This window comes from Chenopodium quinoa, unplaced genomic scaffold (genome assembly GCF_001683475.1).
Source record: "Chenopodium quinoa cultivar QQ74 unplaced genomic scaffold, ASM168347v1, whole genome shotgun sequence".
NCBI classification, from domain to species: Eukaryota; Viridiplantae; Streptophyta; class Magnoliopsida; order Caryophyllales; family Amaranthaceae; genus Chenopodium; species Chenopodium quinoa.
The window spans coordinates 736,681-808,769 of NW_018742903.1; the positions used below are offsets into that span (position 1 = coordinate 736,681).

General features: G+C 39.0%; 2 protein-coding genes across 3 annotated transcripts; both read left to right on the forward strand.

Annotated features, from left to right (window-relative positions):
- Positions 1-29,586: 29,586 nt before the first annotated feature.
- LOC110727190 (probable glutathione S-transferase parA) lies at positions 29,587-34,272 on the forward strand. The gene is made up of 2 exons (XM_021906746.1): positions 29,587-30,242; positions 33,612-34,272. The coding sequence occupies exons 1-2, from the start codon at positions 29,925-29,927 to the stop codon at positions 33,954-33,956; spliced, it is 663 nt and encodes a 220-aa protein (XP_021762438.1). The 5' UTR covers positions 29,587-29,924; the 3' UTR covers positions 33,957-34,272.
- A 10,267-nt stretch (positions 34,273-44,539) lies between these two features.
- LOC110727191 (probable glutathione S-transferase parA) lies at positions 44,540-46,848 on the forward strand. Of its 2 annotated transcripts, XR_002512501.1 has the most exons (3): positions 44,540-44,867; positions 45,877-46,357; positions 46,433-46,848. XR_002512501.1 is itself a non-coding variant. In XM_021906747.1 (2 exons), exons 1-2 carry the CDS (start codon positions 44,550-44,552, stop codon positions 46,219-46,221), a joined length of 663 nt encoding a protein of 220 aa, XP_021762439.1. In that variant the 5' UTR covers positions 44,540-44,549; the 3' UTR covers positions 46,222-46,841. The 2 variants fall into 2 exon arrangements, 1 of the variants encoding a protein (XP_021762439.1); XM_021906747.1 differs by having other exon boundaries at positions 45,877-46,841.
- Positions 46,849-72,089: the final 25,241 nt, after the last annotated feature.

Genomic DNA, 72,089 nt, shown 5'->3' on the forward strand with positions numbered 1-72,089 from the left:
TGACTAGACTCTTCAAACACATGCAGCTTCTCGGAATCCCATTGGAAGATGAGATGGCGGGGCATATCTTGCTTGCTTCACTCCACTCGGGCTATGATGCACTTAGAGTGCATATAGCTGCGGGAAAGGAGACACACTCCCTCAAGGAGGTGGTGCAACTTCTTAGCCAAGCCACAGCCTATGGAATGACCAAAAGCCCTTTGAGAGCTAACAAGAAGGAGTTCAAGAAGGTCAAGGCAAAGATGAGGAGCTCCCATTGTGGCATGCAAGGCCACTACAAGAGAGAATGCATGCTCTTCAAGGAAGAGGGGAACATTCCGACTACCTCAGGTATCTTCCTAAACACGTGTGAATTAAGCTTATCATAGGTATTGGATACGAAGTATGACTCACTTTATCTTGCCTTTTCAGGGACCAAGTGAGAAAGCTTATCAAGTGTTGGTGCATGGACAAGTGACGACGAAGATGGTTTTTCGGTCGTGCTTGCATGCACTATTTTGTCTTTGAGATGTAATTAAAACTAATCCTAGTTTTATCATGCCTTTTGAACAATATTTTGATCCATGGTGTTGGACACCTAGTTATTTTGCTTGTAAAATTTTGACAATAGTTATTTCAAAATTGTCTTGCAAACATATGTTCAAATTAAATTGCATGCTTTACACAAAGACAATAGGATTGATACCAAATGAACTAAGACCATCGAGTCGAATCAAACCTACTTGTGGCATTGTCTTCTTGGTCATATTAACATCAAACGCATCAAGAAACTTCTTCAAGAAGGTGTTCTTGACTCATTCGACTTAGAGTCGTTTGAAAATTGCGAAGGATATCTATTAGGCAAGATGATAAAACAGCCATTCTCCAAGTTGGGAGAAAGGAAAAGTGACTTATGAGGTCTAATACACACGGATTTATGTGGACCAATGAGTACACCCGCAAGACAAGGTTACCGATATTTCATCACTTTCACCGACGATTTTAGTAGATACGGCTATATCTACTTAATGTCGAATAAATCTGAATCCTTTGAGAAATTCAAAGAATTTCAGAAAGAAGTTGAAAATCAACTTGGCAAGAAAATTAAAGCACTTCGATCGGATCGAGGTGGCGAATATTTGAGCCATGAATTCAACGTTCACTTGAAAGAAAATGGTATTCTTTCAGAGTTGACACCTCCCGGAACTCCTCAATGGAACGGAGTGTCCGAACGGAGGAATCGAACCTTGTTAGACATGGTTCGATCAATGATGGGTCTTAGTGAACTACCTATCTTTTTCTGGGGACATGCGCTACAAACTGCAGCACTAACACTGAATAGAGCTCCGTTTAAGGCTGTTGAAAAGACTCCATATGAATTATGGACTAAGAAACCTCCTGGGTTGTCTTTTCTCAAGATTTGGGGATGCGAAGCATATGTCAAGCGATTAATTTCGGACAAACTTCACCCCAAATTGGATAAGTGTTTCTTTGTGGGATATCCAAAAGAAACCAAAGGGTATTACTTCTACAATAAATCTGAGAAAAAAAATTTTGTTGCTCGTGATGGTGTCTTTTTGGAGAAGGATCACCTTTCCAAAATGACAAGTGGGAGGAAAATCGAACTCGACAAAGTTCGAGAGGACGAGCAACAATGTCAACCTGACAAAACTGACAATCTAGATGCTTTGGAAGCATCTAAGAAGATTGGTCAGAATCAAATTGACAATGAAAATGCTCAACCGATTACCCTTCGTAGGTCGCAACGGCAAAGATCTCAACCAGACAGATACCTCGGTATCGTCTTAACCGAAGATCAGGACATCCTAGTCATGGATGGTGACGAGCCAGCGACATACAAGCAAGCTATGACGAATCCCGACTCTGCAAAATGGCAAGAGGCCATGAGATCCGAGATGGACTCCATGTCTGAAAATCAAGTCTGGGACTTGGTGAATTTGCCCGAGGGTTATACACCCATTGGTTGCAAATGGATCTTCAAAATGAAGACAGACAAGGATGGAAATGTATCGATATACAACGCTAGACTAGTGGCAAAAGGTTATAGACAAATCCACGAGATTGACTATGATGAAACTTTTTTCACCAGTTGCAATGCTAAAATCCGTCCGGATCATCCTAGCGATTGATGCATATTACGATTATGAAATATGGCAGATGGATGTCAAAACCGCCTTCCTAAATGGAATTTTGGAAGAAATTGTGTATATGACAAAGCCAGAAGGTTTTGTTGATCCAAGCAACGCTGGAAAGGTTTGCAAGCTGAAGAAGTCCATTTATGGACTAAAGCAAGCTAGCAGAAGTTGGAATCTGCGATTTGATGAAGCCATTAGCAAGTTTGGTTTTATCAAGAATCCAGATGAATCTTGTGTATACAAGAAGGTGAGTGGGAGTGATATTGCATTTCTAGTCCTGTATGTCGATGACATACTTCTCATTGGAAACAGCACAAAATTACTGGAGTAAGATCCCATATGCTTTGCTGTTGAGCGAGAAAGAATGAATCAGATCCCATATGCTTTGCTGATCGGATCGATCATGTATGCTATGATATGTACAAGGCCAGATGTATCGTATGCCCTAAGTGCAACGAGCCGATACCAATCGAACCCAGGAGAGGCGCATTGGACTGCGGCCAAGAATATCCTAAAGTACCTGAAAAGGAACAAGGATAAATTCCTGGTGTATGGAGGCCACAAAGAACTGGTTGTTGAAGGTTACACCGACGCTAGCTTCTAGAATGACAGAGACGACTTCAAGTCACAGTCAGGGTACATATTTTGCCTAAATGGAGCAGCGTTTAGCTGGAAAAGTGCCAAGCAGAGCACCACTGCAGACTCTATAACTAAAGTCGAGTACTTGGCCGCTTAAGAAGCTGCCAAGGAAGCTGTTTGGATTCGCAAGTTCATCAGCAAACTTGGTGTTGTACCCTCAATCAAGGGCCGATAGACCTCTATTGTGATAACAATGGAGCTATCGCTCAGGCCAGGGAGTCGAGAGAACACCAGAAGGTCAAACATGTGCAAAGGCGATTTCACATGATAAGGGAATGGAAATCCGAAGGTGAAATCAGAATTTGTAAGATTGACACAAATGATAATGTGGCCGATCCTTTGACTAAACCGCTGCCTCAGGTGAAACATAACAAGCACATTGAGGCAATGGGAATCAAGCATGTTGGAGACTGGCTTTGAAATTCCCTGTACAGGTGTTTTAATTAAATAGGTTGTTTAATGTAAGACACTGTAATGAAACCATTCATTTATGGAGTAATTAATTTTGTGTAAAATTATCATTCACTCCATTACTATTTAATTTTGGTTCAGAATTAAATAATGAGTCCATTCGATTTACGGAAATATTCAAAACAGGGTATCAAGACCATGTCTTGGATAAAGAAACACCTGTTAAGTGAACATTGAATATTTAAATCGAAAATTGTCCCTAATCGAGGTCATCTAACAGATGGACGATTGATGACCACCATAGATTAATGTGTAGTATGATTTACAGCACCGTTTCTTGTGCTGCGAGGACGTGACAGTCATAAATCATTTGTTCAGGTACAATTTGGAATTGTACTGGATAAGACCTATGAGAGTACTTTAAGAAATTTCAAAAATTGTCATAAGTACATTTCTCATTATGACTATCGGAACCTGTTTCCTCCAACCATGAGTATTGTGAAGTTTTCTTGTTTGAGTACTAGACTCTTTGATGTTTCCTAACGTCTGTCGTAACTGGGGATCATAAAGGGAACACTCGGGAGACTAAGTCCTCTTAGTAAGAGGAACTTACAATGCGAGACTGGTATTGTCCCCCTATCAACAATAGGGAAAATGTTTTGTTGTTTACAAGGCCGCTCAGAGAGCGAGACTGTGAAAATGCATGGCCGTGCTCAAATGGATTTTAGAAATCATCTGCTTATTGACAGTCAAACTCGGAGATCGAGAAACACTTCTGAACGTAATAAGGATGACGATGAATCTTACCTTATAGTTCACGAAGAAACATTAAGAGACATAGGAAATGGGCTATACACTGTATGCACACTTGTCCGGAAGGAAAAGTGGGAGATTGAAAGGAATAGTGTCCTTCCATCAAGTGTATTCTTCCGATAGAGGGTTCAGAATTATTACAGATTTAATTCTTCAGTAAGATCAAGTGATCGGAATGCCTAGGTGGAGGCCGCTTTTGATCAGTAATATCAAGGTACAATTGATATTACATCTTAATCTTAACTGAACCCTTCGGGTCGAACCCAATAGAATCACCGATCCGAGACGAAGAATTAATCTGAAAGGATTTAATGAGTCGACAGAGTTTTACGAATACAGACGTCGGATATCGAGCCTAGGGCGTCGAGGCCGAGCGTCGCAAAATCACAAACGACAAGTACGAGGGTAGCCGTAGCATCACAATGGTCTAACCATGTGGATGATAAGCTAGTTCGAGCTATCATGCACCTAGCATGGCTAGGCGCAAGCCTAAGCACACTAGGTGTGCTAGGCGCACCATCGCAGCCTAGGCACCATCGCTGATCATCGCAGCCTAGGCGCACCAACGCAACACAGCAATGTGCTTGCCTGGATGCCTAGGTGCGCATGGTAGGGCCACACACGTACCAAGCACAGCCATCGCAGTGCTAGGCACTAGCGCATGTGCATGTGCGTGTATGCGTGCCTCGCACAAAGCATATAAGTGCTAGGCACTGGCTGATGTGTGCTAGTGCGAGGGTGCCTGGCAGCATCGCCCAGCACGCATGCTAGGCCCTTGCGTGCGTAGGCGCAATGGCTGGGCTAGCAATGTGTGTGGCGCATGTGCGTGGGGGTAAGGCTGGTGCGTGTGCGAGAGGTGCAGCAAGGGATGCGAGTGTGTGCATAGTGCGAGGGAGATGCGTGTGGCTGGCGAGGCAAGGGGGCCAGCATGCGTGGCTCGCTAGCATCACGCATGCTGGCTATGCGAGCGTATTGCGCAAGGCTGGTGCGTAGATGTTAGGCGTGTGCGCTGCCTAGCCAATGCGTGGGCTGCTGGGGCCAGCGACAGCACTATGTGCTAGAAGGGCTAAGCGCTAGCACACAACACCAGCGCCAGCATTGCCCAGCGCCAGCACGCATTGACTGGCTGGGATGCTGGGGCTGCTTGGCATGTGCTAGCTTGCTGCCAACCCAGCAGCTATGTGGCGGCAGTGAGGAAGAGTGTGGGGACGAAGGCTTGGGAAAAGCCTTGGGGAGCAAGGCAATGGTCCCCCTCACCTCTTCATGGTCCTCGCCTAACCTTCTCTCTCCCCTTGACACTTGTTGCATTGTGATTGAATTTAATTATTAATTTATTTCGGAAATAATTAATTATCAAATTATTCATTCTCCCACATTGGTTAGGGAATGAAGTTCAAGGGTGCATTTCCCTATAAATACCAAAGGCATGGTATTGGGAAATACACAACCTTGAGTGGAATTAAAAAGGAAACTCTTGTAATTAGAGTAAACCTTTGATTCGTAACACTCATAGTTTTGTTTTGTCCGGGTCTTGACTAACCTTCAAGACTTAGGACGCTTGGGTCGGGTCGAGGGTACGATCCGTCAGAGATCTCGTAGTTTCGAGATTTTGAAGTAAGAGCTCTTCGGGAGCGAAGCACGCAACAAAGGTATAATTCTTGTTCTTAATATTGTTTGATTAAGTTTATTATGCTTGTTAATTGCTTTAATTAAGGGGCGAGTCTTGGGGGGTTTCCTTCCGCGTAGTGTCGGGTCACTACGAAACCCTACAGGAAATTAACCTCTTTAGGAAAGTGTATACACACCTAAGACAGAGTATCAAGGATTGAGACTCAAGCGGTCATCAGTATTCTCATGTTCATGTTCATCTTTAAGGCTTGGAGTTGAGACGAGTTTAGTATTTTTCATATTAGTATATTCATTGTAATTTCTGAATACTTTGATATTTTAGTGCTTGGTTTGTAATACTTTAATTAGTATTTGGATTTTGTATAATTTGATTGGAATTATACATCATTTAGGTTTTGTTCCCGCAATTTTAAAGTAGTTCTTGTTGTTGAATTACTGTAAAACCTAACAATTTAAAGAGGTTAAATCTATCTTTAACAAGCATGTCTAGTGTGAAAGAATTGACCACAAATTTTCTTAAACTGAAAAAGTTTGACGATGTGGAATTTCGAAGATGGAAGAAGAAGATGTATTTTCTTCTTACATCTCTAAATGTTGCCTATGTAATAAGTACTCCAAGGTCGGATGAACATGAGAATAAAACCTTGGAATCCGTTCGGGAGAGGTCGAAATGGGACAACGATGATTTTATTTGTCGTGGTCATATCTTGAATGGTATGGAGGATGATTTATTTGATGTCTATCAAAATTTTGAGTCGGCTAATGAGCTTTGGGAGTCCTTAGAAAGCAAGTATATGGCGGAAGGCGGTTCAAGTAAGAAAATTTTAGTTAGCAATTTCAATAACTTTAAATTTGTTGATGGTCGGTCCATAACGGACCAATTTCATGAATTGCAATGTATCTATGGTAGTTTGGAACAACATGGAATAGCTATGAATGAATTGTTTGTTGTTTCTAGAATTATTGATAAATTACCCCCTAGTTGGAAGAATGTTAAGCATGATTTAAAGCATAAAAAGGAGGACATGACATTGTCCGGTTTGGCCACCCATCTTCAAATTGAAGAAGGGATTCGTGCCATGGAAGGAGCTAAGGATGGAAATCCTAGCATATCTACCGTGAACATGGTAGATGAAGGGAGAGCTAGTGCATCTACTAGTGGAAAGAGGAAGAATAATAATTTTTCCAAAGGAAAGTCCAAAAAGCAAGCAAACAATAACAAATTTGCTTGTTGGGAATGCGGTAAGGTTGGACACCGCAATAAGGACTGTTATTATTTCAAGAAAAGAATGGAGAAAGCCAAGGAGGGTCGTGCTACCGAAAGCAAGGACCCACCCACCAAAGGTAATCCAATTCACGAGGTTGAATTTTATTCCAGTTTGGATTTAAATGCAACGGATCCTAAAATTCTTATGGTGCAGGATGATGACTCATGGTGGATTGATTCGGGGGCTTCAAGTCACGTGTGCAAGAGTAAGCATTGGTTCAAAACATTTCAAAAGGTTGTTGGTGTAGAAGACCTCTACATGGGGAACAATTCTACCATCAAGGTTATTGGAAGAGGACAAGTTGAGCTTGTTTTTGGTTCGGGGACTACAATTATTCTTACGAATGTTTTGTATGCTCCAGAAATTAGTAGGAATCTTGTATCCGGGCCTACCCTGAATAGTCTTGGTTATAAGCTTGTATTTGAAGCTAATAGATGCATAATTATTAGGGGTGTAACATTTGTTGGTCGTTGTTATTTGGATAATGGTTTGTTTAAACTCTCTTTGAGAGACAAGTATGTATTTGATGATGATATGTGTTTGAAAGTTGTTGACAATGTTAACCAAGTTGATTTGAATAAGTTTGATTTATGGCATTCAAGTTTAGGACATATGAGTTATAATAAAATGCTTTTCATGTCAAAACAAGAATTGATACCTTCTTGTGATATTTCTCCTAATAAATGTTCTACTTGCATGTTGAACAAGATCACTAGAACTCCTTTTAAGAGAGTTGAGAGAAGTTCTAATATTTTAGAGCTGATCCATAGTGACTTGTGTGATTTTCATAGTACTTCTTCTTTGGGGAAAAAAAGATACATGATTACATTTATAGAAGATTATTCTAGGTTTTGTTATGTTTATCTTTTTCATTCCAAAGATGAAGCTTTAACAAAGTTTGATATTTATAAAAGGGAAGTAGAACTGCAAGTAGAATCATTAATTAAGAGAATTAGAACTGATAAGGGAGGGGAATATTATGATCCAGCTTATTTCCAATCTTTGGGTATAATTCACGAGACTACAGCGGGTTATTCACCACAATCAAATGGTGTAGCTGAAAGGAAAAACAAAACTCTTGAAGAAATGGTTAATTCCATGATATCTTACTCAGGTTTGAGTGAAGGGTTCTGGGGTGAAGCAATGTTGACAGCTTATCACATTCTTAACTGGGTTCCCACTAAGGGAAAACAATATACTCCTTATGAACTTTGGTATAAAAGAAAGCCAAACTTGAAGTATCTCAAGGTTTGGGGTTGTAGGCAATCGTAAGACTGCCTGGAAACAAGAAAAGAAAACTCGGTGAAAGGGGCTTGGATTGCATATTTATAGGTTATGCTGAGAATAGCAAAACCTATAGGTTATATGTAATAGAACAAAATGACTATATATCGATTCATTCGGTTATTGAGTCAAGAGATGCAATTTTTAATGAAAATCGATTTTCATCAATGAGTAGACCGAAAGATCTACTGATCAGTGCCAATGATAGGGAGATAGTAGAGTTGAATGATCAACTTGAAACTCATGAAAGTACATTCGATAATGAGAATGTTGAAACTCATCAAGTGAGGAGATGTACTAGGGAAAGGAAATTTAGGAATCTTCTAGATGACTTCATAATATATTTAGTTGAAGGGTCTAGGGATGTCCTTAGTTCCACTACTCCATATTGTTTCAATGTGGATAGTGACCCAAAGACTTATAGCGAGCCCATATCTTCCCAAGATAGTGCATTTTGGAAGGAAGCTATAAATGATGAGATGGATTCCATCATGGGAAATAATACCTAGGTCTTAAAGGATTTACCTCCCGGTTGCAAACCTCTGGGTTGCAAGTGGATTTTCACTAGGAAAAGGAGACCGTATGGCTCCATAGTGAAATTTAAAGCCAGATTGGTTATCCAAGGCTTTAGGCAAAAGGATGGTGTTGATTATTTCGATACCTATGCACCGGTTGCAAGAATTACCTTCATAAGGTTATTGGTTGCAATGGCCTCGGTATATAATCTACTGATTCATCAAATGGATGTCAAAACGGCATTCCTTTATGGAGATCAAGAGGAAGAAGTGTATATGAAACAACCCGAAGGGTTTCTTTTGGAAGGACAAGAAGATAAGGTGTGCAAATTGGTTAAGTCATTGTATGGTCTTAAACAAGCACCAAAACAGTGGCATCGAAAATTTGATGACACGATTTTGTCCTTTGGATTCAAAGTGAATTAAGCGGATAAGTGTATTTATAGCAAATTTGATGATAAAGGTCATGGTGTCATCATTTGTCTATATGTTGATGATATCCTTATCTTTGGTACAAGTCTACAACAAGTAGAATTGACCAAAGAATTCTTATCCTTATCTTTTCAGATGAAGGGTTTGGGGGAGGCAGATGTCATGCATTTTGGGCATCAAGATTATTAGGGACAATGGAAGACTTATTTTAAGTCAATCTCATTATATTGAGAAGATGATCAAACGGTTTAATATGTTTGATAAGTGTCCCGTGAACACCCCCATGGAACCTAATGTTAAATTGGTTAAGAATTCGGGGAAAACGGTTTCCCAATTGGAATATTCAAGGATACTTGGATCCTTGATGTATGCCATGACTAGTATAAGACCGGATATTGCATTGGATGTAGGGAAACTTAGTAGACTTACTAGTAACCCGGGTGTACAACATTGGTTTGCAATAAGAAGGGTCTTGAGGTACCTTAAGGGTACGTTAGACTAAGGTCTGATTTATAGTGGATTTCCTTCGGTTTTAGAAGGATTTTCGGATTCTAGTGGGATCACTTACAAAGAGGATGATTCTTCTGTAAGTGGTTGGGTATTCATGTTTGGGGGAGGTGTCATTTCATGGTCTTCCAAGAAACAAACTTGCATTGCGGATTCCACTATGGCAGCGGAGTTTATTGCTCTTGCTTCAGCTAGTAAGGAAGCTGAGTGGTTGAGGAATCTCATGATAAAATTGCCTTTATTGCCTAAGCCAATGCCACCGGTGGCAATCCATTGTGATTCGAATTCAGCTTTAATAAAGGCATATAGTCAAGTGTATAATGGTAAGTCTTGGCATATTTCACTTAGGCATAGCCTAGTGAAAGAGCTTATCAATGATGGGGTCATAAGTCTTGACTATGTTCCTACAAAGTTAAATTTGGCGGATTGCTTTACAAAGGCTATGCCAAAGCATTCCATAATATTTTCCATGAATGGAATGGGTTTATGTCCAAAAAACACGAATTTGTGAAACCCAATCTAACGCTTGAAGAAACATCAAGTCTTAGATTCAATGTGGTAGAATTACATTTTTGTTGTTTGTTAGCAATGTTTGATGACCCATATTGCTATTTTACTTGTTATGTGCAAGGTAGCGTCAATTTAAAGTTCTCAAAGATTTAGAGTTGAGAAGCTCTAGATGAAGGTGTCTTGTCACAAGGGCACTTTAACGTATATGAGAACCTACCTATATAAGTTTGAAGTTTAGCTCCTTCAAGAAGTCTAGATGGACATATAGACTTTGATGAACTTATGAAAGATACGGACACATGGCTGTTTAAAAGTGCCAAGTGATGATTAATTTGATTTGTCTTGTGTGTACTTAACCTTCGAATGGTTGGATATATCCGTGTGATTCAATCCATATGGAAATCATGGGATATGATCATCGTTAGGTGTGTTGTACTAGGTGTCAATTCAATCCGAAAGGACATTGGCATAGATGCATGAGATGTGGCTTAATTTATAGAAGTGGAGAAGGTTTTAAAAATATACACTCTAAATGGCGGAGGATTTTTAGAATTTAGAGTGTATGAGAGGAGTGCCCTCTCCTTGTTAAGGAGAGGCCGCGGCTGGAAGCCACGAAAAGCCGCGCCCGCAGCCTTATGAGCCGCGCCCGTGGCATGGGCGCGACCAGCCATCTCCAGAATCTGAGGGTGAAACTTAATTCACCCTGTCCGTGCCCGCGGCTTAGGTCGCCGCGCCCGCGGCTCAGGCAGCCGTGCCCGCGGCCCTAGCAGTTGCGGTTTTGTTTGTTCTTTTAATTGCAAAATTAAAAGAAGGGGTATAGATTCTGATTTTTCTCTTCTGGTTTTTCCCTTGTTTTCTCTACATCTTTATTTGAAGAAACTTGCAATCTCATCATCTAATCTCTATTAATTAAACCAATCTTCGTGAATTTGTCATCTTTATTTCGATTCTTAGTGCAAAGAACAAATTACTGTCTTTTGTATCTCAAAGAGGATTTCCAGATTGAACACAAGGACTGTTGTGGGGGAAATTAACCTCTTTAGGAAAGTGTATACACGCCTAAGACAGAGTATCAAGGATTGAGACTCAAGCGGTCATCAGTATTCTCATGTTCATGTTCATCTTTAAGGCTTGGAGTTGAGGCAAGTTTAGTATTTTTCACATTAGTATTGTCATTGTAATTTCTAAATACTTTGATATTTTGGTGCTTGTTTTGTAATACTTTAATTAGTATTTAGTTTTTTTATAATTTGATTGGAATTATACATCATTTAGGTTTTGTTCCCACAATTTTAAAGTAGTTCTTGTCGTTGAATTACTATAAAACCTAACAAATTTAGAGACGGATTTTTTTTTTCGTTGCTAAAACCAGCGACCGAAATATAATTTCGTTGCTATGTTCAGCAACGGAAAACAATTACAACGTCACTAGTCACATTTAGCGGCAGCAGTTTTGCCAACGGAGTAATTCCGTTTCAAAATCTATCGCTACTTATATTTAGCGACAGAAATGTACAATCTAGCAACAGATTTGTTGCTAAATGTCTATTTTTTTTAGTGAATGGATTCAACCATGTTGGGAACAACATAACCCGCCCTTAATGGGGTTGCCAAGATTCTCAACAATCGCATCCTCTAATTAACCAATGATACATCTAGACTTCTGGGTCATGCTTTTTACCCACCTCTAATTAGGGTTAAATCTTCAAAAAATGGTAAAAGGCTGTATCATTTTCAACAATCTTTGCTTTTGCATTGGTGCCTTTATTTCAAACACTTGGTGGGCATGGATTTGCCTTGACTTTAGCTCCTAGCAAAGAACTTCCTAGTGCTTTATTCAGTTAATATCTAAGACTTCTAAACTCATCTGATAATGGGAACCTTACAAATCATATTTTGCAGTTGAATTTGATGAAGTTCAAGATTTTGAGTTTAAGGATATGATTGATAATTGTTTCGGGGTTTTTTGATGTCTTGTGGGAGAGTTACAATTCCGGGACTGGATCCGTGCGCCTGTACCTGCAAAACAACGGAAACTCCGGTTGGTGGGAGCTCCGCCTCCGAAGATCAAGTTAGAACGTGTTTAAGGAGTAAAAGGTGTGGAAAGTAAAAGTTATCTGGTTCCTCTAAGGGGTGGAGTGATCGAGGTGTGCAATTAATGCTAAGTCTAGTCTAGCAGGTAGTATGCACGAGGGTTTAGGTTTCTCCTGGTGAGATGATTAATTAATTCTGAATCCTGTTTAATGAAGGCTAATTACTGTATTTATAGCCTCGAAGTAGGTGCCCAATACTAGGTTAAATGGTAAACCTAGGACTGATTGGGCTTGCCTCGGGATTCGGGCCCAGTTGGTCGTTTTCCAAGTTGGCAGATAGTGGGCCACGTGGCGTGGCGCGATTGGTCCATGCTGGACCTCCTGGAGTATGACACGTGGCAGCCCCTGATTAGTCCACGTGGCAGATGCTGATTGGACCACGTGGCGGGGAAAAATCCCCTAAACATTTTCCACTCACAAGGGTCATGTGACTTGTCACGTGATGCCTGTGACAGGTGTCGGCCCGTAGCTTGGCGACAGCCTGTGACGGCTGTCGGCCTGCGGTAGGCCGTCTGTTTTTCCTGCCTATTTTTGAATTTAGGGTGTGACCCTTCAAATTCTCGAATAACCCTATACAAGGGCATGTTGACCAAGGTCTAGTTCACATTTGTGAACTTCGCAAGAGAACTCGGAACCCTGAACTTGTGCTCTGAGACTTCTGGACGACCGATAATTGACCGACTATTTGCGCTAGCCGACTGTTTGCGGTGACCGGCTGCTTCAGACTTCCATCTCCAATTCTCAGAAAACATACTTTAAGTAACCGTCTGTTTTTCTCTTGCACTTTTTCATTTCTTTGCATTTTCTTTTTTGAAAATATGGTATCCCAAAAGCAATCGGCACGACCTAAGTTAGTGATTAGTCGGTCACCGGGGACGACTGAATCTAGGACTAGGAATGCCGCCTTCCCCTTTTTGGACCAATGTCTGCCCTATGCTCCAAGTCCGACTGTCTCTGTGTCTGTGCAGGACACTATGGCCAGAACAAAGAGGATGGCCAGATATACAAATTCAGACGGCTCCTCATATTATGTTTAGATGAGCGAGCTCTCGGACCAGCCACCTGGTCCCCCAAGCACTCCGAGTGATTCAATTTTGGGAGAATCTGAGGAGGTTCAGGGGGCCACTCCTATGCTTGTTGATATGTCTGGACTAGAGCCGGTCCTTTATGAGAAAGAGGAGTCTTCTCTTCTGGGAGTTCAAGTGACTCTGAGTCTAGCTCATCCAGCCGACATTCTCCAAACTCAGAAGAGAGGCATTCTCGTCTTCATGAGGCGAGAGCATCTCATGCTATCAAAAAGGGGGACGGTTGGGCAAAGTCGTCTGCTTCTCATAGGGAATTGAACACTCCCTTCTATTGTCATGTCCCAAAAGGCCGAATTAAGGCCATGGCCGAGAGGTTAGGGACCTTTTAGACGAACCATGTAATGGGTCCCGTTTTTTTTTCTATCAGTGCCGGATGTTGAAGATACAGTAGTCTGTCCTGAGGGGGCCATCTATGGGGACGCTTGTTTTGGCTGCTATGAGGCGGCCATTAAGGCTGGGTTAAGATTCCCCTTGCCTCCGGCTTTTCAACAAATCCTGGATGGGTACCAGGTGGGGCTCTGGCAGTTGGCCCCAAACTCATGGTCCAACATTCTGGGCTTTGTGGCCGGCTATGAAATGTATGGGGTTGAACCAAATTTTACAGCGTTCGCCCAAATGAACTATCTGAGTTGGACCCCAAAAGCAAGTGGTACCGGCTAATACCAGATTTCCAGCCATAAGGGCTACTTGATGACCAGGGGGAAGGAAAACAAGTGGAAGGACTGGAGGAACACCTTCTTCATTTTTTCCAGCCCCAACAAACTTCTCAACAAGATGTACAATAGGTGGAACATGGATCCACCTCTCCTCGCAGGCGACTCTGGCCTGCCGCCTTTTCCTCGTAAAGCTAAGGAGGAGATCCTTGATCAAGGTCTCTTCAAAGTAGAGATCAGAGCCAACTCTGCTACAGGGATACGAGAGTTAATCCCCCTACACTGCATACCTAAATTCAATTGGTTGTATGATGAGTATTTCCTGGCCGCCTATGGCCTAAGTGAACAGACCACTAGAGATAGTCGACTCTTTTTATGTTCTTGCATTTTTTGTTTTGCTTGAATTTTTTCTAACTCTACGATGCATTTTGTAGGTGAAGCCATGGACAAAATCTCTGCTTCTAAGAAGGCAGCCGCCCTCCTTCGCGCGGCTATTATTGGCCAGAAGCGACCCTCTACCGACTCTCCCTCAAAGGAGAAGTCTAAGGTGAGCTTCCCATACTTGTAAAAATTCTTTGTGCTTTCCCCCTTTTTACCATACTAATAACTTTTTCTTGTCGCAGGACGTGGCACCCAGATCTTCTCCCTCCCAGCAGCCGAACCCTAAGGTTCGGAAACAGACGGCTGGGAGTACGCCTGGTTCTACCAGGAAACAGCCGGCTGAAAAGCAGGCCCGGACCCCTCAAAGTGGGTCAAAACAAACAACCGTCCCTAGGGACACTCGGCCTCCAAGAGGTAAAATTAGTTTAAATTTGTCAATCTTTCCTAGATCAGGCAGCCTGTTGCTTTCCCTTTGTCTAATTTTCCATGTTTTCTATTTCATGCGGCCATCAGGAGCCGGACTTGGTCCAGATGGCCAAGTCTATGGTAAAGGCTATTCCCTCAGATGACAGGGAATCAGTTAGGGGAGTCGGCACCCTTGACTTGGACTCTATCATGGGTCTACTCTCTGAGGTAGACTTGATGAATTTTCTTCATTGGGCAACATTGGCATTTAAGTGCCGCCTGTTACATAGAAAATTTTGACGCTTGTTTTGTTGATTCACAGGCCTTGCTTCGTGTTCATGGTCTCTGCGGACCCATCAATGAAAAGAACAAGGAGGTAAAGGCTGTGAAGGCCATGGCCGCCTCTGATTGTGACCGGGCAATGTTTTAGATTGCCCAAAATGAGATTTTGATAACTGACATTCTGTATTATCAGGCGGCTGCCACCTTGCAGGTCAAAGCCGAATTGGAGGCGGCCAAGAAGAAAAACTTGGAGCTGGAGAATGCGGTTAAGGACCTCCAAAACCAGTTGCAGCCGCTGAAGCATGCAAAACATGCGGCCAAAGAGCTTAAAAAATCAAACCAGAAGCTCAAGGAGCGCCTATAAACCCAGGAGGCGGCCCTAACCAAGCAACTCATCGTTAAGGCTGAGTCCAAGAAGATGGCCCTGGCCCAGGATATGATGGAGGATTCATCGGCCATTATGAAAATGACCTGGACTGCCCTCTTCCCAGACTCAGACTAAGAGCAATTGGAGTCCAAATTTGCCGCCTGCACTGAAGAATATAACATCAAAATTATGCAGCAGGCGAACGATGAGGATGAAGCGAAGGAAAAGGCGGTCAGCTCCTCTTTTGATGGTGAGGATGAGGATGAAGAGGAGGAGGAGGCGGAAGTCAACAAGGGGGAGACTAAGAAAGAGGAGGCGGACGCCAACAAAGAACAGGCGCCGGCTAACGAGCCACAAGAGGGTGTGCTTGAGGAGCAGGCGCCCATTGCCGAAGCTGATCAGGCGGCCGGTGTTACTGAAACCCCTCTCTCCAATGCTTAAGGTGCTTATTTTTCAACTCTTCTTCGGCCTGTGTGTCGCCTTCTTTCTTTGTATCCTTTACCCGACCAAGGGTTCAGGGTCTATGAATATTTTTGCCGGCCTCCATGACCGGCTGTTTACAATTGTATTTTGGCGACTGTTTAGTCGTCTTGTCCAGCAATCTTAATTTTGTTATTTCCCTTTTCCAAGTGTAGAATGTCTTTAATAGCCGCTTGTTTATCATGCCGACTGTTCTTGCTTGTTGTCTTCCTTTTTACATCAAAATTTGCCATTTGAATGTTGCTAAGTATAGAAGACATCTTAGAGGGTGCTGCAGCCGACTGTTATTGCTGCCCCTGGCCGACTGATTGTTTCTTCAACGATTTGTCGGAGATGAGTTCAGTCGGCCTTCCAGCGAAAGCGTAGGATAGCAAACTTTCCAGACTTGGTAAAATTTTCAGAAACATCACCTAGGCTGCCTGTTGGTTGCGCTTTGACTCAGGCGGGTGTCTTGGAAAAAGTAGACGTAGGAGGCTTAGTTGAGGGGCTAAGTACCAAGATCTTAGTAGGGTTCCCCAAGCTTAGTTCAGGTTCCACAATGGTAGTCAGCATTTGACTTGGTCCATTGTGGGTAGCCACTTAGTTGAGGAACAGTCGTCCTATTCAGTAGGACAGGCGTTGTTCTTATAAGGGCGCTAGCTAAGGCCATCTGTAAATGGGACGCCTGTTCTGATGGGATCCGCCTACATTTGCTACAGACATTACCTTATTAGGTCTAGAGGGAACAACAGTGAGCGGCCGCCTGTTTTAAAGAACAGGTGGTCCATTAATACTTTTGGTTCCATTCCAGGGAGGGCGAATGGTTATCCAGTCACCACCTCTTTTGTTTGATTAGTAGGAGGGTAAGGCAGCGGAGGCCGCTTGACTTCCTTTATTCGCAAAGTTTCGTTGGCTATTAACCCAAATTATGCCAAAATGTTTTGACAGTTTACAGGGCATTGATGTTTGGTAGAGACAGGCCGTCTATTTATGTGGACGAGGCGCCTGGTCTGTACAACTGGGCTTGTATCGGAGGACCTAGTTGGAATAGTGGCCAAGTACCCTTGTTTGCCAAAAAACAAATGTTCTTGTACCTTTTAGGTTCCGAACTAGACTGATTTGAGTAGTAGAGGTACCAGGCGGCGTAGACCGGCTGGCCCCCTTGATTCGCCAAGTTTTGCTTGGCTATTAACTCAAAAGGTACCGTCTTCATTTATCCCAAGTAATGATAGGCGGTCATCCGACTCAGATGTCAACTGACTACCATTAGTTCGGTTAGTGGTAGTAGTTATCTTTGTTTCAAGTGTAAACGGCAACGGGTTTGTCCTTGGGGACAGTCGTTCGGGTCTGTTTGTTTGTGGTTTATAGAGCATTATTCCACCCAAAAGGGAGCTGCTCTCTGCGACGAATCTCATCCGGAGGGATGTCGCCGGACGCCTTCTATATTGTTGGGACAGGTCGTATTAGTTTAATTTTTAGATAAGATCAGTCGGCCTGACGCTTGGGCTGATCATCCGGCCATAGGCCTTGTTTAGTTCATGGTGAACGTAGATTCTAAGTTACCTTAGACTTTGGATTATAGGAGAGTAGCCGTCTGTTTTAGGTTCAGGAAGCCCTCTTCTATGGAGAGTAGCCGACTGTATGTTCAGACGGCATGCCCCTTTAATGAAAGAGTAAAATACATACTGGAGAGTAGCCGACTGCAAATGTTTAGGCGGCATGCCCCTCTGATAAAAGTACAAAGTATTGAAATAATTGCAAGTTTTATTAATAACCCTTGTACAATTACATCATTCAGAAGTAATACTTCTTCAAATTGTCTACATTCCATGTTCTAGGTAGGAGCCGGACGTCTGGTGTTTCTATGCGATAGGTGCCGTCTCTAACCTCCTCATAGATCCGGTAGGGCCCTTCTCAGTTGGGAGTTAGCTTTCCCAACTTATTAGCCCTACCGACTGCTTCCATTTTCCGTAGTACAAAGTCCTCCATTTTCAGTGGACGCCTGTGTACTTTCTGTAGGGTTTCGTAGTGACCCGACACTACGCGGAAGGAAACCCACCAAGACCCGCCCCTTAATTAAAGCAATTAAACAAGCATAATAAACTTAATCAAACAAGATTAAGGACAAGAATTATACCTTTGACGCGTGCTTCGCTCCTAAAGAGCTCTTACTTCAAAATCCCGAAAAGAAGAGATCTCCGACGGATCGTACCCTCGACCCGACCCGAGCGTCCCAAGTCTTGAAGGTTAGTCAAGACCCGGACAAAATAACTATGAGTTTTACGAATCAAAGGTTTACTCTTTTCTTAGAGTTTCCTTTTTAATTCCACTCAAGGTTATATCAAATCCCAATACCAAGCTTGGTATTTAGAGGAAAATGATCCCTTGATTCTCATTCCCCAACCAATGTAAGAGAATGGATTTTTGCTAATTAATTTATTTCCAAAATAAATTAATAAACAAAACTAATCACAATGCAACAAGTGTCGAATAGAGAGAAAAGGTTAGGTGAGGACCATGAATGGATGGAGGGATCATTGCCTTGTTCCTCAAGGCCTTGCCCAAGCTTGGTCCCCACCCCTCACCAAAACCGTCACCCTATGGACAGCTGGGCTGGGAGCCTGCCTTGGCTGCCAAGGCTGCCAGCTGGCGCCTAGCACCAAGGGTGGGCAGCCAGCCAGCTTGTTGTGCTAGCAAGCAGTGCTGGCACGCACTGGCCTAGCACGCATCAGCCCTAGCACGCTGCGAGCTGCTGGGCGCTGGTGCTGCTAGCCTAGTGCTGCTGCCTAGCACTCCCTCACACACACTCTTGCATATGGTCCCTCGCACAGGGCCTCTCGCACTACCAGCCAGCTAGGCCAGCATGCGCACACCCAGCTAGCGCACTACTCACGCAAATCCTAGCATGCGTGCTGCTAGCGAGCCATGCATGCTGGGCTTGGTGCTCATTGCTAGCATGTTGTGCTTGGTGCTACCATGCGAAGGCACGCACGCAAGCACACAGCTAGGTGCCTCATTGCGAGGCTGCTGGGCGACGGTGCACACGCACACACACTCACGCATGTGCCTAGCACTGCGATGGTGCTGTGCGTGATGCTAGGGTGTTGCGAGAGCGCCTATGCACACACACGCACACGAGGGTGCTGTGCTTGATGCGATAGGGCTGCAATGGTGCGAGGCATGCATGCACAAGCCCATGCGCCAGTGCCTAGCACAACGATGGCTGTGCATGGTGCGATGGGCTAGCGATAGCACCCATGAGCACCCCGTCACCCTCGCTAGCACGCTGCTAGCTGCGATGGGCTGCCTGGTGCTTGTGTGGCTTGCGATAGCTTCCATGCGCACCCAGGCATCCATGCTAGCTTGCGAAGGGCTGCTAGGGCGCGCCTAGGCTGCGATGGTGCCTAGCACACCATGGTGCGCCTAGCACACACATGCTGCACCTAGGCTTGCTATGAGCTAGCCTAGCCTAGCTACGGCTACGCTCATACTTGTTGCTTGTGATTTTGCGACGCTCGGTATCGACGCCCTAGGCTCGATTTTCGACGTCTGTATTCGTAAAACTCTGTCGACTCATTAAATCCTTTCGGATTAATTCGACGTCTCGGATCGGAGATTCGATTGGGTTCGACCCGAAGGGTTCAGTTAAGATTAAGCTGTAATATCAATTGTACTTTGACATTACTGATCGGAAGCGGCCTCCACCTAGGCATTCCGATCACTTGACCTTACTGAAGAATTAGCTTTGTAATAATTCTGAACCCTCTATCGGAATAATACACTTGTTGGAAGGACACCATTCCTTTCACTTTCTTGTTATATACTCTTGTCATTCTCAGACGGTAGATCTCATTGCGTAGGGCTGCGTTGCCCCTACGCTCGGGGAGTGAGTCCAATGGTAGGCGCATGGATTCCCAATTGGCTGCCTCGTCATACAGCATGACACGAAGAGTCGGCTCATAATGCTCAATGGGTAGAACAGCTTCTGCCCCATAGGTCAAGAGGAATAGAGTTTTCCCAGTCGCTCCTTTTTCAGTCGTCCTTATGGCCCAGAGAACATGTGGTAGTTCGTCTGCCCATAGGCCACCTGCTTTTTCAATCTTTTTCTTGATACCGTCAGAGATAATCTTATTGAATGCTTCTACCTGGCCGTTTGCTTGGGGTCGGCCAACTGATGCAAAGTTGTATGCAATTCCTTGATCCCCCAGCCAGTTCTTGAGAACAGGCGTCTCGAACTTAGGACCATTATCAAAGACCATTGGCATGGGCACCCCAAATCGTGTAATGATGTTCCTCCAGATGAATGAGATAACGTCCTTGGTCTTGATACCTTTGACAGCCTCGGCCTCTACCCATTTGGTAAAGTAGTCGACTGCTACCAGGATGTATCTCTGGCCGCCTGTTGCATGTGTATACAGACCCAAGACGTCCATGCCCCACTTGGAAAATGGTAAGGGGCTATGTATGACCGTCAGATCAGTATCCGGTCAATGGATTAACTTGCCAAACCTCTGACCCTTGTCGCAGTTTTTCACCATCTCCATAGCGTCTGCTTCCAGGGTTGGCCAAAAATATCCCTGCCACCTGGTTCTACGAGCTAGGGACCTGGCGCCTACGTGGGAGGAGCAGTATCTTGAGATAGCCCTTTTTGAAGAGCTCCCCTTTATGCATTTCAAAGTTGGACGCCCGTTTTTTTCAATAGGACCACCCCTGAGTGAGCAGCTGGTAGGGTGCCGTCTGTAAGTTATGCCCGGATGTCATCCATCTAGGTGGAGCTTCTGTCTAGAATCCCAATAGGGTCCTCCTCGATGCTTCGTTTCTCCATTACTTCCCAGTAAACCGTCCTTGGTGTGTCGCAGGAAGCTAATGATGCCAGTTTAGAGAGGGCGTCCGCATGGTTATTCTCGGATCTGGGCACTTGATTTAGGTGAAATTCTTCAAGTGTCCCGGCCTCTTGCTTTACCGCTTGTAGGTACTTGATCATAGCCGGATGTGTGGCTTCATAATCACCATGGTATTGGTTTACGATCAGTTGTGAGTCAGAATAGGCGGCTATCTTTCTTGCCCCGGCTGCCTTACACATGCGGATGCCAGCCAAAAGGGCTTCATATTTCGCCTCATTGTTCGAGGCTTGGAACTTAAACTGTAGTGCGTACTCGTACCTGTCCCCTTCAGGGGACTGACATATGACGCCTGCTCCACAACCGTTCATTGTAGAGCTCCCGTCCACATAGACTTTCCAAACTTGCTTAAAGTTCTCAGGATTAGTCGGCCTGGTTAGTTCCACTATGAAGTCAGCGAATGCTTACCCCTTCACCGCTTTCCTTGGCTCAAAAGTGATCTCTATACTTTGGATCTCGATGGCCCATTTGATCATTCAGCCTGACGACTCCATGGTTGTGAGTGGCCATTTTATTGGCTGGTCGGTGTAGACCACAACCAGATGTGCCAGAAAATAAGGCTTCAATTTTTTAACCGCCATGAAAAGGGAAAGTCCAAACTTCTCAACCATAGGGTACCGTAACTCAGCGTTCTTTAGGACGTGACTGATGAAGTAAACCGGGAGCTGGCAGCCGTCCCTTTCAGCAAGGAGGACGACACTAAGAGCATGGTCAGAGACTGCTAAATACATGTATAGTACTTCCTTGGGTAGAGGGCTGACCAGCCTTGGTAAGGAGTGCAAAAATGTTGTTTTAATTTTTGGAAGGCCGCCTCTGCATACGGCCCCCATTCAAATATGGTCTTCTTCTTGATAGCTTGAAAAAAGTAAAGGCATTTGTCGCCCGACCAGCTGAGGAACCTCCCCAATGCCGCCAGGCAAATCGTAAGCTTTTTCACCTCTCGGATAGTGCGGGGCGACTGCATGTCTATGACCGCCTGTACCTTCTCGGGGATAGCCTCTATCCCCCTTTGATTTATTAGAAATCCGAGGAACTTCCCAGACTCAACACCAAAAACACATTTCTTGGGATTGAGCATGACCTGGTGCCGCCTGAGTGTGGTGAATGTTTCTCGGAGGTCGGCTAGGTAGTTCGTCCGGAGTTTAGATTTAACAATCATATCATCTATGCACGCCTCCACATTCCTTCCAATCTGGTTGAAGAAGACCGTATTTATCATTCTTTGGAAGGTGGCAGGCGCATTCTTTAGTCCGAACGGCATGACAGTATAGCAAAACAACCCCTGATCTGTGACGAAGGCCGTCTTCTCTTGATCTTTCTTCCACAGGGGTATCTAATGGAAGCCTGAGTAGGCGTCCATGAAGCTCATCAAGGCATGGTCGGCTGTAGAGTCGACTAGGTGCTCGTTCTTTGGGATCGGGTAACTGTCTTTGGGACATGCCTTGTTCAAGTCTGTGTAGTCTACACACATGCGCTAGGTCCCATTCTACTTTTTAACAAGTACTACATTCGCTACCCAGTCTGGGAAGTAACACTGTCGAATGAATCCTGCGTCCAGCAATTTCTTAACCTCAGCGGCTGCCGCCTGGCTTCGTTCTTCACCATGGTTCCTCTTTTTTTGCCTGACCGGCTTCTTTTTGGGATCCACAGCAAGCTTATGCATGGCCAGATCCGAGATTATGCCTGGCATCTCATGAACTTTAAATGCAAATACATCTTTTAATTCCCTTAGTAGTTGGTGTAGATCCGCACCAAGTTCAACAAAAGCAGTCGTCCCGACCTTAACAGTTCTCTCAGGGCGAGAGTCGTCCAGGACGATGTCTACATGTTCACCAGCCGGCTGAGGGCGGAATTCATCTGACAGCTCCTCGGCCAATGATTGCTATTGTTTTTCTGTTCTTTCGGCCTCCAGATAGGTGGCCTTTCTCTTCTTGTCGGCTGATGTTGGGGCAGGCGCGGCTCCCTTGCCTTGCTCAAGGTCTGTAGTCTCCCCACTGGGGCCGGCTGCCTCCACAGTGGGTTTGATGTCAGAGAGATAACACTCCCTAGCCATCTTCTGGTCTCCCCTAAGGGAGCCGACTGTTCCATCATCTCTCCCAAACTTGAGAAGCATGAGAGATGGAATGATAACAGCTTTTGAATTATTCAGGGTGGGTCACCCTAAGATCATGTTGTAGGCCGACAGCTCTTCGACCACCAAGAATCGGACCATATGTGGCGGCCCTCTCCTTTCTCACCCAAGCGGATAGGCAAATCCACCCGTCCAACTGGGTGTACGTCCAATTGGGTGTCAGGCTTGTACTTGAGCTCTGACAAGCACTTGTTGCTGATGAGATCAGATGAACTCCCGGTATCTATGAGAATCCGGTCAACTCTCTGGTTGGCTACCTTGCATTCAATTACAATGGGGTCGTCATGCGGCCCCCTGATTCCCCCTAAGTCTTCCTTAGTGATAACAACTTCTGGAAATGAACTTTTGGAGGTTTGTCCCTGGTCAATGGAGTTAACATCTAGACGTTTGATGTTGTCCTTGTTTCCCCAGATAGTAGGGCCTCCTCCTGCGAAGCCGCCTGCTATTGTATAGACTAGCGCTTCGTCAGTATCGGAGGTTTCAGCAGGTGTCGTTCTCTTCTGGTCCGCCTGTTTCTGTTTGAGGTGTTGGGTACCCTTTGATTTCTTGACATAGGAGTTGAGATCTCCTTTATCTTCTAGGCGGTCTAAGAGGCGCTTGAGGATGATGCACTCATTGGTGTCATAACTAATGTCCTCATGGTAATAACAATACTTATCTTTGTTCCGATTGTTGACGGAACTCTTCATGGTGGTCGGCTTCTCAATTGAGAGTCGGTCCTTGATTTCCTTGAGGATGGCATAGCTATCCTTGTTAAACTCATACATGGGGGAGTATGGTTTAAATTCCTTTTTCTTCTTCTGGAACGGCTGTTCAGAGGAGTCGGCCGCCCAGACTTCTTTTCTCTTTTTCTCTTCTTTATTGGTCGTCTGCTTTGGCCGGCTCTCTCTTTTGTCGTACTTTTTGTGGTCCAACTGCTTTCCAACATTACAGAGGTCAGTCGCCTGAATGTAGGCGTCCGCCTCCATCATTTCTTCCTGGAGGGTGGTCACCCTCTTTCTGACGAGGTCGAATTTGAAGTTCGACCCGTCCTTCAGACCTTTAAAAAAAGTCTGTATAAGCTACTTCATCAGGTAGTCCTTGTATCTGAATTCTCATCAGATTGAACCTCTTGATGTAAGAGCGCAATCCCTCTTTCTCTCCCTGTTGTATGGCCCCTAGATCAAGGGTGGTCTACTTAATAGGAATGTTCATTGCGAAGTTTGATGTGAACAAGTAGGCGAGGGTCTTGAAATAGTTAATACACCCAGCCGGCAAGTCGCCGAACCATTGCTGAGCGAAGCCCTTCAATGTGGCCGGGAAACACTTGCACCTGTGGCGTCATCCAACCCTTGGAGGTACATAAGGTTGGTGAATGCCATCAAGTGGTCTTCTGGTTTGGTAGTGCCATCATATGCCCCTACCAACACATTTTTTTACTTTGGCTGGCTGGGCGGCCTCTATTATTTCCTTAGAGAAGGCGGAGGGCTGTTCTCCAAGTTTGAGCAACCTAAGTTGCAAGTCCAAAAGCTAGACATTCCTTGCCGCCTGTCCTCCAAAAAGAGTAGGCTGCATGAAATATTGGGACTGCGGAACGTATGGTTAAGCAGGCACATACAAGGCCGCAAGATGTTTCTAGGAACCAGAACGAGAGGAGGCTCCGGCCGTCTGGCTCTCATAATTTGATTTTGAATACTTCAGGGAGGTATTATGTAGACTGTCCTGAAAATAAGATGTAGAGGCCAACTCTGACAGTCGGTCATTCTTCTTCTGCTCGAGCAACATTCGAGCATCAGAGTACGTTCTCTTTGACCCGTCCGACTGAATATGACGAATGGGCTTTCTCTTCCCTGGTGAGGGGAAGCGGTACTTAGTTAGGTCGATCACTGGCGCCTCCCTCTCCCTAGGCTTAGGGTAAGGGGTCGCCTTCTGATCCTTTACAAGCTTCTTCCTCCCAGATTGGGAGGGTCTTCTGGCCGACTGTTCCTTTGGTGGAACGGTCGCCCTTTTGTTGATAAGCTCCTGGATCTCCCCCTTGAAACTATTCATGAAGGTCATGAGTTCATTTCTGGTGATGGGGGCAGATCCCTCGGCCGCCTGTTGATGATCAAGCGGCAGGCCGGCTGGTTTACTAGATCCAGCCAGGCAGTCCTCCCATTCCCTCCTTTCGGTGGGACGGGTGCGTCGAGCGCTTAAGGTCCCGTCAGAGGTTGTATGAGTCTCGACTTCAATTTCATTGTTAGTATCCTGGTCCGTTTGAACCAGGGGGTCGCCCATGGGACGCTTCTCACATAGAATTGGTACAGGCTGTGATTCCATCTCGAAAATACTCTCCCCACAGACGGCGCCAAAACGTTTTGGGGTTTTTTGATATCCTGCGGGAGAGTTACAATTCCGAGACTGGATCCATGTGCCTATACATGCAAAACAACGGAAACTCCGGTTGGTGGGAGCTCCGCCTTCGACGATCAAGTTAGAATGTGTTTAAGGAGTAAAAGGTGCGAAAAGTAAAAGTGATCTGGTTCCTCTAAGGGGAGGAGTGATCGAGGTGTGCAATTAATGCTAAGTCTGGTCTAGCAGGTAGTATGCACGAGGGTTTAGGTTTCTCCTGGTGAGATGATTAATTAATTCTGAATCCTGTTTAATGAAGGCTAATTACTGTATTTATAGCCTCGAAGTAGGTGCCCAATACTAGGTTAAATGGTAAACCTAGGACTGATTAGGCTTGCCTCGGAATTCGGGCCCAGTTGGCCGTTTTCCAGGTTGGCAGATAGTGGGCCACGTGGCGTGGCGCAATTGGTCCATGCTGGACCTCCTAGAATATGACACGTGGCAGCCCCTGATTAATCCACGTGGCTGACACGTGGTAGGTGCTGATTGGACCACGTGGTGGGGAAAAATCCCCTAAACAATAATCATGTTGGTATATATTAATAAAAATAGTATGATTTCTAATGCTTCTGCTTCTGCAACTTATGATGTTGATGGGAATTCAACTTCCCAAAATATTACTATGAAGAGTGGTGAAACAATCTTGTGTTGGATTGATTATGATTCTAGAAATAATCAATTAAATGTTAGTCTTTCTCTTTCCTTTGAAAAACCTAATAGAAACTTATCATCTTATGATGTAAACCTTTCTTCTTATTTAAATGAATTTATGTATGTTGGGTTTTCTAGGTCTACTAGTTTGTGTTACTTTATAAAAACACTACAAGAGGAGGGGTGAATTGTAGTATAGAGGAATAAGACAACTTTTTGCGGAATATAAAAAACTTAAGCTAAATGAACTCAAAGTCACACAAAGAGATTTTAGTGGAAAACATCTTGGCCCTAACAAGAAGAAAAACCATGACCACTTGGGATTTTAGGAAAAATTCTTTACTAGAATAGGGCAAACAACCTATTACAAGCTAAAAACACTTTCTCTAAGTTCCTCAACGAACTTAGAGTTCCCAGCAATAAGTCCCTCAACTTACTGTTCTTCTCTTCTCTCTCTCTCTTTCTCTCATTGTTTCTCTAGAGTTCACTCAAACTCCCCAATTCCCAATTACAAGAAATACTCTAATGAAAGAAAATAAGAAAGTTATCAACTAAAGTAGAATGCGACTCTTAACTCGTTGAAAACTTATAAGATAGAAACTGTCTGAACAAGGGTAAGTTTTTCCAGAAAATAACTTCTCTATTTATAGGAAAAACACAGCTTAATTAAAACGCAACCATTGCTCCAACTTACGCCATTACTGCTACAATCCAACGCCACTAACCTCCATCACTTCCAGTGCTTCAAACATGTCCAGAAACTTAGGACTCAGTTAAAGCAACAAGAAGAGGTTTCCTAGCCTAGTGGAGAAGACTGATTCAATTTCTATAAGTGTAAGATTAGGAAGTTAGTGAAAGATATTTTTGAAAAATATTTAACCGGAAATAAAAGATATTCTTTTAACCAAAAATCAGAAAAAGATATTTTTCACAAATAACTAAACTCCTATAATTAAGCAACTTCAAATTCTATCTTTTACCAAAACGTTTAAGCATTCTACTAAAGTATCAAACTCCTATTGACTCTCTGAAGAAGCCTTTACTCCGAGTCTTCATTTTCCAGCTCCAACTCTGAAGCTTATATTCCTTCAAGGGAACACTACAAACAGTCTCTGCTTTTGAGCTCCAGTTCCTTTGCTTCAAATGACTTTGCAACTTGTACTTACGCTACAGAGTCATGAAAATATTAGTTCCAAATATAAATTTGACTTGTGTTATCATCAAAACATTAAGTGCAACAGTTTGCTTGCAAGGAGTTTTAAGGTGAATGGTCAAGCTACCCCACTTGATTGACTATGTCACTCAGAGTATATATAATCCCACTATGGCTTTTAATTATCCTACATGCATTTAAGTATTACTCCGTAGAAATTTTTATACGGAGTAATTTGTGTAAGAACTTAATCTCTATTTATTCGAAATCATCTAACTTATCTAACTAATCCGGATTTAACTTATCTTCTTGTCGAAAAAAAATAATAATATAATTAATTTAACTTATCTTGTATGATCATAATAAATTGATGAATAGCATGGAACTTAACCTACCTTTTGAAAGATTAGGTATTACGTAGTAGGTTTGTTGGAATATTCGCTATGAAAATGAATTTATTTAAATGACCCTTAAATGACTTCGTTTGTTTTTACGTAGTAGATTTTTAGTTTAGTTTATGCTTTGTAAGTTCTCTTTGACTTCGTTTGTTAAATGCAAGTACACAACATGTATTAAAGTTAACCCCTAAATGACGCATGCGATTACTTCAGTAGAAAAAAATTAGGCTTCTCCCAAAATTCTATAAGATTAAAGAAATTAAAAAATGGTGGGTGACGAAATAGTATTACTTGATTCAATTTCAGGCAATGTGGGTGAAAATTACATTAGGGTCATTATATTAGAGAAGGATGTTGAGTATGTATTTATTGTATGTGAACAACAAAATTTGCTAAATCATGCTTTGCTCCATATAATAAAATCTTTAGAAATCAAGTCATCTCTCTTGGATGATGTTTCTTGAATGTACACATGAAAGACTAACCGATTAAGAATTAAATTGATATGTACCGACTTACGGAGTACGAAGTATAGTGTAGGCTCTGGTTGAATTTGGGTTTTTGTTGACAACTAAATCATGCCTCCTTACTGTTGTCCCTAAAGTTTTGATGATGATTTCATGGAACGTAAGCAAACTTATAAAGACTACTTAACTTGCTATTGGGTTGTGTGATGACAGGTTCTGAGTGAAATCGGGTTATGTGTAATGATGATCCAGAGAAGGAAGGAACATATAACATGGTTTTATGGCAGCTTATGGAGTTAAGGAAAGCAATGAAGAAAATCAAAGGTTGAGTTCCTTGAGGGAGGATCTAGAGCTTCAGAGTCGAAGTCTCAAAGAGAACTCAATGAGTCTAATTTAATTTTGTTTTATTTTAGGCTTCTTAAGTTTATATTTAGCACATTGATATGATTAGGAGTCAAGTGGATCTTTAATTTGTATGATAAGATTTATTTTCCATATTTGATGGATATTTTATTTGAGGAATATTTAAGATAAAATCTTTTTGGAAAATATATTTTAACAAAAGGTTTTTGTTTATTTATTTACTTATCATTTGGAAAAGCTCTTTGAACGTGTGTTTAGTTCAATCAAAGTTTGTTGAGAAGAGTGGGGAAGTGGCAAAACAGTTTTGAGAAAAAATAGTGAAGTTGCTTCTGCTTGCTTCCCAAGTTCCTCCTAACTGCACGTTCCTAAAACTTAGAAAGTTGTGGCTATGTGGGACTGAAGTAACGGTGGAAGTAACTGCCTTGCTCTTCTATAAATAGACTGAAATTTCAGTTGGGAAAAACACATTTGATCATTACAATCTTTCTAGTTTTTGAAAGAGTCAAAATCCACTTGAGTCTTAAAGTGTCTTTGTGCTTAATATTAGAGTTAATCTTGTGTTGTATTAAGGTTAGAGTTTGAGTGAACTCTAAGTGAGAATTGCTTTGAGTGAAGCAAAGAGAAAGAGAGAGTTTGAGTGATCAACTGGTTGAGGGATCAGTTGAGTGGGGAACTCGAGTTCATTGAGCAACTTGAGTTAGAGTCTTAGTTCGTAATAGGTTGTTTGCCATATTATAATTAAGAGTTAAGTTTTAAAATCCCTTGTGGTCGTGGTTATTCTTCTTGATTAGGGCCAAGAAGTTTTCCACGTAAAATCTCTCTTTGCACTTTTAAGTTCTTTCAAGTTTTATTTACAAGTTCTGCAAAAATTACCCTAGCTAGTTCCTATACAATACAATTCACGCCCCTCTTGTATTGTTTATTCGAGTCAACACTTACACTAACGTTCGATGATTGAAACTTTATAAGATTGCATACATGTGTGCAAGCTCATAAACGGGTTGAAGAGATGATTAAGTCCGACTTTCTAGCCTTTAGCTCAAACCTTAGCCCGATTTCATTAAGTTGGACCGTTTTCCTTTAATATATAATCTTTACTTAGTTTATTCCAAGTTTAATTTTCTAATGATCCTCATGATTTCTTGAATCCATTACCTTGAGAGTTCATTCGTTTTCAATATATTTTTAAAATTAATTAAAACTCAAAACACAATACAAGAACAAAAATTGTGATTTGTACTTTTTTTGTTGTTAGTTTTTAAAGTTATGATGATTTCTAATAAGTTTGACTAATTAATATTTTAAAAACTCACTATCTCATTTTATATATGCACTTGTTATTGTATAAGGCCATCATTTCAAATTGCATCAATTTCCCACTAAAATACAACTAAAAAAAAAATAGTGCAATTACAACTACTATCTAAACATTACGCATACAAAAATAATTGTTCAAAATATATCATTTAAAACGACCAAACTACTTATTTTAATAGAGAATGAGGACCCCTTATATTTTATGTGCACAATTATGCAACCCACCAATCTTCTATATAAACAAGTAGCAAAAATTAGTTTCCTACACAAAATTTAAAGATTAGACCCAAAAAAAAAAAAAAAAAATGGCGGGTGAAGAAATAGTGCTATTTGATGTGTGGACTAGCCCATATGCAATGAGAGTCAAAATTGCATTAGAAGAGAAGGGAATTGAGTATGTTTGTCAACCACAAAATTTGCTTAATAAAGGGTCTTTGCTTCTTGAGATGAACCCGGTTTACAAATTGGTACCGGTTTTGATCCATAATGGTAAACCCATTAGTGAATCCCTTGTAATTCTTGAGTATATTGATGAGTTTTGGGCTAAATCGTTTCCTTTGCTTCCTATTGATCCTTACCAACGATCCCAAGCTCGATTTTGGGCTGATTTTATTGACAAGAAGGTAACTCTATCGTATCTATTTGGTATTTTGGTGTCTTAGTATAAAGTATGTATCCGTCCGGTGTTATTTGACTAATTTTGTGTGGACTAATTTTGTTTGAATGTTATTGAAATTTATGTTATCTGAATTAATTAGTATTGTATGAGGATATATATTTTCTTAAGAAAAATTGGTTTTAATAATCCCAATTTTGTCTATTTTTCTTTTAATAATCTTAATTTTGGATTATTATAGAATAATCCCAACTTTGGATGAGTGTTTACTTTTTTTAATCCCAAACCGGTAAACGAAAGTCAATAACTTGTTATAACAGGTCATGTGCCACGTGTCAAGTTGTAATTGGTCCAAAAAATAAATAAAAATAAATAAATAAATTTAAAGTTTAAAAAAAAAAATCAGAAAACCCCTTATCCCTACCGGACCACCGTAATCCCCACCTCCTGACGCCGGCCGGCCGCCCCAACCCCTCCTTACCTCTGCCCCGATGTGCACCGGTTTCCCCCCATCCCCCCGCGCCAGGGGTTGCAACCCACCCCCACCCCCAATACCCGCTTCCGGTTCTATGCCTCCATCGAAAAACCCTACCGAACTCCCTTTAACCCCTCCATCCATTCGAAACACTATGAAAACTCCTCCCCCACAGACGAAACCCACCATCAAAAACCCTAGCTGCTAGGGTTTCGCGGTGGTGGGAAGGGCGATTGGAGGTTTTCAAAGTGGAGGAGGGGTTTTCTTAGCCTGGTGGTTGCGTAGGGGTTTCTGGGAGGGGGATGGTGGTTTAGAGGGAAGCAAAAGGGGCGACGCCAGGGGTGGAGGAGGACCGGTTGGCCGACAATGTAGGAGGCTGGGCAGAGCGGTGGCTGGATCGTTGTGCTAGTTGGGGTTTGGCTGGATGGTTTTTTTTTTTTTAAGTTTTGTTTTTTTTTTAATTTTTTTAAAAATCAATTAACAAGCGACACATGTCATTTAAAAAAAAAACATTCAACCGGTCACCGGTATTAGAATTGAAAAAAGAAAATTATTCTCAAAATTAGGATTATTCCAGAATAATCCAAAGTTGGGATTATTAAAAGAAAATGGAACAAAGTTGAAATTATTAATATCAATCTTTCCATTTTTTTATTGATATATCTAGATTTATTTGGTGAACTTATTTTATGTATGTTGTACGGAGTGCTTAATATCCTTTAGACCACTCTCAACGGTGAGCAAAAAAAATGCTCACTCACTATCTCTCTACCCACTTTCTCTCTCAACAAATCTGTTTTGCCCATGGGCAAATTTTTTTCACAATTTCTCTCCCAATGGTGAGCAAAAAAAATATTTGTCCACTACTCTCTCTCTCTTACTTTTTCAATACCCCACCATTACTTTCTCTCTCCTACACAACATTTCTTTATTTTTAATTTCATTTATATTTTAACAATATTACTCCAAATAAATAAAAACTAGTCTAAATTTTTGTAACTTATTTTTTTTTATTTGTGTCGTTTTTATCGTTAAAATAAAGAATATGGAGGATTTATGGTATTTCTGAAATTATACCAAAATGCATGTCTATTTATAGAGAATTAAATTTTATGACCGTTGGTAATTTTAATTTTTTTTTTAATAAATATTTATTTCAGAATTTGCATTACAAAAAATATAACCATTGCAAATTATGGGGCCCACCAAAGCACTATTCATCTTCAAAAATGCTCAAGTCTTGGGCATTTTCAGAAATGCTCATGAGCATTTTTTGGCTTTTTCTCATTTGCTCACCATTGTAATGCATGAGCAAATTTTATGCCCACCCAAAATGCCCATGAGCAAATTTTTAGCTCACCATTGATAGTGCTCTTAGTAACATTGTTCATTACCCTTCTTTAATGATCACAAGCAGTGGCGGACCTGGGCTTGTGCCTGGTGGGTTAAGTGACTCACTAGGGCCAAAAAAAATTTTAAGTTATTTAAAAAAAAAAAAAAAAAAAAAACTTTCTTTAGCTTCCCGAGTTACTGTCTTCCTCTGTTCCTCAAAGTTCAAACCCTAGTCTTCTTCTCTAGTTCTCTTCGCCTCTTCGCTTCATCTCCAGTTCTCCACCCAGCCACCGTTCTCTTCGCCTGCTCCGTCTCCGTGGAGTCGTGGACGGTGGACAATAACAGGAAAAGGGTAGTGAAGGGCTGAGATTTTTATTGCTCGAAAGAAAAAGGAAAGAAAAACAGGAGGCCTGATATTAGAAAAAAGATTAAAACCAAAACCGACTCCAAATACTTGCAGGTTATAAAATTGCAGTTTAGATTACTGAATTGCAAACCTCTTTCCTCTCAAATTTTCCAGAAAACCCTAATCGAAGAGAAGCAATAGAAATTGAGAAAAAACTTTAAAGAAAAATGGATGACTCTATCCCTGTTCGTCTTTTTTGTTCTATTCCTCCTCTAACTGAGTTTCGGGATGCAAATCCATGGGATAACACTAACCTCGATAAGTTTACGACGATCTTCTAGCGAAGTGGGACGAGTAAGATTATAATTTTCCAGATTTTATCAAACTTAAACTTTTCTTTGTCTTTGCTATTATTTAGTTTTCACAATTATGATTATTATTATTTTAAATCTATATTGTTTGAATTCTAAGTTTTTGTTTTAGGGGTAATAATGATAATAATGATAATGCTGAAGTGCTGACTTGCTGAGTGCCTGAGTGATTATTTTAAATCAAATGTTGAATGATTGTTTAATTACTTATTTGGAGAATGATTTGCTTTTGAATGTTAGCATGGAAGATATCATAAATCGATATCAAAACATGAAAACTCGTCGAGAACTATTGTAATAAGTTTGCATTACTATTTAATTATCTTTTGTAGTATTATATGAACATTTGGTTGTATTTTGTACTGTTTGAATATTTAGATGTATTTTTTAGTACTATTATTTGGTTGTTTGGTAAAAAAAATTTTTTACATATTTGATTATCGATTGTGACTCACCAGTCGGAAATTCCTGGGTCCGCCACTGATCACAAGTCTTGTGTATAAGTGTATGTACACAAACTTAGAAAAATTCTTGAATATTGGATGAATAATTTAAGATGGTATTCTATTACTCGTAACAAACCAACAACTACATAATTGATCAAAACTATAATAATGATTTTTTGGTTTTGTAGCCACACTAGTTTCTCTTGTAATCCTTTCCTATTAAAATTTATAATTTCATTTACACAGTTCAAAATTTATAATTTCATATACACAGTTAATATATTCATTTCTTATTAAATAATTCACATGCTAAATCAGTAGCTAATTTAAATTGCATTGTTTAAGCTAATTATTACTTATGCTTCCAAAAAAAGAAAAATAATAATGGGTTGTCACTTTAATGCAGATATATGCCGTAGCAAAACAACTATGGAGAGTAAAAGGTGAAGAGCAGGAAAAAATAATAAAGGAATTTATTGAAAACTTGAAGATATTAGAAAGAGAGATTACAGATGATAAGTTCTTTGGTGGTGATACGTTTGGATACGTTGATGTCGCATTGATTCCATTCACAAGCTGGTTTTACACCTTGGAAACATTTGGAAATTTTAGCATCGAGGCTAACTGTCCCATAATTATTGCATGGGCTAAAAGATGTAAAGAGAGACATAGTGTATCTAGTTCATTGCCGGATCCTGATAAAGTTTATAACTTCGCTTTGGACTTCAAAAAGGCTTTAGGGCTCGACTAAACCTTTATATACTACCTTTCCCAATTAAAATGTGCAACTTTTGGTTATTATTTGTTAGATATAAAAAATTTAAATGTTACACATTAATAATTAATAAAGGTAGTACATTTTATATGTATTTGTAGCCTTGGAACGTGTTGAACTATTTGGTAAATTTACGTGTATCTTCCATTTGTGTTATTAAGGATATATTTCTTAAACTGTGCTGTCTAATAAACAATATTATCGACTTTTATAGTCTTGGAGGCTTGGAGCTATGTACTACGTATTTGGAATATTTAATGAGGATATTTTGTCAATAACAATAATAGTTCGTTTCACCAATCTAAATATTTTAATATTATTGAAAGAAATATTTTACACAAATTTTTATATGTGGCTGGTTACACCGTATGGCCAGCCATCATGGAGGTTTGTTAGTGTTATAGAGGTTATTCGGTTAGTAATCTTAGTATTATAGGAACTAATTCGTCAATGTTATAGAGGCAGTCAGTATTATAAAGGTTACTCAGTCAGTGTTATAGGGGTTGCTTTACTGTTTTACAATCGGCCACATGGTAAGGTCAACCATACACAAACACGCTATTCTTTTTACTCATAAATACTTAAGACCAATTCTTTTGGACATATTTTCAGTTGAGTTAATTATTACTCTTTTCGTATCCTTGTATCGTTATTAAATTTTGACTTTGGTGGTCAACGTCTAATAACTTTAATTATATGATAAATTTACTATTATAGATTTAATTGTTTTTTTTAACGGAACGTGTTATATGGTGTGAAATCTTTTTTTTTTTCATTTTTAATTGGATGGTATTTTAAAATAATTTTTTTACGGGTGGTAAATTCAAAAAATGGGTTATTTATGGGCGGTAAAAGGCTACTGATATTGCCAAGGAAAAAAAAATCACTTAAATCACTCAAATCTCGTATTCCTCGTATTTCTCACCAGCCAGCACTATCAAAATATTAATCTAGATCTCACCGCTGCTAACACCACTGCGTTGCCGCCCTCTCCTCCGCCTCTGGAATCCACGCCGCTTGCATTTAAATTTACAATAATAATAAAATAATTGTATGATAGCAAGAATGAAGACAATGCCATAGTAGAGTACTAGAGAGGGAGGTGCGGGTAGAGAGTGAGAAATTAAGAAAGAGAGGTGGATTGCTAAACATCGCATACAAATTATCAACTAATGCCCACAAATTTCCATTGAATTGACAATATTGCCCTTGACCAAAAAAAAAAACACTCTCTCATCACCCAAAAAAAAAAATCTCACCCACTTTCATTCTAGGTTTTTTTAAAAAAAAATAATTCAAAGTACGGCAATGTCGAGGCGGCAAGGCAAGGAATTAGCGGCGGCGGCGGCAGAGGGAAGGAGGTCTCACAGTGGAAAGGTAGGTTTTTTTCCCAAAAAAATAAAAAATAAAAACTACCATGGCAAGGCGGGGCGCATGGGGAGGACGCCACGCCGGTGGTGGCGGCGCCAGGAGCAGACGCCGGAACCACGCCGCTGGCACCTGGGTTAGACGCCGCCGCCACGGTTCTGGCGTCTAGAACTGGCGCCGCCACCAACAGCGTGGCGTCCTCCCCATGCGCAGCCAGTACCGGTGTGGCGTCCTGCCCATGCGCCCCCTCCCCCCCCCCCCTTTTTTTTTGTTTTTTTTTTTTGAAAATCAGTTTTGTTTTTTTTTTTTTTTTTTGAAAATCAGAATTTTTTTTTGTTTTTTTATTTTTTTAAGTAATTTTTTTTTTGAAATTAGAATTTTTTTTTTGTTATTTGTTTTTGTAAGTTTTTATTTTTTAAAATCAGATTTTTTTTATTTTTTTGAAAATCATTATTTTTATTTTGATTTTTGTTTTTTCAGTAATTTTTTTTTGAAATTAAAATTTTGTTTTTTTTGTTATGTTTTTTTAAGTTTTTTTTTTTAAAAAAATCAGAATTTTCTTTTTTGTTTGTCTTTGTATATGTTGTTGTTTATTTTTATAAATTTTTTTCAATGTTGTATTTTTTTTTACGTTTACATTTCCTTTACATTTCTTTGTATGTTTGTTTTGTACATTTTTTTTTATTTGTTATTGCAATTTGTTAGTATGTTTTTCTGTTTAGTTTATAATGTTTTCGTTTAGTTTTTTTTTTTGTAATTTTTCTTTTATGTTTATATACATTTTGTATGTGTTGTTTTTTTTTCTTTGTTTGTGTATATTTTATTCTTTAATTTATTTTAAGTGTTATGTTAATTTCATTTTCAGGTTATTTTGCTAGTATTTTTTTTAGTTTATTTGATTTGGTTTTTGGTAGTTATTTTTCTTATAAGTTTTTTTATGTGTATACATTTTTTAATTTTTTGAAGGTGTCGCATTTTCGCCATGGTGCGGGGAAGAATCTAAACCTTATTAGAAGTGGAAACTACTCGATGGAGAGCTCGGGGCCCAGACATCTTAGATCCCGTGGTATTTTGGCCTCGGCTCGTAGAGAACGGGTTCACCATCGGGATGAGGATGAAGATGATGATGATGATGATGAGGAGGAGGAGGAGGAGGAGGAGGAGGAGAAGAAGGGCGCATATGAGGATGTGGACGATGGGAGTGGACCATATGATGATAACGGTCCATTTAGTCAGAGGCTAGATGATATGTACAAGACGCATAGGGTAGATGTGCGTTAGGGTAGGGATGGTAGGTTTGTTAGTAGATCTGGCACATCATCTGCGTCCACCGTGTCTGGGGCAAGCAGAAAACGGTCGAGGGCCGTTAATAATTCTTGGGTGGTTAAGGGTGAGGTGACTGGGGGGCCTGTAGACAGTAGTGTGATTCCTAGCTTTCTAGGACACATAGCTACCCGTATCTGGGAGGACCAGGAGAGGGGTTTGGTGACGGGCATTTTGAAATGCCAAACCCGGGAAAAGATTTGTACCGTTTTGAGCAGATGGGCTGAGTCTTGGCCGGTGGAGAGCGAGATGTTTGACCGACTGCAGGGCACTGGGGTGAATCACCTTCCTGCCACCATACACGATAAGATTGACTGGACACTGATCACGGCTTTCGTTGAGCGATGGCACTCGAATACGAACTCTTTCCACCTTCCATTCGGTGAGATGACGATCATGTTGCATGACGTCGAGGCCATTCTTGGGATTCGCGCAGAGGGTAAACGCCTTTCTTTTGTGACTGATGCGGATCAGGCAGATTTGCTGGCGGAGCTGTTGGCGATGGACAGGGCTGCGCTGTACACCGGGGCGCTTGGTGTTTGGGACCACCGTGGTGTGAAGATCGCATCCGTCTTGCAGCGTTGTTTGCACCCCGGTGCACGTAGGACGCACGACGCACAATTGGCTGCTTATGTTTTTCTTCTCCTCGGGTGTACCTTGTTTCCGGATAAGAGCGGAAACAAGCTCAGGCCACGCGACATAGTTGATGTGTGTGAGCCCGACAGTGTTGGCCAGTTTTCTTGGGGGTCGGCTACGCTGGAGTATCTGTATCGCCAATTAGCACTACTAGAAAACACCTTATTTACGACGGAAATATTCCGTCGGTAAATCTTGTAAATCCGTCAGAAAGGGATATTTCCGACGGAATTCCGTCAGAACACGTCGTTGGAGATCACTTTGTCGGAAAAACGGCAATTCCGACGGAATTTTTTCGTCAGAAGAGGTTTCTCCGGTACCGAAAATTCCGTCAGAAAATTTAATAGAAAAAAATTAAAAAAAAAAGCCCCACCCACCACCCCCACCACCAGCCCACCCCCTGCCACCATAACCTAGATCCCCACCCACTAGCCCCCTGACTTACCCCCCTACCCAGCCCCACCACCAACAGCCCACCCCACCCCTGCCCCCTACCCTCCTAACTTACCCAGACACCGCACCCCACACCAGCCCACCCCCACCACCAGCCCACCACAACCAAGATCCCCACCCACCACCAAAAACCCCGATCTACCCACCCACCTAAACCACGTTCCAAAAAAAAAACAAATTCAAAATCCAAAATCAAATAATCAAAATAAAAAAAAATCAAAAAAAAGAAAAATCAGAGAAAAGTAAAAAAAAATAAACCGAAAAAAAATCAAGAACACGAAATATGAGAAGAAAAAAACGAAAAAAAGGCAAAAAAAAAACACGAAAAAAAAGCAGAAAAAGGCGGAAAAAAAAACACAAAAATATAGAAAAATCAGAAGAAAAAAGCTAAAAAATCAGAAAAAAAAAGAAGTAAAAATGCCGAAAAAAAAATAAGAGAAAGTGAATAAGAATACTCACCTTGAATTCCATCAAAACCGCTTTAAAGGTCAAATTCGACCATGAAAACTCTAGTTCTAGGGTTTTCATGGTCGAATTTGACATAAAAAACCGTATTTTGTTGGTTCGTGGTTCGTGGTTGCGTAGCGGTTGCGGTGGTTCGTGGTTGCGCAGCGCGGCGGTTTGTGGAAGGGGAAGGAGGAAAGAGGAACGAAGGGGAAGGAGGGGAGAGAAACGAAGGGGAAGGGAGGAGAAAAAGCAGAGAAGGGGAAGGAGGAGAGAGAAACGAAAGGGAAGGGAGGAGGAACAACAGAGAAGGGGAAGGAGGAGAGAGAAACGAAAGGGAAGGGAGGAGGAACAACAGAGAAGGGGAAGGAGGAGAGAGAAACGAAGGGGAAGGGAGGAGGAAAGTCAGAGAAGGAGAAGAGAGAGAAAGAGGAGAGGAGAGGAGAAAGAAAAATTCAGGTTTTTTTTTATATATATATTATAAAGTTCCGACGGATTTTTCCATAGGAAAATTTCCGAAGGATAAAAAATCCGTCGGAATATTAGGGTTTCCGAGGGAATATTCCGTAGGAAAATTCCGACGGATTTAAATTCCGTAGGAAAACTAACTTTCCGACGGAATATTCCGTCGGAAGCCTTTTATTCTGAGGGAATTAATTTCCGTCGCAATATTTCCGACGGAGTTTCCGTCGTAATGAACCTTTTCCATCGGAATGTTCCGACAGACCCTATTTCCGTCGGAAAGTTCGGATTTTTCGACAGAATTTGGGTCCGTCGGAACAATTCCCTCGGAAAACGGCCTATTTCTAGTAGTGTAGGATTTTTGAGTCGGGCTGACGCAGTAGGTATCACTGGATGTCTGACTTTATTGCTGACCTGGATATACGAGTATTTTCCTGCATTTCGACCACACTGTGACCCGGTTCCTATTGGTGATGGGATGCCCCGTGCCTGTGCGTGGAGTCCGCGGTTCGAGAAGAAGTTCGTTGACCGCCTCCGATCGATACGGTTATCGCTTGACAGGATGTCCCCCTTATAGGTAAAGTGTATAAATTATTTCTAAATTTGTACTATAATGCATTTGTTATATGAATCTTACTAATTTGAAAAATTTTGTGCAAGTGAACTGGATGCCTTTCGGCCAGAACCCTAGTAATAGGGTACCCGGGACCCTCTACACGAGACTCATACAGTATCGTGAGATCGTGGAGGTGTACATGCCCCAGTGTTGTCTTCGCCAACTTGGATTCGTCCAAGTTATCCCTCCTCCACCGGCATGGCCGAGTAAGGCGGTCCGATCTGCATCGTCGAAGGAGTACGTCGTCCACTGGCCGGATAACATGATTGCCACGTGGGAGCAGTTCCCGATGGTTGCCCGCTTATGGACTGCGGAGCTGCAGAGGCCGCCTACTAGGGTGCCTCCCATGTGTGACCAGCACTACATGGAATGGTACAACCGGTATTCGCACCCGAGGTTGATTAGAGACCTCGACCATGGCGACGACGTCGATGATCATGATATGCCACCGCCAACTATCGTAGATGCGGTATGTCTGAACAAAAATTTATTGTTGCGTTATGTTAAAGTTTTATATATCATTATTCAATTTCATGTTTCTTTTTTTTGTTGTGTGTAGTGGATGGGAAAGATAATGCAAGGCGTACAAAAACTCTCCCTGGAGAAGGACAACATGAGTGCAGCAGGGAGAGCTGCTGTTGATGAGTTGGAACAGACCCTTGCGCATTGGGAGTCGGCGGTAAAGAAGGATTACTGATGTTTTTGGCATTTTGTTTGTTGAACATTTTTTACATTATCAAATTAGTTTGTGAAATAGGACATTATCTTTGTAGTTTGCAGAAATTAATACAATCGTTTTAGTTTTTAACATTTAAAATTATCGTTTTAGTTTTTAACATTTGAAATTATCGTTTTAGTTTTTAAATTTGAAATTATCGTTTTAGTTTTTAACATTTGAAAGTATGCATGCAAGATATAAATGTAGTCAACAGTACAATACGAGGATAATAAGCAACGCAAAAATAAGGTTACATAGAGTGTACAAAAGAAAAACTAAAAAGTTGCTAGGGTGTTCCATTGATGGATCCGGTCATGATACAGCGCATCCCAACCCTCTACGCTTGCTATGCGAATGTCGTACCACCGAGGTATGATCGGTGGGACAGGAAAATCGGATGATAGGTCTAGTCGGATGAAATGTTTGTATGACGACCCAAGAAATGCAATAGCTAACTCCCTGACCGGTGTAGTGACGGTCTCACGCGAAGACCAAGGGAGAATCGTTGTACAAGGATAATAAGCTCGACTATGCAATCCCAGCCCGAAATGCATTACTGCGCACTTGTAAATGTTTACAACGGCAAAGAGATCTAGTGGCGCGTCGAAATAGTTATTTAGACCGCAAGGTCCTCCTCCCCACCGGATACACCGCAGATCACTATCCAAGCCGTCCTGGTACACATGACAATAAACATCTCGGTTAGAGGCAATTTCATTGTACATCAACTGACGCACTAAACCGTAGTTGTCTTTGCCCACCTGAAACACATGAGCCACGACCCGCAATCCCCAGTTACCATCTCCAATTACATCATTCCACCCGTCCAGGTATGGCATGATGATGTTAGGTATCCTATCCTTGTATGGAAACTGGTCAATATCAAATCTTCCTGTTGAATATACCGTTAAACATAGTGAACAAGTTAGCAATAAAATCAAAACCATTATAAAACGTAAATTAAAGTAAGATATTATACCAGTGCCGAGCATATTCACAGACGAAGAAGACTAGCTACGAATGGATGACAATGTACGACCACGACCACGACCACGAATGTACTTAAACGCACTCCTGTTCCGCCGTTGGCGACCTCTAGGTCGCTCGACCCCTTCAGGTTCCTCATGATCTAAGCAAGACGTGTTGAACATGTCATGCAGTACGTGAGTAGCATCACGAATAATGGAAGGATGACTAGAGGACACTCGGTCATAATCGAACGAAACTGCTCCAACTTCTCCTGTTCATGGTCGACCGTCTGCGTATCTGCATGCTCACCAATAACGAGCGTCCTCCAGAATGGATGAACCTGATCAACGTGTAACGACGTCCTATTGGGTAATTACGCGGTGAATGGTGCATGCACAAGGTAATCCATGAGTTACTGATATAGCACATCCACACCGAACATCCACTTCATCAGCCAACTCCCTCATTCTGTTGTGCTCGGTCAGAATCAACCCCAAGCAGTAGTGTGACACACGCCCATGTAGAATCTTAAATATGAAATGGCTAAACATCGTACCATGTCGCCGCCTAGAGTCCTCCAGAGAGTTCCTAATGCCGTTCTTCTGAGTTTCAATTGCCTTGTTTATTCTCTCGAACAGTGTATCCAGAGCAACGGTGTAAGAATCAGTCTGGTCCTTCGTAGCTCTATGAGCACTCTCAACTCTACATGTTGTAGTGTTTCCAAAATGAAGTACTTGGTTTGTCCAATATTTGACAAACTTTTCCTTGTGAGGTGTCCTCTGCTGCATCACATAGTTTAGCCCAATCAATCGCTCGTTGAGCATCTTCGAAAGGACCATCATGTACAAATATCCCACTGTAATCATTTCCGTCTCCACCATAATCCTACATCAATTAGATATTATATTTGAATACATATAATTATGTAAAGCTTAAATTAATACATTTAACACAACATTAACACATAATTAATATCTACATTTTTAATTTGTAATTTCATTTCAATATTTAACGCATATTACATTTAATTTATATATTTACACATAATTAACACAAAATTAAAAACATAATTATGTATAACAGTATTCATACACATACAAAATTAAAACATAATCATTTATAAAAGTATTGATACACATACAAAATTAAAAGATAATTATGTGTAAAAGTATTCATACACATACAAAATTAAAACATAATTAATTATTTTGTAAACTATTGACACAAATTTAATTTTCACATACAAAATTATAAAATAAATTTATTAACAAATATATAAAACATAATTTCAAGTTATACATTTTTTTTACAATTTAAATTTATCAAATTTATAAACAAAAAATTTATAAACATAAAAAAAAAACAAAAAAATTAAAAATCTAAATTCCACATACAAAATAATAAAATAAATTTATTAACAAATATTTAAAACATAATTTCAAATAAAACATTTTCTTTTTTTTTTACAATTTCAATTCATCAAATTTATAAACAAAAAAAAATAAAATCAGAAAGGCAGTGGCACCTGGTTGGACCACCACCATGGCAGTGGCGCCTGGTCAGGACGCCGACACGGTGGGAGTGGCGCCTGGCCAGGACGCTGGCACCGTGGGAGTGGCGCCTAGCCTGGAAGCCACCACCACGGTTCCGACGTCCTGGCCAAGCGCCCCTCCCACGGTGCCGGCGTCCTAGCCAGGCGCCACCGCCATGGCACCGAAATCCTGGCTAGGCGCCCCGACCATGACGGTGGTGGTCCATGCTCACGCCGGTCGTCATACCGTTACAACAACGATGTTTTACCTCGTTTTGCTACGAAGACGACGGTTCTTCGGCGTCCCTCAGTTCTCCGGTCTCCCGCGGGGACCTAGTACGGCTCCACATTTTTCGATGTCATAATTTTTCATTTTTGGTAAGATTTCACAAATGGGTAAAAGTGTCAAACCAAGTGTCTTTTTTAATTTGATTTTTCGATGTCAGAATTTTTCGTTTTTGGTAAGATTTCACAAATGGGTAAAAGTGTCAAACCAAGTGTCTTTTTTAATTTGATTTTTCGATGTCAGAATTTTTCGTTTTTGGTAATATTTCACAAGTGGGCAAAAGTCTCAAACCAAGTGTCTTTTTTGATTTGATTTTTCGATGTCAGAATTTTTCGTTTTTGGTAAGATTTCACAAATGGGCAAAAGTGTCAAACCAAGTGTATTTTGTGGGCTTTATATAGTAATTTGTGGGCGATGTTTAACAAATCACATAATGAGGTGGGTAGAGAGAAAAAAAACAGACCTTACTGACTATTGAGTAATGAGAAACCCAATACCTACTACCCTTGCTTTTACCCATTACTCCATTAGGCCATTACCCAAACAATAGCAAAAGGCCCAAAAGGCCAAAAGTCTAAGAAATTTTGTACAAAAAATTAAAGGGTTTCGGGTAGGCGGGTACCCGGTAAGGCAATCATGCGGCCCATGACCCGGCCTATGACTTGAGTATTTTAACGAGTCAGTTACTCGACCCGAACACAGTAGAAAAAATATCAAATTACCTGTCGAGTATTTTGCAGGTCAGCGAGTAGTCGAGTCGGGTCAAGCAAGTCGGGTTTTTTAACACCCCTACCTATAAGTACAATAGTAGAATCTGGAAGCATATTAGAGATCAGATTGGGTTTGGGCCCCGGAATATTCAGCTTGATAATATGGTTAAAGCTTGCAGCAGAGTAAGATCCAAATATGGAGGGTCCGAAACATTTCTTATTTGAAGAAGAAAATCATGAACATTTCCAACATTGTACAGCTTATCAAAAGTGATGTAAAGCATAGATTTTTAGCTTTAGGAGGCAAAAAAAACTAAGTGTAGATAATAGAGAATGGCTTGAAAGCCTTAATGTATAGATAGGTTGGTTGTATAGTTATTTGGGCTCTTTGCCTACATAGTTTGCCTTTGGGGCTAAGTTGTAAACTGATTTTGGAAAGTAATAAAATTGCTTACTTACCCAAAAAAAAAAAAAAAAAAAAAAAAAAAAAAAAAAAAAAAAAAAAGAAGAAAAGAAAAGTAGAGAATAAGGGTTTTGCAAGATGAGTTTAATTATGTAGTAGATTACCAAAATGTCACCAGCGTTATTTTTCAGTAAATTGTGGGTTGCATGATTATTATTCTGTTTTTATTTGTGTCTCCTACTTTAATTATGTACATTAGTGTATAATAAGTCAATGTACATTTTTGACTATTTATATCTCTAACTCTCTAAAGAAAAACTTATAACATTCATTGAGATTTGAGACAGATCAAACTTATAACTCCACTAAAAAACATTTATAGTAATTCTTAATATTGAAAATAATTTAAAAGATGTTTTTAAATAGTAAATAATATCGAAATTTTAAGCAAAACCGATTTTTTTCCAGCAAGAAAGTTATTCTTTTTTCTCTTGGTCTATCAATTGACTTATTTAAAGAAAACGGATAGTCAATAAAACTGCCAAGCCACAAATTGATGGAACTACGCAAGCAATGACTTCACTCGTATTCCACAAACCACTATAAATATAATTTGGTTTTCTACACAAATGCTAAGAATAAAAAAAATAATGGCGAGTGAAGAAACAGTGTTACTTGATTTCTGGGCCAGCCCATTTGCAATGAGAGTGAGAGTTGCATTAGCCGAGAAGGGAGTTGAGTATGTTTGTCAACCACAAAATTTGGTTAATAAAGGTTCTTTGCTTCTTGAGATGAACCCGATTCATAAGAAAGTTCCGGTTTTGATCCATAATGGTAAACCCATTTGCGAATCACTTGTGATTCTTGAGTATATTGATGATGTTTGGGCCGAATCGTCTCCTTTGCTTCCGATTGATCCTTACCAACGATCACAAGCTAGATTTTGGGCTGATTTCATTGACAAGAAGGTAACACTTTCTCATTTTTATTTTGTTCTCTTATTTGTCACTTAGTTAAGGTAATATAATACTTTTTCAAAAAAAAAAAAAAAAGTTAAGGTAATATAATACTTTTATACTTCCTTCCTTCTAAATAAGATTACATACTACCTCTATTTTTATTTAGGTGATACCTTTCTTTTATCACGCTTACCAACGTACTATTTTAATGATTAATATCTCTAATTCTCAACATTGTAAAATTATAAAAAGTTGATATTAATAAAATATACATTGAGACGATTCAAACAAGATCTCGCTTGACAATATTATATCGTAGCTATATATCACAAAAGCTAGTCAAAATGTATTTTGTAAATAGTGTAAAAGTTAAATTAATGGTGTTAACTAAAAAAAACGGAGAAAGTTTTTTTTTATTAAGTTTGTCAATGTGAGATTTCATTAAAAAATAAATCTAATTATCTACAAATAAAATTCTAAAAAGTTGATATTTTGATAATATCCATTAAAATGAATCCAAACAAATCTCACATGATTTACTCCCTCCGTGGCTATGTCCCTTTTTTTTTTTTTTTTTTTTTTTTTATTATTATTATTATTATTATTTACCTTTATACCATTTTGGGTGCACCTAAATGGATGTACCTATTTTAATTTTTTTTGCCATTTATGGGTAGCATTAAATTACCCTTTTTATCCTCAATTTGTAAAAGTATTTGTGCAAAGTTAGATTTCCCATGTGAATTTAGTTTTTCCATTTATTTCTGCTACCCTCTCTCTTTAATTTGCTAATTTCATGTGAATTTAACTTTTCAATGTATTTTAAAACTTCCTCCTTTTTCTTTTTAATTCTAGTGAAAATTGAGCATAAGGGTAGATTAAAAATAAATAAATAAAAATTAAAAAAAAAAAAGAAAGAAAAACGGATGAAGTGTATATATATATATTTTCCTTGAGAATGGAGGAGCCGAGGAATTATATACATTTGTAAATTGATAACAAGATTGGTTGATTGTAGATATTTGTTGGTGCCAAAGAATTACGAATGGCAGAAGGACAAGAAAAGGAGAATAAAGCAAAGGATTTCCTTGAGAATCTGAAGATATTACAAGGAGTGATTGGAAATGAGAAGTTTTTTGGGGGTGATACATTTGGTTACGTTGATGTTGCACTAGTTCCAATCACAAGCTGGTATAACGTCTTAGAAACATGTGGGAATTTTAGCATTGAGGTTAATTGTCCCAAAATTATGGCATGGACTGGAAGATGTAAAGAGAGACACAGTGTGTCTAGTTCACTGCCCCACCCGAACAAAGTTTATAGCTTCGCTCTGGAAGCCAAAAAGGCGATAGGGCTTAAGTGAACCCTGACCTTTGTAAACCTCACTTACAAATATTCGAGTCATTTAGGTCGGGTTTGGATCGAGTCATTCGTGTCGGGCTAATTTCAAGTCAACAAATATTTAGGTCGATCAAGTTCGGGGTCGGGTCAATTTTCAGGTCAAGTGGTCGAGTCAATTTCTAGTTGGGTCAAGTTCGGGTCATCTGGTCAGTTCGAGTCGGGTCAATTTTCAGGTCAAGTGGTCGAGTCAATTTCTAGTTGGGTCAAGTTCGGGTCATCTGGTCAGTTCGAGTCGGGTCAACTTTCAGGTCTAATTGTCGGATCAAGTTTGAATCAGGTCAGTTTGAATCGGGAATTTAGATCTTATGTGGATTGGGCTGCAACAACATCACATGTTTGATGTTGAGAATTTAGAGGTGGAGTATTGTAGTATGATTTTTAAAGAATATTAATTTGTTTGCTGTCTTTGCCTATTAGAACTCGTATTGCATTTGGTATTGAATATTGGATCTTGTTTATTGTCCAAAGAACTTGTACTCTATATTACATCTGGTATTGAATATGGAACTTGTTTGCTGTCTAAAGACTTCTTGTGGAATATACTTAAAAACCCCCCATTACGCCACGTGACTCTCCTTCCATTTTTTTTTATTGCATGTCATGCACTCATAAAAAAAATAATAATAAAAAAAAGTTCTCCACGAGATTTGAACATAACACCTCTAATACTAGAATTGAGTATTGTACCACCAAACTATGTGGTATTTAATACAATCTTTTGAATACAAAATATTAATATGTAGAAAATGACAATATATGAACAACAAATTTAATTACAAGAAGATTGAATCATAAATTACAAAGTATATTAATGATCAGTTCTATGTAATAATGCGGGGCATGCTCGGACCCAAAAACTAGTTATGGAATTAAAGGATGACTTTAATACAAGTTATGCAACTATTTATAGTAAAACCTTAGATTGGACCATTTAGCAAGGTTCACTACTATTTTCTAGAGTGTATTCATTTTTGGAAAGCAGTGGCAATATTTTTTTTTTTTGAATAGTGAAAAAATTATTAATAAAAAATCATATGACATTTACAAAAGAGATTCGACTTTAACAAATACATAAGATATTGAATCAAATACAAATTTCATTCATAAAAACTACGATCATCGAGTAGATCTTGCAGTGTGGAACATCACCCGCTTATATCGCTGAAAAATACAGCTTTGTTGGAGAGACAATCTAACGATCCTTTGTAGCCTTGAGAATGTTTTCCTTCTGGTTTATTTGACTATATTCGAAAGCTTGATAATCCATGCAATTTTGAATAATTTTTCCCAACAAAATAATTTTACGACAATCCATTAGATTTATTATCATGGATTCAACCCTAAGAAATTTAAACCCCGAAAAGTGGAGATAAACTTTGTCTTTCAAAAGAGGTCGAAAACCCTTGTCTTTCGAAGGAGATCAGGAACCCTTTCTTTCGAGGGAGAAAATTCCTCCCAAAAGGAGGAAGCATTATTATAAACCTAAAAAAAAAACTTTTAAAGAAACAAGAATTAGGGCTTTTTATCGGTTAAATCGATGGAAGCCTCTTTAAAAAACAACAATGAAGGCTAGGGTTTAGAAGAGAGGAAGAGGAGAGGGGAGAGGGGAGAGAGCAGAGAATTCAAAGTAGTGGCAATATGAATAATTATAATGTAATCCATTACATCATTTTAGAGAGAGAAATAAAATATATATATATATATATATATATATATATATATATATATATATATATATATATATATATATAACTAATTAGCCCTAACTTAGTTACGTAGTAGATTATTTGGGGTACCAATTATTTTGGTTTGGGTCATTTCGGGTATAAAGTAATTATAGTTTGACTCACTTCGAGTTTCGGGTCTGTTCGGGTCAATTAATTCGGGTCACTTTGAGTTTCGGGTGAATCATTTCGGGTTAAAATTGTGTCCGGTCCACTTCGAATTTGGGTCAATTTCAAGTCGGGTCACTTCAGGCATCAGGTCACATTCAGGTCAACTCCATCTCGGGTCGAATTGGGTTAGTTCTGTTAGGGTTATTTTAATTCGGGTCAATTTTCGGATTGCCAGTCGGGTCATTTGGGTCGTGTCAGGATTGCTAGGTCTACTTACAATGTACATTTAGCCATGAAACATGTTGGCCTCTTTAATAGTGTTTACTTTTTTTTATTCCTGTTACTACCTCTGTTTATTTATTTATTTATTTATTTGCAACATAGGGGTATTTTATATGAGACATAAAAAATTTATTTGTTGCAAATAAAAAGAAATGGAGGTAGTGTTTATGTTGGTAGTTATCAAAGAATAGTACAATATAATGATTATCTACGTATGCACATTATGTTTTATATTGAGGATATATTTTAGGAAATCTTAAGATATATTTGTTAGCATCTTTTTGGTAGTTATTGATATCATTTGATAGTTTCCTAATCCTATCATATTAGGGTAAGCTTGTATTATATAAGGTTTCAAAGTCATTAATGAGAATTAAGCCAATTCATTCGTTAATTCTTCATGGTATCAAGAGCAGGTTGAAGTTTTTTTAACACATAAAAATGGTTGGAGAAGACACACCTCCATCGCCGCCCCCTCCTATCGAAATCAAACCAAATTCTCCGTTGTGCCTTGGGTCGCAAGATCAACCTGAGGATTTTACTATTCCTACCTGACTTAAAAACTAATAATTATGATGATTGGGCTGCCAATATGCAAACCACTTTGGAAGCTAGGCGTAAATTCGAATTTCAGGATGGTACCATCACGACACCTATCCCTCCGTGCACTCAGTTCGATTGGGTGAAAATCAACGCAATGTTAATCTCCTGGATTTCTAATACCATCGATCCGGAGGTAAGGTCTTCGCTTTCTAAATTTTGTGAAGCTAGGTTACTATGAGAGCATCTCAGGAAGCGATTTGCTCAAACCAATGGCCCTAGAATTAAGCAATTAGAATCATCGATTGCTAAGTGTGAACAAACTCAATCTATATCTATTTTTGTTTATTATGGGAAATTGCATTCTTTGTGGCAAGATTTAGATCACCATGAGCCATTAATTTCTTGTTCATGCTGTTCGAAATGTATGTCCGGTCAATTGCATGAAGCTAGACGAGAGCAAGCTAAATTACATGATTTTTTGATGGGTTTATATTCTGATTTTTATTCATCATTGCGCACTAATATTTTATCCCAAGATCCCTCCTAAGTCTAAATCGTGCATATCAATTGATGGTGCAAGAAGAACCAGTTTGTTCGACAAAGCAAGAACATGACCAAAAGCCTACTAAGGCTGTTGGCTTTGCTGTTCGTATGGGTGCAGGTCGTGGTCGAGAGGGGTCAGGTTTGGTCTATGCTAAATGCAAGAAAATTGGTCATGAGACCTCCAATTGTTGGTCGGACAAAGTGTGTAATTATTGCAAGAAAAAGGGTCCTATTCAGGTGAAGTGTTTCGAGCTTCATGGGTATCCTCCTAATACCAATGATGGCAGCTAGGGGGGGGGGGGGGGGGGGAAGTCCGCAAGTGGTCGTGATCAAGGTACGGTGCTTGCAAATGCAATCTTGGGTTCGAGTGCTCCTTTCGCAAGTAGTCCTTCTCAAGGTCAAGTGATTTCAAGCAAACAATGGAAGGCAAATACTGGTTTGTTTGGTAATGCCAATGTCTTTGAAAATTGCTTGAATTGTATGTTTGATGTTCCTTCTTGGATTATTGACACTAGGGCAACGCATCATGTTACCAGAGAAAAATCATGGTTATTTAATGCACAAAATTTTGAATGTCCCGTTGGTTTACCTAACGGGGACAATGTGGTGGCTTCTTTAATTAGCTCTATTCGTTTGTCGAACAAGATTACTCTAACCGGGGTTCTCTATGTTCCACATTTGAGTTGTAATTTGCTTTTAGTGTCTCAACTTTCTGATGAGCTTAATTGTTTTGTCCAATTTAATCCTTATATGTGTGTTATACAGGACCAAACAAAGGAGTTGATTGGAACGGGAGCTATGAGAGACGGACTATATTATTTTAGCAATTCGGATTCGGTGCATCATGTTGGCATTGGTGAAGCAACCTCAAGCTTGGAGTTGTGGCATCGACAAATGGGTCATCCTTCCGAGAAAGTAGTTAAGTTGCTCACTCATGTTAGTAGCAATAAAGATAGTCTTGATAAAGGGTGTGAAGTATGTATGCGTGCTAAACATCCTAGAGATAAATTTTCATTAAGTGATAGTAGGGCTTCTAGGATTTTTGAGAAAATACATTGTGATTTGTGGGGTCCATATCGGCATGTTTTGTCATGTGGAGCTCGTTATTTTTTACTATTGTGGATGATTATTTTCGGGCTGTTTGGATTTATTTGTTGGTTGATAAAACTGAAGTTTTTCGAATGTTTTTGGCATTTGTTGCAATGGTTGATAGGAAATTTTCTCAAACCATTAAAGTTGTGCAAAGTGATAATGGTACTAAATTTAATTGCTTGCTTGATTATTTTGGATCTACTGGTATTATTTTTCAAACCTCTTGTGTCATTGTGTGGGGACTCCACAACAAAATGGGAGGGTTGAGAGAAACACAAACACATCCTGGCCTTGAAGCTGGGAGAGCTTTGAGATTTCAAGCCAAATTGCCTATTTATTTTTGGGGAGAGTGTGTTCTTACCGTCGTTCATCTAATTAATTGTGCACCCACTCCATTGTTGCAAAACAAAACACCATTCGAAATTTTGTTTAATAATTCACCCTCATTCGATGCAATTCGTATATATGGATGTCTTTGTTTCGCTCATAACCAGAAAACAAATGGTGATAAATTTGCTAGTCGAAGAAGAAAATGTGTTTTTATGGGTTATCCTTTTGAGAAGAAGGGGTGGAAATTGTATGACCTTGATTTGAAAGTTTTTTTTATCTCCCTTGATGTCAAGTTTGTGGAGGGTGTATTTCCTTTTGGTAGCTCGGAAGATGTGAATATAATGTCCACGGTTTGTGACAATAATAATGATGTTCATGAGGATTTTTTGGAGTATGAAGTGTTTAATGATCATGAGGTGAATTTTGGTGATGAGAATGTGGGTTACGTGAATGAAGTGCAGGCTACCCAAAGCTTGGAGCACACAGCCACTCACACGGAGCAACCTGCGAGCCCAGGCGAACCTGGGATGGGAAAAATGTTCGACCAACTACTACTTCACCCACAGGGAATCCCGCGGGCGTGGGGTTAGCAGCGAAAAAGCCAGGCTTCGTTCCTGCTTTACTCGCAGGAAATCCTTCGGGCGCAAAGTTCCACGAGCAGCACATCAGTACTACTTCAGATGCCGAGCAGCATCAAGTGTCCACCGAGCATCAACAGAGTGTCGAACCATTGGGTAGGGGATTTCGTGAAAAGGTTCCATCCGTCAAGCTTCGAGATTATGTGATGCATTCCGTTTTTGCTAATAGTTCGTCTTCGTCCTCTCCGTCTTCAATTACTCCTTCAAATACGCCTTACCCTTTAGCACATTATATAAATTGTGACAAGTTTTCTGTGAATTATCGCAAGTTCTTTGCAGCAGCTGTTCAAGAGAAGGATCCAAAATCATTCGAAGAAGCCATGAAATCTGAAGGTTGGAGACGATCTATGAAAGATGATATAACAGCATTGGAAGACAATGAGACATGGACCTTAAAGCATCTTCCTCCGGCAACAAAGCTCTAGGGAGTCAATAGGTGTACAAGACAAAATTTTTAGCTAATGGTGACATCGAGCATCTCAAGTCTCGATTGGTTGTCTTTGGTAATCATCAACAAGAAGACATAGATTATGGTGAAACATTCGCTCCAGTTACAAAAAATGGCTATAGTTCGGGCGTTCCTTGCAATTGCAGGTTCTACAAATTGGGAGCTTCATCAGATGGACGTCCACAATGCCTTTTTACATGGTGATTTATATGAGGAGGTGTACATGAAATTGCCCCCCGATTTTGAAAGCTCGGATCCAACTTTGGTGTGTCGATTGAGGAAGTCTTTGTATGGGTTGAAACAGGCTTTGAGATGTTGATTTGCCAAGCTAGTTACAGCCTTGAAAGGGTGTGGTTTTCTCCAATATTACTCTGATTATTCTCTTTTTACATACACTAACGACAATGTTCAGATTAATGTCTTAATGTATTGATGATCTAATTATTTCTGGGAACGATTCCGCTACATTGGTTGTGTTCAAGGCTTATATTTGTGATTGTTTTAAAATGAAGGACCTTGGTCCTTTAAAGTATATTTTGGGCATAGAAGTTGCTCGTAGTTCATCTGGTTTGTTTTTGTGTCAACGACAGTACACTTATGATATTATTTCTGAAGCAGGTTTGTCAGGGGCAAAACCGAGTGATTTTGCATTTTAGCAAAATCAGAAGCTTGGTCTCACTAATGGTGAGTTGCTTGCGGTCCTTAAGTCCTATTGCTGATTAGTAGGGCGGTTGATTTATCTCTCGGTCACACGACCGAATTTGGCTTATTCGGTGCATGGCCTTTCACAATTTTACAAGTCTTTTGGTGGCTTATGTACTAAATAATCAGAGTTTTCCCTGGAAATATTAGGCTAATAACAATAGTTTCATGCTTTCATTATACATACTTTGCACTTTGTATGTATATTTTAAAATTTTGAATGTATCCTTTATTTGATACAGTAAATACATTGTTAGGGATAGAATTATGAGAGTCAAGTAATCATGTTTTTTATTATGTCTACTAGGTTAGGTGTCATATTATACACAATTATAATATGGATAAATACAACTATAATACACGTCATATTAATTTGCTTCTTATTTTGTGTATGTATCAAAATTAAACATGGAATATTATGAAATAGTCAATTAGACCATAAGTATATATAAACTACATCTAGTTTAACCCATATGATTTTTTTAAAAAAATCAATGATGAATGAGTATTATTTTCCTATTTGTTAGTCTAATAACTAAATAAGTATTTAAATTTATGTATTACACTGGGTAGAATTAACAACCTCATTTTAATGATATTTGATCAATTGTTTTTCTCTAACAAAATATAATAATTTAAAAAGAATGAAATTTTAATTAACCAAATTGCCTTATTACTCCGTACATAAACATTAAAAAGCAAAATTTTCATTTTATAATAAAAGAATATTTTAATCAAAATATTGAGAAGATAGAAATTGCACCGGAACTTCAATTATTGTGCATTTAATACACTTTGCGATGGTGGGAAACATTAATATGTAATACATAAATAGTCGAAAATTAAAAAAATAGAATGTTTTATTTTTGTCCAAAAAATATGCTATTATTTTTATTTTTTGATGCAAACGAGGGGCAAGCTAAAAACAAGACAAAAACAAAAAAAAAAAAAAACTATGGGGGAATAAAACGTGGCAAAGTCACTCCTACAACATCATTATGCAAAATACGACCTAAAGGTAAGGGGGGGACTTGAATCACTCCACCGGGTTGTTTTGATGGACTCGTTGATTGGCCAACTTATCTGCGGGGCGATTTCCTTCACGATACACATGAATCACCTCCACTTGTTAGTTTGGTTTGGCTAACATATTGCGACAATTCGAGGTATGGTGAATATAGTCCCCTCCATACTCGACTTCCCTTAGCAGAACTTTAACCACAACTTGGTTATCTAGCTGAACTTGAAGCTTTTTCAGGCCCATTCTTTGAGCTAACTCCATGTCATACTCCGCTACTAACACCTTGCTTTAAAGGAAAAGTAGGGACCAAACCTTAAAGAATAAGCGTAGCTAAATTTCCCTGTGCAATCACAGATGATGCCTCCATCTCCAGCTACACTAGGGGTACCTTTAGTCGCACCATCCGAGTTCAAAACATGCCACCCAACAAGTGGAGCTCTCCAATTGATGTAGGCTTCCTTCCTAGCTGCTGAAAATTGCAATGACCCTACTATTTCATCCCCTACAACTCTCCAATAAAAACTATGCTATTAGTAAGAATGAAGATTTCGATTAAAAAGAATATTTTGAAATTTATCAATAAAAAATACTACAAGAACAAAATAAATATATGAAATAATAATAATAATAATAATAATAATAATAATAATAATAATAATAATAATCATTTATGTGTACGTTTTCTTTCGTTTTGGGCGATTAGGGTAGGGTTGGGTAGGGTTCCACGTCAATTTTCCGCAGCTTTTCCGGCGTTTTTGGGCAAATTCCTGGTGGAATCAGGCTTCTATAGTGCAGCCTTCAAGGGTGTTTTTCAGGCGTTTTTGCGGCTGTTTTCAGGCTATCTAATCAGTGGTTTTCCACGTCGATTTTTCTGGCAGATTGGCTTCATTTGTGGCCAGGTTTTTAGGTTGTTTTCAAGCATAATCTGGTGGATTTTTGGGCTGTTTCTGGGTGAGTTTCTGTTCGTGTTTCAGGCGGTTTTCTGCTCAAGTTTCTGGCTTGTTTTTGGTTGTTTTTCAGGCGGCTTTCTCAGGCTACGGTTTTCCATTTTCAGGTATTAGTTTTCTATTTTTTGGTCTCGGTATTTTTGGGGCAGTTTTGGGTGCGACTTTGGTGCAGCTCTGTGTGCTTTTTCCAGCCGTTAATCCGACACCAATTGGCTATTTTCCGGTAGCAGCAGAGGGTCTGTTTTCAGGCAGACTTTGGTTAGTCTCTAGCATCATTTCTTGCTTGCTTTTTTTTGGTAGTTTTTGCTTGCAGTTTTGGTTGTTTTGTTGGTGTTTCGTGTTGTAGTTTTTGGTGGCCGTTTGAAGCTATGTCGACTGCCGTTGTAAAGTTTCATTGTCCCTTTGTGGGTCTTAGTGGTTGTCAAGATGGGAGTGGAAATGGCCTTACTAGAAGTTCTCTAATTAAGCATCTTAGTGATCATCATTGTAATATCGATGCGCGAGATATCACCCGACATTCTCTTACTTCTAATTTGGTTGTTTATACTTAGGCAGAAGTTACTTTTACGTGATGGGGATTTGGTTATGTGGGGTTTGCTACAAAACACATACGCTACGTTCTAAGTGTCGTCATGATAGGGGTGAGGATGTGTCACCCCCTAATGAAGAAGATGGTATTATTCGTTTTGTGCTTCATAATTTCGCCAAGCCGCAAGCTCGGTCCCTCTTCTCTTGCTCGAATTGGACATGTGGATGGTTTGGTGCGAGATCATAACGGTGGTTTTGATGTGGCTCTCCTTCATTGTTTGTTCTCTAAGGATTTTCTTACTGTGAAGTCGATCCCTCCCAAGTATCGTTTGGGGTTTTCTCAGGTTCTGAAAAGTGCTCTTGATAAGGTGATCTCTAAGCCTGATGACATTTCTAATTGGGTCTCTTTGTTGGTGTTACCTCTTTGCACCCTTAAAACCTTTCGCCCGCAGAGTAGTCGTGAGTCTTGGTCTTCGGTAAAACGTTGGCACCAGGATCGGAAGAGAGTATTTCCCATGCTATTTGTTTTTGGAGTGCACCAGGTGGTAGTTTGCAGCTTGTGAGGGAAACTTTGGCAGAGGATTCTCCTACTTTGTCGGTGGTTCATGATGAGGACCTTGATTTGGAAGAGCGTAATATCAAGTAGTGTCGTAGGAAGATTTGCGATGGCCATTACACTGCTGTAGTCCGGGTTCTTTCTTTTTCCGGCGTTGCTCCTTATAATGAGGCCACTCTAGTGGATTTATAGTCAAAGCACCCTTCTTCTCTAGCTCCATCCTTGCCTGATATACCTATTGATCACCTTCATCTCGTTATGACTTTTGTTGTTGTTTTGGATCGGATTAAGAGTTTTCCTCGTTGCACATCATGTGGTAGGGATGGTTTACGTGCTCAACACCTTATGGATTGCTTGACTGAAGTTGTTGTGGCAGTCTCAAATGAGTTGGTTGACTCTATTACCGGGGTGGTTAATCTCTTTCTAGCTGGAAGATGTCCTATGGATTAAGAGAGTGATTGCTAGTGCTCCTCTCACACCACTTGTCAATCCCGGTGGTGGTATTCGTCCTATAGTTGTGGATACTGTTTGGCGATGTCTAGTTTCAAAGGTCAATGCTGTTATGGTTGGCCAGTCTTTGGGAAGTTTCTTTTATGGTCTTCATCTTGGTGTTGGGGTTTCTTCAGGTGGTGAGGCAATTCATTATGTTGTGAATTGGTTGATTGAGGATCGTCGTTCTGATGTTGGTCTCTCAATGTTGTTGGTGGATTTTCAAAATGCCTTTAATCTATCGTGCGGTCATGTTACGTAAAGTTCGTCGTCGTTGTCCAGGCATTTCACGATGGGTTGATTTTGCTACTCTAATCCAGCCAGATTGTATTATTGGGACCACACCTTATGGTCATCTCGGGGGTGCAGCAGGGTGATCCCCTTGGTCTTTTGCTTTTTGCATTTGTTTTACAACCCCTGGTATGTGAAATCAAAGAAGGTTGACATTGGGTTGTTTGGAGGGAACGACGGGGCCCTCAGACCTACAGATGTGTTACTTTATTCCAGGGATCGTGGTCGCGATGTCTGTGTTGACTTGAAAGGGTCTTCACCTTTGACACAGTATGGGCTATTTGACTTTGTTACTAGACGGGTTGTGGCTGATGGGGCTCATCGGAAGCGGGTCAAATGCGAATATAGCTATCAGGCGATTGGATATGGTTTCAATCCCTTCTCCTTTTCTTCACTTGGGGAATTAAAGAAGGAGCCTGTTGCATTGCCGAAGTGGGTTCATAAGTTCTCGACAACGCAAGACATTGGGGCTCGTGCTGCTGCTTATATATTTACTAGGATAGGATTTGCAATAGCTAGAGGAGTGGGGGCCCATATTGTATCTCAGTTTCCCACTAATTTTTTGTAGGTTGTATGACTTTGTCTGTTTTTGAGATATAATAATAATAATAATAATAATAATAATAATAATAATAATAATAATAATAATAATAATAATAATAATAATAATAATAATAATCCATAACTATATACTAAAGGCGAATCTAGAATAACATGTGTCACCTCCTTATAAAATATTTTCCCGCCTCTTTTTTCTTTCTATTTTGGATTTTTCTTTTGGCCAAACTTCAATTAACTATAATATTTTCTTTCCATATTTAAGGTACTATATTATTATTTTATTTTTTTGACAACAGAAAAGTACTATATTATTATAATAGGATTTTTAGCCAATGACTATGTATAATCATTTTTTTTTTTTTTTTCTCCAACTTTATTATTTTTGACAATATAAAGTCTATTTCAATTAGAGAAAAAAATATTTTAATAATAACATATATATAAATGTATATTCTTTACTTTTCTACTCTTCGTATTAATAATATCATGTGTCAAAATTTTGTGCAAAAATATTTACAACTAAGAAATTTATAATAATGTAATACATACACAATCTTTACTAATCAATAGAAAAATATATATAATTTGTCAGGAATACAATTTTTCCTTCCCTACTTGAACATAATAAATACTTATATATACTACTCAGATCATATATTATGTAAAATCCCTGACAATTCAATAACTCTAAAAAAAAAAGGGTTTTAATTATCACAAAGTATGATAACAAATTAGGGACGAAGGGTATATCCATGTATGTGTGTATCGTATGGGTATTAACCTAAAATTTTCATTTTTTATAAGGATATCATAAAACCTCATAGTCTATAAATTTATTTCATTTTATTTTATTTGTTAAGTCTTTTGCATCAATACTCTTGACGTCTTTAACATGGTTATAAATTAAAATTTTAGCTATTTTGTTTACTTTAAATATATACTTCGTATTTTTTTTTGGTACATAATTGTTGTAATATAATTCATTATAAAATTTAGTAAAACCGTGTATGGCACGGGAGTTAAGCTAGTAATAATAATAATTACGAATCTCATGTTTTAATATATTCATCAGTTTTTTTTAATTGTTTAAAACTACCTTATGTAAAATATATTAATAATTTGAAAGAATAAAATATGATGTATCATATTATTTAACTATATGGAATATGAAGTACAGAGTAATAATTATAAGATATAAAGTAATAGATATGGAAAATATTGAATATCTTGTTTTAATATATTCATCAATTTTTTTTTAAATATTGTTCAAATTACCTTATCTAAATTACATTAATAATCTGAAAGAATAAAATATGATGTATCGTGCTATTTAAAGATATGACATATGGAGTACGGAGTAATATTTACAAGAAATAAAGTAATATATAAATGGAATATATTTTATTATAGATGTGAGAAGTATGTTAATAAAAATTACCACAATTATATGAGTTGGTGACATGAGTAAGTGACATTGACTAAAACAAAAGGGAAAAAAAAATGGGGTGATTTTGGTGGGAAAAACAGCACTAGGAAGCCTAGTGTTTGTTTTAGTATTATACTAGATTAGTCCCGTGCGACATATGATTTTAACAAATAAAATTTTAGTGTAGAAATTTCATATACAAACAATCTTCTTGGGGCGTTAGATAACTAATTAATATATTACTTAAAATAGTATTAAGTTCGGAATGCATGACAAAATTACGCGTCGATCGACATAATTGATGTTAATTTTCTTTAATATTTTCACATTTATTTATCTTTTCTAACGCCCCTGCGGCGCTCGTTAGCTTTTGACATAGATTAAATCATAAGCCTATGTAGTTAAGTGATATAGTACTATATTTACATTCAATGCTTTCTATGTAATTGACCTCTAGTAGCCAACTTAAAATTAAATGAAAACAACACCCAAATTTATCAAATACAAAATAAGAAATATTATAAAGTTCAATTATCAAGTTTTGAAAGAAAAAAAAAAAGTACCATCAACAAAACATTCAATAATATGTCAAAATATTAAGCTTGATGATTTGAAAAAACAAATTGTATTAAGAAAAATTTTAAGCAACACCAGCAGTATGATTAATCTTGTAAAAGAAAACCAATCATTAATACGAAGTATAATCTGTAAATTTTCTGCACATACAAGGCTTTAAATAGTGTGACACTGGAAGACAACAATGTAATGAAGAAAGAAGAGTAGAACCAAAAAAAGATGATCTTATGCTATAAGAAAATAAGATGATCTTCATCAATAAGAAAATAAGATGATCTTCATCAATGTAATTGGAGAGAGTATTTGAGAGCTTTGGATTCATATTAATGACTTCAAACGAACAAATAATCAAATTAAAAATGTGTTTAAAAATTTCAGGAGATTTCTAGAAGTTTGAACATCCAGTTAAGGAATTATGGAGAGGGAATGATAGATCTTTTATTCTTTTAAATAAAAAAAAGGATTAGTAGAAAAACAACCATATCCCTTAACATCCCTATTTTTTAGGAAAAAAGATATCCGTATAGTAGTTTACTTTTGTTAATTTAAATTATTGGTTTGTATAAAATACATAGTTTGAGATAAGTACAAATAAACTATACTCCTTCATATCCCACTATTATAGGAAATAGCAATTTACTATTGTAAATTAAATTATTAAGTTATGTAAAATGTATTTTTTTTTTTTGAAACAATGTAAAATGTATTTAAACTATCAAGTGATAAATTTTTTCTATAACATGCAATACACCTTTGAGAGGGAGATTTTTTTATAATAAGTTTACAAATGTACAAGTTTGGGGGAAAGATTATGTCAGCAATTGCTACTTTAGTATTATTTATAGACTAGGTTAGCACCCATGTGATGCACGGATTTAAACAAATACATTTGTGATTTTTTTATTTTTTATTTTTAAACTTGTTGCTTATGGTAAGTAATTTCTAAAATACTACTCAAACATACAATCATATGATAAATACTTTAAAGTTGGAGTTGAATTACCATTGGGATGGTGCTTCGATAGGGGTGTCAAACAGATCAAGTCGGGTTAGCTTCGTGTTCGGGTCAACTGATTTCAGGTTTAATTTGGGTTGAAAAACTCAACTTGAACTTAATATTTTTGAATTCGGGTCAACCCCGTATATGACCTAAAACCTTTTTTTTTGGGTATAAATCGGGTTACTATATTCGGATTGGGTCAACCTAGCCAATCTGATTTTGTTCATTCAAAATGATTTTCCAAGAAAGTGAAGCTTAACAATTCAATCTCAAACAAAATTATCGGATTACAAACCAAGCCTACTTAACAAATTGCAAATTGGATTTCAAAATCTACAATGATTTTTAAATACAATCTTCAATGCTCTTTGTTTTGTCCTCATGGAATCAATCTCCTCCTCTCTAAAAGAAAGATGGATTTGAGTGGTCGTAACTTGCTAAGATTAAAAAATAGGAAAATTTGTCAAGAATAACACGACCTTTTAGCGATATTTCAAAATGAAACGACATTTGGATTATCTTAAAATAACACGACGTTTGATACATATCTTCAGTAAATGGAACTTGGCCTGTTGGTAACCAGTATAATAGGTTACCTATGTGACGTGTCATAGTGTCATTGGTCTATTTTTTTTACAATTTTCTTTTTTAAAAAAAAATCTTAAACCTATAAAAAAAAACCTTAAAAAAAAATATTTATTTCATGCATTGCTTCCCCGCCGGCACCAGGACTCCCCTCGACCCCTTATTGGGCGCCCTTTCCTTCTCATCCCCGATTCCGGCCCTAGTTTCTACCCCGTCCTCGATTTTGTCCCCCATCTCTACCACATCCTAGATGCTAGCACCCCTATCTTCTTCATTCAAGCTCTCTCTTTTCTATAGGTTAGAGTTTCGATTGGGTTTAGAGGGTGGAGCAGTGGTGTCATGGAGGTACGGAGGGAGGGCGGCGATTTCGCGGCGGTTTCAAAGGTTTAGCGGCGGTTCCTAAGGTTTCAAGGTTTCGATTGGGTCTCGGCGGTTTCGCGGTGGTATGGGGGTGGCCGGGTGGGAGGGAAGGCAATTTCGAGAGACAATCTAACGATCCTTTGTAGCCTTGAGAATGTTTTCCTTCTGGTTTATTTGACTATATTCGAAAGCTTGATAATCCTTGCAATTTTGAATAATTTTTCCCAACAAAATAATTTTACGACAATCCATTAGATTTATTATCATGGATTCAACCCTAAGAAATTTAAACCCCGAAAAGTGGAGATAAACTTTGTCTTTCAAAAGAGGTCGAAAACCCTTGTCTTTCGAAGGAGATCAGGAACCCTTTCTTTCGAGGGAGAAAATTCCTCCCAAAAGGAGGAAGCATTATTATAAACCTAAAAAAAAAACTTTTAAAGAAACAAGAATTAGGGCTTTTTATCGGTTAAATCGATGGAAGCCTCTTTAAAAAACAACAATGAAGGCTAGGGTTTAGAAGAGAGGAAGAGGAGAGGGGAGAGGGGAGAGAGCAGAGAATTCAAAGTAGTGGCAATATGAATAATTATAATGTAATCCATTACATCATTTTAGAGAGAGAAATAAAAAATATATATATATATATATAACTAATTAGCCCTAAATTAGTTACGTAGTAGATTATTTGGGGTACCAATTATTTTGGTTTGGGTCATTTCGGGTATAAAGTAATTATAGTTTGACTCACTTCGAGTTTCGGGTCTGTTCGGGTCAATTAATTCGGGTCACTTTGAGTTTCGGGTGAATCATTTCGGGTTAAAATTGTGTCCGGTCCACTTCGAATTTGGGTCAATTTCAAGTCGGGTCACTTCAGGCATCAGGTCACATTCAGGTCAACTCCATCTCGGGTCGAATTGGGTTAGTTCTGTTAGGGTTATTTTAATTCGGGTCAATTTTCGGATTGCCAGTCGGGTCATTTGGGTCGTGTCAGGATTGCTAGGTCTACTTACAATGTACATTTAGCCATGAAACATGTTGGCCTCTTTAATAGTGTTTACTTTTTTTTATTCCTGTTACTACCTCTGTTTATTTATTTATTTATTTATTTGCAACATAGGGGTATTTTATATGAGACATAAAAAATTTATTTGTTGCAAATAAAAAGAAATGGAGGTAGTGTTTATGTTGGTAGTTATCAAAGAATAGTACAATATAATGATTATCTACGTATGCACATTATGTTTTATATTGAGGATATATTTTAGGAAATCTTAAGATATATTTGTTAGCATCTTTTTGGTAGTTATTGATATCATTTGATAGTTTCCTAATCCTATCATATTAGGGTAAGCTTGTATTATATAAGGTTTCAAAGTCATTAATGAGAATTAAGCCAATTCATTCGTTAATTCTTCATGGTATCAAGAGCAGGTTGAAGTTTTTTTAACACATAAAAATGGTTGGAGAAGACACACCTCCATCGCCGCCCCCTCCTATCGAAATCAAACCAAATTCTCCGTTGTGCCTTGGGTCGCAAGATCAACCTGAGGATTTTACTATTCCTACCTGACTTAAAAACTAATAATTATGATGATTGGGCTGCCAATATGCAAACCACTTTGGAAGCTAGGCGTAAATTCGAATTTCAGGATGGTACCATCACGACACCTATCCCTCCGTGCACTCAGTTCGATTGGGTGAAAATCAACGCAATGTTAATCTCCTGGATTTCTAATACCATCGATCCGGAGGTAAGGTCTTCGCTTTCTAAATTTTGTGAAGCTAGGTTACTATGAGAGCATCTCAGGAAGCGATTTGCTCAAACCAATGGCCCTAGAATTAAGCAATTAGAATCATCGATTGCTAAGTGTGAACAAACTCAATCTATATCTATTTTTGTTTATTATGGGAAATTGCATTCTTTGTGGCAAGATTTAGATCACCATGAGCCATTAATTTCTTGTTCATGCTGTTCGAAATGTATGTCCGGTCAATTGCATGAAGCTAGACGAGAGCAAGCTAAATTACATGATTTTTTGATGGGTTTATATTCTGATTTTTATTCATCATTGCGCACTAATATTTTATCCCAAGATCCCTCCTAAGTCTAAATCGTGCATATCAATTGATGGTGCAAGAAGAACCAGTTTGTTCGACAAAGCAAGAACATGACCAAAAGCCTACTAAGGCTGTTGGCTTTGCTGTTCGTATGGGTGCAGGTCGTGGTCGAGAGGGGTCAGGTTTTGTCTATGCTAAATGCAAGAAAATTGGTCATGAGACCTCCAATTGTTGGTCGGACAAAGTGTGTAATTATTGCAAGAAAAAGGGTCCTATTCAGGTGAAGTGTTTCGAGCTTCATGGGTATCCTCCTAATACCAATGATGGCAGCTAGGGGGGGGGGGGGGGGGGGGAAGTCCGCAAGTGGTCGTGATCAAGGTACGGTGCTTGCAAATGCAATCTTGGGTTCGAGTGCTCCTTTCGCAAGTAGTCCTTCTCAAGGTCAAGTGATTTCAAGCAAACAATGGAAGGCAAATACTGGTTTGTTTGGTAATGCCAATGTCTTTGAAAATTGCTTGAATTGTATGTTTGATGTTCCTTCTTGGATTATTGACACTAGGGCAACGCATCATGTTACCAGAGAAAAATCATGGTTATTTAATGCACAAAATTTTGAATGTCCCGTTGGTTTACCTAACGGGGACAATGTGGTGGCTTCTTTAATTAGCTCTATTCGTTTGTCGAACAAGATTACTCTAACCGGGGTTCTCTATGTTCCACATTTGAGTTGTAATTTGCTTTTAGTGTCTCAACTTTCTGATGAGCTTAATTGTTTTGTCCAATTTAATCCTTATATGTGTGTTATACAGGACCAAACAAAGGAGTTGATTGGAACGGGAGCTATGAGAGACGGACTATATTATTTTAGCAATTCGGATTCGGTGCATCATGTTGGCATTGGTGAAGCAACCTCAAGCTTGGAGTTGTGGCATCGACAAATGGGTCATCCTTCCGAGAAAGTAGTTAAGTTGCTCACTCATGTTAGTAGCAATAAAGATAGTCTTGATAAAGGGTGTGAAGTATGTATGCGTGCTAAACATCCTAGAGATAAATTTTCATTAAGTGATAGTAGGGCTTCTAGGATTTTTGAGAAAATACATTGTGATTTGTGGGGTCCATATCGGCATGTTTTGTCATGTGGAGCTCGTTATTTTTTACTATTGTGGATGATTATTTTCGGGCTGTTTGGATTTATTTGTTGGTTGATAAAACTGAAGTTTTTCGAATGTTTTTGGCATTTGTTGCAATGGTTGATAGGAAATTTTCTCAAACCATTAAAGTTGTGCAAAGTGATAATGGTACTAAATTTAATTGCTTGCTTGATTATTTTGGATCTACTGGTATTATTTTTCAAACCTCTTGTGTCATTGTGTGGGGACTCCACAACAAAATGGGAGGGTTGAGAGAAACACAAACACATCCTGGCCTTGAAGCTGGGAGAGCTTTGAGATTTCAAGCCAAATTGCCTATTTATTTTTGGGGAGAGTGTGTTCTTACCGTCGTTCATCTAATTAATTGTGCACCCACTCCATTGTTGCAAAACAAAACACCATTCGAAATTTTGTTTAATAATTCACCCTCATTCGATGCAATTCGTATATATGGATGTCTTTGTTTCGCTCATAACCAGAAAACAAATGGTGATAAATTTGCTAGTCGAAGAAGAAAATGTGTTTTTATGGGTTATCCTTTTGAGAAGAAGGGGTGGAAATTGTATGACCTTGATTTGAAAGTTTTTTTTATCTCCCTTGATGTCAAGTTTGTGGAGGGTGTATTTCCTTTTGGTAGCTCGGAAGATGTGAATATAATGTCCACGGTTTGTGACAATAATAATGATGTTCATGAGGATTTTTTGGAGTATGAAGTGTTTAATGATCATGAGGTGAATTTTGGTGATGAGAATGTGGGTTACGTGAATGAAGTGCAGGCTACCCAAAGCTTGGAGCACACAGCCACTCACACGGAGCAACCTGCGAGCCCAGGCGAACCTGGGATGGGAAAAATGTTCGACCAACTACTACTTCACCCACAGGGAATCCCGCGGGCGTGGGGTTAGCAGCGAAAAAGCCAGGCTTCGTTCCTGCTTTACTCGCAGGAAATCCTTCGGGCGCAAAGTTCCACGAGCAGCACATCAGTACTACTTCAGATGCCGAGCAGCATCAAGTGTCCACCGAGCATCAACAGAGTGTCGAACCATTGGGTAGGGGATTTCGTGAAAAGGTTCCATCCGTCAAGCTTCGAGATTATGTGATGCATTCCGTTTTTGCTAATAGTTCGTCTTCGTCCTCTCCGTCTTCAATTACTCCTTCAAATACGCCTTACCCTTTAGCACATTATATAAATTGTGACAAGTTTTCTGTGAATTATCGCAAGTTCTTTGCAGCAGCTGTTCAAGAGAAGGATCCAAAATCATTCGAAGAAGCCATGAAATCTGAAGGTTGGAGACGATCTATGAAAGATGATATAACAGCATTGGAAGACAATGAGACATGGACCTTAAAGCATCTTCCTCCGGCAACAAAGCTCTAGGGAGTCAATAGGTGTACAAGACAAAATTTTTAGCTAATGGTGACATCGAGCATCTCAAGTCTCGATTGGTTGTCTTTGGTAATCATCAACAAGAAGACATAGATTATGGTGAAACATTCGCTCCAGTTACAAAAAATGGCTATAGTTCGGGCGTTCCTTGCAATTGCAGGTTCTACAAATTGGGAGCTTCATCAGATGGACGTCCACAATGCCTTTTTACATGGTGATTTATATGAGGAGGTGTACATGAAATTGCCCCCCGATTTTGAAAGCTCGGATCCAACTTTGGTGTGTCGATTGAGGAAGTCTTTGTATGGGTTGAAACAGGCTTTGAGATGTTGATTTGCCAAGCTAGTTACAGCCTTGAAAGGGTGTGGTTTTCTCCAATATTACTCTGATTATTCTCTTTTTACATACACTAACGGCAATGTTCAGATTAATGTCTTAATGTATTGATGATCTAATTATTTCTGGGAACGATTCCGCTACATTGGTTGTGTTCAAGGCTTATATTTGTGATTGTTTTAAAATGAAGGACCTTGGTCCTTTAAAGTATATTTTGGGCATAGAAGTTGCTCGTAGTTCATCTGGTTTGTTTTTGTGTCAACGACAGTACACTTATGATATTATTTCTGAAGCAGGTTTGTCAGGGGCAAAACCGAGTGATTTTGCATTTTAGCAAAATCAGAAGCTTGGTCTCACTAATGGTGAGTTGCTTGCGGTCCTTAAGTCCTATTGCTGATTAGTAGGGCGGTTGATTTATCTCTCGGTCACACGACCGAATTTGGCTTATTCGGTGCATGGCCTTTCACAATTTTACAAGTCTTTTGGTGGCTTATGTACTAAATAATCAGAGTTTTCCCTGGAAATATTAGGCTAATAACAATAGTTTCATGCTTTCATTATACATACTTTGCACTTTGTATGTATATTTTAAAATTTTGAATGTATCCTTTATTTGATACAGTAAATACATTGTTAGGGATAGAATTATGAGAGTCAAGTAATCATGTTTTTTATTATGTCTACTAGGTTAGGTGTCATATTATACACAATTATAATATGGATAAATACAACTATAATACACGTCATATTAATTTGCTTCTTATTTTGTGTATGTATCAAAATTAAACATGGAATATTATGAAATAGTCAATTAGACCATAAGTATATATAAACTACATCTAGTTTAACCCATATGATTTTTTTAAAAAAATCAATGATGAATGAGTATTATTTTCCTATTTGTTAGTCTAATAACTAAATAAGTATTTAAATTTATGTATTACACTGGGTAGAATTAACAACCTCATTTTAATGATATTTGATCAATTGTTTTTCTCTAACAAAATATAATAATTTAAAAAGAATGAAATTTTAATTAACCAAATTGCCTTATTACTCCGTACATAAACATTAAAAAGCAAAATTTTCATTTTATAATAAAAGAATATTTTAATCAAAATATTGAGAAGATAGAAATTGCACCGGAACTTCAATTATTGTGCATTTAATACACTTTGCGATGGTGGGAAACATTAATATGTAATACATAAATAGTCGAAAATTAAAAAAATAGAATGTTTTATTTTTGTCCAAAAAATATGCTATTATTTTTATTTTTTGATGCAAACGAGGGGCAAGCTAAAAACAAGACAAAAACAAAAAAAAAAAAAACTATGGGGGAATAAAACGTGGCAAAGTCACTCCTACAACATCATTATGCAAAATACGACCTAAAGGTAAGGGGGGGACTTGAATCACTCCACCGGGTTGTTTTGATGGACTCGTTGATTGGCCAACTTATCTGCGGGGTGATTTCCTTCACGATACACATGAATCACCTCCACTTGTTAGTTTGGTTTGGCTAACATATTGCGACAATTCGAGGTATGGTGAATATAGTCCCCTCCATACTCGACTTCCCTTAGCAGAACTTTAACCACAACTTGGTTATCTAGCTGAACTTGAAGCTTTTTCAGGCCCATTCTTTGAGCTAACTCCATGTCATACTCCGCTACTAACACCTTGCTTTAAAGGAAAAGTAGGGACCAAACCTTAAAGAATAAGCGTAGCTAAATTTCCCTGTGCAATCACAGATGATGCCTCCATCTCCAGCTACACTAGGGGTACCTTTAGTCGCACCATCCGAGTTCAAAACATGCCACCCAACAAGTGGAGCTCTCCAATTGATGTAGGCTTCCTTCCTAGCTGCTGAAAATTGCAATGACCCTACTATTTCATCCCCTACAACTCTCCAATAAAAACTATGCTATTAGTAAGAATGAAGATTTCGATTAAAAAGAATATTTTGAAATTTATCAATAAAAAATACTACAAGAACAAAATAAATATATGAAATAATAATAATAATAATAATAATAATAATAATAATAATAATAATAATAATAATAATAATAATCATTTATGTGTACGTTTTCTTTCGTTTTGGGCGATTAGGGTAGGGTTGGGTAGGGTTCCACGTCAATTTTCCGCAGCTTTTCCGGCGTTTTTGGGCAAATTCCTGGTGGAATCAGGCTTCTATAGTGCAGCCTTCAAGGGTGTTTTTCAGGCGTTTTTGCGGCTGTTTTCAGGCTATCTAATCAGTGGTTTTCCACGTCGATTTTTCTGGCAGATTGGCTTCATTTGTGGCCAGGTTTTTAGGTTGTTTTCAAGCATAATCTGGTGGATTTTTGGGCTGTTTCTGGGTGAGTTTCTGTTCGTGTTTCAGGCGGTTTTCTGCTCAAGTTTCTGGCTTGTTTTTGGTTGTTTTTCAGGCGGCTTTCTCAGGCTACGGTTTTCCATTTTCAGGTATTAGTTTTCTATTTTTTGGTCTCGGTATTTTTGGGGCAGTTTTGGGTGCGACTTTGGTGCAGCTCTGTGTGCTTTTTCCAGCCGTTAATCCGACACCAATTGGCTATTTTCCGGTAGCAGCAGAGGGTCTGTTTTCAGGCAGACTTTGGTTAGTCTCTAGCATCATTTCTTGCTTGCTTTTTTTTGGTAGTTTTTGCTTGCAGTTTTGGTTGTTTTGTTGGTGTTTCGTGTTGTAGTTTTTGGTGGCCGTTTGAAGCTATGTCGACTGCCGTTGTAAAGTTTCATTGTCCCTTTGTGGGTCTTAGTGGTTGTCAAGATGGGAGTGGAAATGGCCTTACTAGAAGTTCTCTAATTAAGCATCTTAGTGATCATCATTGTAATATCGATGCGCGAGATATCACCCGACATTCTCTTACTTCTAATTTGGTTGTTTATACTTAGGCAGAAGTTACTTTTACGTGATGGGGATTTGGTTATGTGGGGTTTGCTACAAAACACATACGCTACGTTCTAAGTGTCGTCATGATAGGGGTGAGGATGTGTCACCCCCTAATGAAGAAGATGGTATTATTCGTTTTGTGCTTCATAATTTCGCCAAGCCGCAAGCTCGGTCCCTCTTCTCTTGCTCGAATTGGACATGTGGATGGTTTGGTGCGAGATCATAACGGTGGTTTTGATGTGGCTCTCCTTCATTGTTTGTTCTCTAAGGATTTTCTTACTGTGAAGTCGATCCCTCCCAAGTATCGTTTGGGGTTTTCTCAGGTTCTGAAAAGTGCTCTTGATAAGGTGATCTCTAAGCCTGATGACATTTCTAATTGGGTCTCTTTGTTGGTGTTACCTCTTTGCACCCTTAAAACCTTTCGCCCGCAGAGTAGTCGTGAGTCTTGGTCTTCGGTAAAACGTTGGCACCAGGATCGGAAGAGAGTATTTCCCATGCTATTTGTTTTTGGAGTGCACCAGGTGGTAGTTTGCAGCTTGTGAGGGAAACTTTGGCAGAGGATTCTCCTACTTTGTCGGTGGTTCATGATGAGGACCTTGATTTGGAAGAGCGTAATATCAAGTAGTGTCGTAGGAAGATTTGCGATGGCCATTACACTGCTGTAGTCCGGGTTCTTTCTTTTTCCGGCGTTGCTCCTTATAATGAGGCCACTCTAGTGGATTTATAGTCAAAGCACCCTTCTTCTCTAGCTCCATCCTTGCCTGATATACCTATTGATCACCTTCATCTCGTTATGACTTTTGTTGTTGTTTTGGATCGGATTAAGAGTTTTCCTCGTTGCACATCATGTGGTAGGGATGGTTTACGTGCTCAACACCTTATGGATTGCTTGACTGAAGTTGTTGTGGCAGTCTCAAATGAGTTGGTTGACTCTATTACCGGGGTGGTTAATCTCTTTCTAGCTGGAAGATGTCCTATGGATTAAGAGAGTGATTGCTAGTGCTCCTCTCACACCACTTGTCAATCCCGGTGGTGGTATTCGTCCTATAGTTGTGGATACTGTTTGGCGATGTCTAGTTTCAAAGGTCAATGCTGTTATGGTTGGCCAGTCTTTGGGAAGTTTCTTTTATGGTCTTCATCTTGGTGTTGGGGTTTCTTCAGGTGGTGAGGCAATTCATTATGTTGTGAATTGGTTGATTGAGGATCGTCGTTCTGATGTTGGTCTCTCAATGTTGTTGGTGGATTTTCAAAATGCCTTTAATCTATCGTGCGGTCATGTTACGTAAAGTTCGTCGTCGTTGTCCAGGCATTTCACGATGGGTTGATTTTGCTACTCTAATCCAGCCAGATTGTATTATTGGGACCACACCTTATGGTCATCTCGGGGGTGCAGCAGGGTGATCCCCTTGGTCTTTTGCTTTTTGCATTTGTTTTACAACCCCTGGTATGTGAAATCAAAGAAGGTTGACATTGGGTTGTTTGGAGGGAACGACGGGGCCCTCAGACCTACAGATGTGTTACTTTATTCCAGGGATCGTGGTCGCGATGTCTGTGTTGACTTGAAAGGGTCTTCACCTTTGACACAGTATGGGCTATTTGACTTTGTTACTAGACGGGTTGTGGCTGATGGGGCTCATCGGAAGCGGGTCAAATGCGAATATAGCTATCAGGCGATTGGATATGGTTTCAATCCCTTCTCCTTTTCTTCACTTGGGGAATTAAAGAAGGAGCCTGTTGCATTGCCGAAGTGGGTTCATAAGTTCTCGACAACGCAAGACATTGGGGCTCGTGCTACTGCTTATATATTTACTAGGATAGGATTTGCAATAGCTAGAGGAGTGGGGGCCCATATTGTATCTCAGTTTCCCACTAATTTTTTGTAGGTTGTATGACTTTGTCTGTTTTTGAGATATAATAATAATAATAATAATAATAATAATAATAATAATAATAATAATCCATAACTATATACTAAAGGCGAATCTAGAATAACATGTGTCACCTCCTTATAAAATATTTTCCCGCCTCTTTTTTCTTTCTATTTTGGATTTTTCTTTTGGCCAAACTTCAATTAACTATAATATTTTCTTTCCATATTTAAGGTACTATATTATTATTTTATTTTTTTGACAACAGAAAAGTACTATATTATTATAATAGGATTTTTAGCCAATGACTATGTATAATCAGTTTTTTTTTTTTTTTTTCTCCAACTTTATTATTTTTGACAATATAAAGTCTATTTCAATTAGAGAAAAAAATATTTTAATAATAACATATATATAAATGTATATTCTTTACTTTTCTACTCTTCGTATTAATAATATCATGTGTCAAAATTTTGTGCAAAAATATTTACAACTAAGAAATTTATAATAATGTAATACATACACAATCTTTACTAATCAATAGAAAAATATATATAATTTGTCAGGAATACAATTTTTCCTTCCCTACTTGAACATAATAAATACTTATATATACTACTCAGATCATATATTATGTAAAATCCCTGACAATTCAATAACTCTAAAAAAAAAAGGTTTTAATTATCACAAAGTATGATAACAAATTAGGGACGAAGGGTATATCCATGTATGTGTGTATCGTATGGGTATTAACCTAAAATTTTCATTTTTTATAAGGATATCATAAAACCTCATAGTCTATAAATTTATTTCATTTTATTTTATTTGTTAAGTCTTTTGCATCAATACTCTTGACGTCTTTAACATGGTTATAAATTAAAATTTTAGCTATTTTGTTTACTTTAAATATATACTTCGTATTTTTTTTTGGTACATAATTGTTGTAATATAATTCATTATAAAATTTAGTAAAACCGTGTATGGCACGGGAGTTAAGCTAGTAATAATAATAATTACGAATCTCATGTTTTAATATATTCATCAGTTTTTTTTAATTGTTTAAAACTACCTTATGTAAAATATATTAATAATTTGAAAGAATAAAATATGATGTATCATATTATTTAACTATATGGAATATGAAGTACGGAGTAATAATTATAAGATATAAAGTAATAGATATGGAAAATATTGAATATCTTGTTTTAATATATTCATCAATTTTTTTTTAAATATTGTTCAAATTACCTTATCTAAATTACATTAATAATCTGAAAGAATAAAATATGATGTATCGTGCTATTTAAAGATATGACATATGGAGTACGGAGTAATATTTACAAGAAATAAAGTAATATATAAATGGAATATA

Bases quoted from the DNA above. Each gene is read 5' to 3' on its own strand.
- LOC110727190 (XM_021906746.1), top strand. From the start codon at position 29,925: ATGGCGGGTGAAGAAATAGTGCTATTTGATGTGTGGACTAGCCCATAT. The intron at 30,243-33,611 runs GTAACTCTATCG...ACTTTAATGCAG, and splicing joins CTGATTTTATTGACAAGAAG to ATATATGCCGTAGCAAAACA.
- LOC110727191 (XM_021906747.1), top strand. From the start codon at position 44,550: ATGGCGAGTGAAGAAACAGTGTTACTTGATTTCTGGGCCAGCCCATTT. The intron at 44,868-45,876 runs GTAACACTTTCT...GGTTGATTGTAG, and splicing joins CTGATTTCATTGACAAGAAG to ATATTTGTTGGTGCCAAAGA.